The sequence below is a fragment of the Squalius cephalus genome (assembly GCF_949319135.1).
Source record: "Squalius cephalus genome assembly, chromosome: 5".
Taxonomy (NCBI): Eukaryota; Metazoa; Chordata; class Actinopteri; order Cypriniformes; family Leuciscidae; genus Squalius; species Squalius cephalus.
In genome coordinates, this window is record NC_137126.1 from 22,822,356 (window position 1) to 22,883,303 (window position 60,948).

General features: G+C 38.3%; 2 protein-coding genes across 2 annotated transcripts; both read right to left on the minus strand.

Moving 5' to 3' along the window:
- Nucleotides 1–25,940: 25,940 nt before the first annotated feature.
- Nucleotides 25,941–30,036, minus strand: LOC307158723 (arrestin domain-containing protein 3-like). The gene is made up of 7 exons (XM_079871565.1): nt 29,562–30,036; nt 29,425–29,466; nt 29,269–29,329; nt 28,452–28,599; nt 28,245–28,341; nt 27,596–27,852; nt 25,941–27,372 (listed from the first exon to the last, which is right to left on the minus strand). The coding sequence occupies exons 1-7, from the start codon at nt 29,821–29,823 to the stop codon at nt 26,920–26,922; spliced, it is 1,320 nt and encodes a 439-aa protein (XP_079727691.1). The 5' UTR covers nt 29,824–30,036; the 3' UTR covers nt 25,941–26,919.
- A 3,618-nt stretch (nt 30,037–33,654) lies between these two features.
- On the minus strand, nt 33,655–58,889 carry LOC307158724 (arrestin domain-containing protein 3-like). The gene is made up of 7 exons (XM_079871566.1): nt 58,479–58,889; nt 58,339–58,383; nt 58,179–58,239; nt 49,737–49,884; nt 49,531–49,627; nt 48,726–48,982; nt 33,655–38,538 (listed from the first exon to the last, which is right to left on the minus strand). Exons 1-7 carry the CDS (start codon nt 58,735–58,737, stop codon nt 38,122–38,124), a joined length of 1,284 nt encoding a protein of 427 aa, XP_079727692.1. The 5' UTR covers nt 58,738–58,889; the 3' UTR covers nt 33,655–38,121.
- Between the last annotated feature and the right edge of the window lie 2,059 nt (nt 58,890–60,948).

Sequence of the window (60,948 nt, forward strand, 5' to 3'; positions counted from 1 at the left end):
CCCAAATCGTAGCATGTTGAAATGAGTATTCCAAAGATACCCGGATGGTCTACTATTTCCGGTTAGAATTCGAAGTGCAGATCAATGCACACTCTAACGGCTAATATTGCCCACAACCCATTGCGTGCGGGAGGGAGGAGCTTTGCGGTGATGATGGTGATGTAAACCTGGCAGTCGGATGCAGCAACGGAGATGCGCCCTCAGTTTTTAAGTGTAAGAATTCAAATGTTTAACCCTAATTAAAGTTATATTTTATTGTCTCGTAATATTAATGGGTTTATGTTGTGCCAAAAAAGTACCGTGTTTATCTTGTAGGGTCCGATGAAGAAACCGAGCGCCTCATTGCAGGCTACAAAACAATAAATAAAAAGGCTCTAGTACAGTGTCATGCAAGTGTCTTTTTTTATGTATTTCTTTTGATGTTTCTGTCTGACTTATTTGTAGTAATACTGTGGCTGTACATATGTTAACTTTATCAGTCCAACCAAAGAAACATGGTTACTACACTTTTACTATAGTAAAAGCATGGTTCATTTTCATCGGGGTATTTTTAAGTATTATACATAAGTATAAGATTAAGTATAAAATACGTTAAACAATAGTTACACTATAAACTTTAAATAATTTAACTCAGAAAATAAGTAGCGCTAGCTTTCGTTACACACATTTGCACATGAACGTCAGAATCAGCCGCCTCACAAACGACCTGCGTTTGGTTGATCTACGACGACGCCCTGCTTCACTCCTCAATTTGGTAAACACATTGTAAATGTATTGTGGAAAAAAAGATGGGAATAGTAAGTAAAATTATATTGGATATATAAGAATGAATGAAATGTTAAATGTTTTGTTAACAGTCGCGGTGTGCGTAACTAGGCAACCACGCTCAAGTTCACGTTGCATGACGTCATCGAAGTATGTCCCAGAACGTGCATACTTTTTTGCTACACACTCAAAAGTATGTACTTTTTCATCACAAAAAAAGTACATACTTTTAGGTCGTAGTATAAGTAGGCGAATTGGGACTCAGCCTAAGTCTTTGAGAACGGGTTTCTCAAGCCAGGTGGCGCGTTAGACCAGGGGCTCATCTCCTGTTTCCAAAATGCATCACAAACTGCTTGAGAAAGCTGTTCTACTCATAGACTGTAAAAGGTTACTACTGTACTGTTACCGTCCGTAGGCAACATTAGGTAGGCCTATGTTATTATCAACTACTATAGGCTATCAATTAGGGATGGGCGATATGGCCTAAAATCCATATTGTGATATACATTGCAGCCTCTTGCGATAACAATATATATTATAATAAAACCATTTCAGAACAGGTTACACAGACCCTGCTAAACAACTGCTAAATGTTTTTTTTTTTTTTTTTAAAGGGTGTATGTAGTTTTGAGAACATATATTGTGCAAAACTGTAAGTATACAACATAATTTTGCAGATAAATAAAATTTAAGTACACTAGCTGCAGAGACTTAATTAGGTCTAATGTTTATTATGGCTTGGAGCTTATGAAACCCCAAATTTAAAATTAGAATATTGTCTAACTGATGTCTTTTCAGTTAAAAAGAAACAACAACGATTCTTAAAATCGGGCGCAGACAGAGATTATGTGCTAACGTTACACCACTAAGATATATTGGGAATAATACGCGCGCGCTGGTATTCAGTGATATCATGTTTCGTTTTGAATTTGAGGTGGTAGAACGGATTAGTCGTGTGTTAACTTACCGAACTGTGACCCCACACACTCTGTCTATATAGTTTGCTGCTGCTCGTCGGACGGCTTAAATCCGAACCAAGTCCAAATAATGGATGTTGCACCGATCTTTTTCACCAGCTTTCACTTTCAGCCGTGTTTACTTAAGATGCGTTGCAGCCGGGTGTTCCTCGCGGCCGCGGGTTGCGTCATCATAGCTTGTGTAGTATAGAGCAGCTCCCAACCCAACTTTGAGAATAGATTAACGGCGATATTTTTTTATCGCGCGATAAGAGTCTCGCGTTAACGCAGCACGTTAACGCCGATAACGGCCCACCACTAATATATATATATATATATATATATATATATATATATAACAGTTTTTATACAAACATAAAACAGATCGAAATCTCACAAAATACGAAAATAATTCTATACATAAAATAAACAAAAAAGACACACACCCCCCCACCCACGCACCAGTGAAAAATATACACTTTAAAGGATAACTCTCGCCAAAATGCAACCTAGGGTCTTTTTGTTAATCTACCCGAGGCAAACTTTCATTTAAAAGCATAATTAGAATGGAAACGCCACTTTTAAGTTTGACCGTATTTTCGTTTTCGGTCAAATTGCCTTTTGAATGGGTGTGCTTCGAGCACTACTATGATAACATCAAAAATCGCTATTTTTAAAACACTAAGAAGGCTCGACACAACATGAAACTTTGCTTGAAGTATCACCAGGGGCTCTACACATGAACTGGGGGCTCATCAGAGCAGGTGAATTTCTTCCATTGCTCAAAGGTCCAGTTCTGATGCTTACGTGCCCATTGTAGGCGCTTTCAACGGTGGACAGTGGTCATCATAAGGCCTCTGATTCATCTGTGGCTTCACAGCCACATATGCAGCAGAGTCCAATGCATTGTGTGTTGTGACACATTCCTACCATAATCATCATTACAATTGTGTGTGACTTGTGCCACAGTAGACCTTCTGTTGGCTCAGACCAGACGGGATAGCCTTTGCTGCCCTCGTGCAGCCTTCGGTGCCCAATACCTTGTCGTAGGTTTGTGGTTTGTTCCTCCTCTGTCCAATGTTAGTATATTCTCACCCCTGCTTGACCCACAAGCCTTGCCATTTCAGAGATATTCTGACCAAGTCGTCTTGCCATAACAACTTGGTCCTTGTCAAAGTCGCTCAGATCTTTATTCCTGCCCAGTTCTCCTGCATCCAACACGTTGATTACAAGAGCTGATTGTTTGCTTACCATTTAAGGGTACGTTTAGACGACAACGATATGCTTAAAATGGAGACGTTCTTCCTTTGACTTTTCCGCATACAGACGACACCATTGCCAAAACGATCCCCATTCACACGGATCCTTGAAACGCTGTATTCTGCTGCCAGGCCATTAGATGGCGATGAAACACTATAGACTGAACACGCACCCAAAACACCGTTGTCGTGTAAACGAACGGCCAAAACGCGTAAAAAGTTTTATAATATACCCAGACCTTATATGTGGCTTTGTTCGAATATGATCAACGATATGTGCTTCACCTGTGACTGGTCATAATGTTTTGGTTCATGAATTGACCAATCATTTCTCCCACCCTCATAGTATTTATTCAATCCAAGAATGTGCCTACTGTGTCACAGAAATTTCATTTCATCATTCATAACAGACAGCATGAATTAAAAAGCAACATGGCTTTAAATTTAATTTTAGGATGGTCATAAACAAGCAAGAATATTTAATTAAAATAATGTACTTCATGCGCAATATGTGGTAATACAAGCAAATAAAAGTGTCAGATAGAGAAAATAAACCAGGACATCTGTGGTTGTTGTTGTTTCAAAACACAGTGGTATGATGCCTTTCTCCGAAACAAAATTTCTTAAGCTCTTTAAAATGACAAATGTTAACATGCATAGGCTATGACATGCACAGGATTGATTGTTTACTGCTGTCCAGTTTCAGCATAGCCGTTAATTGGGGATGAAAGACTTTTGTTCTACAGACGTCTGTGTCCAACACTCCAAGAAACACAAAACATTCACATCACTTTGCATTTCCTTGATCCTCTAGTACAAGGAAATGTTTGCGCAAAAACAACCACAAGATCTATTTTCCCATTGGATTTCAGCCAATTACTTCTTTTTACTCACTGTCTGCAGTCTGAGATAGGCTGAATTAGTCATGATGAAATGATGAAACCTGGATTCGCTCAAAAGGCCTACATCTGATATTGATGAGATAAGACCGAAGTTTAGTTACTCACACACATCAGCTGGGTTTTCCACAATGAGCCACGGTGAATCAGAAGTGGTGTGAAAAGGGAAGACAGGAGATTTATTTGAACGATAACAACTGTATCTCAGTTGTTTGTTGTTTTTTTATCTGAAACTACTGTAAGATATACTTTTCCCACATTTATCTGCTACAAATTTAATTATTTTAAAATCTACTGGAAACTATATCCCTGAACTGTAAAATAGCCTCAAGTAGAGTGCTGCTAATGTAACAGCTATTAGGCCTATTAGAAATCATGGACACCAGTTTAAATTTTGAGTTACACTTAACAATAAGATCCCAGTAGGTTAGTTAATTAATAGGCTACATTTATTTTTACAATACAATATTTTTTTATAAACAACTACTTTTTATATATATATATAACTATATTTTTTATATTCATGTTAGCTCAGGTTAAATAAAGGGATTGCTCAGCCAACAATTCAGATTTTGTCATAATTTTCTCACCTTCATGTCGTTCCAAACCTGTATGAGTTTCTTTCTTCTTTTAAACACAAAAGCAGATGTTTTAAAGAATACTGGTAACCAGACATTGAGTTGACAGCACCCATTGACTTCCATAGTAGGAAAAAAGACTATGGAAGTCAATGGGACCCATCAACTGTCTGGTTACCAACATTCTTTAAAATATCTTCTTTTGTGTTTAAAAGAAGAAAGAAACTCATACAGGTTTGGAACGACATGAAGGTGAGTAAATGATGATTTTTGGGTGAACTATCACTTTAACAGATAGCCACAACTTCTGATTTTTTTTTTTAATGTTTTAGTAAATACTGAGTAAGATGTATAAATGCTTTGAACATATGTTTCACTGTAATAATCATACAGTCAAGTAGGTTACACACTCAAGGTCTACACTCAAGTTACTGTGGGATCTGTTTGCAGATTTCAAAATTGTATAAAGTACTTTTTTCTCCAGAAATGCGTTATTTATGAGGCAAAACTAGCCTAACACTTCAGTTCATCAGTTCTGTTCAATTCCTAGGACCTAGCAGTTGTAATAAAAGTATTTTGATTTGAACAGAATTTAAAACAAAAGTGTGGATTATAATCATCTTCAATCATAACCAAAGCAAGGTCCGCTATTGTATGAATAAATTGCGCTGTAGCGCTCTCTAGTGGCCATCGACGGTAACTCTACAGGTTTTAGGACTGCGACAGGTTTTGTTCAAATATTTTATATCCTCCTGAGACCCAGATTATTATTATGTTTTTATTATTATTTAGGTTTTTTTTTCCATGTCATTACATTGTTTAGAGCATAAAAACAAATTGTTTCGAGCATAAAAAAGAAAAAAAAAAGATTTTCTTTTTTGAAAAATAATTAGGCCTATACATTTTATTTTTATTTTTATTTTTTTTTATTCATATGTTATACGATGTCCATTAATGGACTCCAGGACTCCAGGAAATAAAAGACATGACATTTTCTCTTTGGATTTTTTTTTTTTATTTTTTTTTTTTTATTCACCAATCTATTTTTTTTTTTAACCAAACGTTGTATAAAGATAATTCTCAACTATATTATGAAAGATATGAATTGATATACCATTTGACTTTTTTGCAATATGTAGTCCCACTCAATACAATGTATCTCTACTGTATTTGAATATTAATGTGTTCTTGGGGGCAACATGTAATAATGGGAGTAATAATTGGCAACATTTTCACAACAATATGCAATATTTCATAATATTGATATATAATTTCTTTCCCTATTCCCTTGTTGTGTCTCCCAAAATGCCTGATAAACATGCTTTGAGTCCTGGAGTCCTCTACAGAGGTCATGTATGAAATCAATGCCCTGTTTTGTAACACAAAGTCATATTTTGATTAGAAAATCCGTTACATTTTCCTGAGAAGTTGATTTATGACAAACAATTAGAAAATTAGTCAGATTTAAATGATAATTATAAAATATGATCATATTTCCATAAGAGTCACTAAATTAATGTCAGTCATTTTTAAAGACCAAGGGGCCAATGAGTTGTTCTTGTCATGGTGAACCCCTAAATATTTGTTATCTTTGGATAAAACCCTGTATGCGCTCTTTACATCCTTCCAGATTTAAAACTGTGTCATGTATGATGTCAGAGAAATTCACTAAAATATAATATCCACTACAGTGGACAAAAGTCTATTCCTGGGTCCCAAGAAGATATGACACACATAGCCTAAATGGACTGAATCAGTCTAGTACAAGAAACACTGAAAGAAGCACTGGTGTTTCAAATTGATCTCAGAGTATCTCAATCATTCTGATGGTTATCAAAGGTAAACTAAACATTTAATGCTGACATGCACAGCAATGCACGCATCTCTGAAGGGAAGACTGGCTTTTTATATCTCTAGTCTTGTTTGCTCAAGTCCTCAGTCGATTAGAGACCTCAGCTGGAGCAAGAAACAGATAGTGAAGGAACACTGATGTAATTAAGTGTAAGGGATTCTCTGGCAGCGCCTGTGAATCTCATGGGTATTTATTCCTATTTTAGAGACAGCTTATATCTCTAGAGAATAAGAATGGGCTTAAAAAAGAGCCCCAAAAACCCAGTGGGTCATTTATATCACTGTATAACTTCACAAGAGGATTAGAAGACAAACATTCATCTTACTTTATCTACATTTGTCCTTATTTTAATTCCATATTGCTGAACTGCAGGCACTGCATTTCTCTTCAGGGAAGACACACTAGTCAGGCACAAGCGGGCTAAGCCGGACACAGAGCGCGCTGTCCAATGCAGGTTGGCATGTTTGCGTCTGCACAAGAGGGGGCATTTGTCTGGTGCAGAGAAATGGCCTCAGCATGTTTTACGTTCACGTGGAGTGTGACGCGGCCACGGCTCACAGGGACCAGGATGCATCTGCTGCCATTGTAAAGGTGCCATGGGAAGGTCACTGCCAGGAAGGTTCTTGTATTGGCACAGTCAGAGTGATCAAAGGTCGCCAGAAGAAGAATATTATAAACTTTCTTTTGCCCTTGGAAAATGCTTGTGGATTTGGTAACATGGAAAAGGGCGGATGCCTGAAAATAATATTAATAAATATAATAGAAGCAAGTAAATATGATAAATTATGGCAACAATGACAAAAAAAAAAGAGGTTACAGTTCCACGTGAAATTTAAAAGACGGCATCAATAGGAAGTTGCAAAATACTTTTCTTCCTTCACTGTAAAATCCAGCAGTGATTCTATCTAACACTTTTTAGTTAACTACTTAATGTCTTAAAGGAATAGTTCACTTTTAAAATTAAAATTCTGTCATCATATACTCACCCTCATGTTGTTTCAAACCTGTATGAATTTCTTTCTTCTGCTGAACACAAAGGAAGATATTTAGAAGAATGTCAGTAACCAGACAGTTTCTGGGTCCCATTGACTTCCATAGTAGGAAAAAAATATACTATGGAAGTCAATGGGACCCAGAAACTGTCTGGTTACTGACATTCTTCTAAATATCTTCCTTTGTGCTCAGCAGAAGAAAGAAATTCAAACCGGTTTGAAACAACATGAGGGTGAGTATATGATGACAGAATTTTCATTTTAAAAGTGAACTATTCCTTTAACTTAATTGTAAAAATCTAGTAATCTGTATATTCACATACTATGCTTTGTTTACTCAGAAAACCCAAGTTAAGAGTAATTGATTGGTTTGAGTGTGGTTTTTGAGGCGGGAAAATTCTTAACTTTGCACTCATTTCCTCCACTTCTGCAGTTATGCATTCACTCATTTCCCAAAGTCATCTTGAATGTTGAATTGTCAATACAACTAAAAGAAAACTGAGAGAACGTCACATAAGCTGACTTCATAAACACTCATGTCCTAACCACCTTGTGAAAACTTTTAATTGGATTTATATAATCCCTCTATTTGTGACAATCTTGCAATTGATCATGCTTGAGTCACACAGACTTCAACATTCAGCATGCAAAACACAACAATGGTAACAATTATATTTTATTTAAGTACTCTCTACAATTTTTTTTAGTTACTAGAACTCATGTGTAAGTGAACTATATAAGCATTTGCCCGTACCACATACTATATAGTTCACTTTTTTTTTTTTTTTTTAAATCAGGAAATCACTTTTTTTAAGTAAGTCTAACTAATTCAATTTTACAGTGTTGTTGTGATGTGTCAAACCAAAAATTATTCAGACACCAGATATAATTTTTTATATTGTTTTACTAGTGGGTGAAGGACACTATAGTTCATTTATGTAAGTGAGGATAGCAAAATAAAATAAACTGTAACATAGTATACCCAAAAATTCTTCATACAGTGGACTACCAGTAAAATGTATAAAAATTTGGGACTAAAAATTATTCAGACACTTTGACCTGACCATGTTTTGCTTAAGTGTTTTTTTCTTTAATTGCTAATGTGACCTTTTTACACAGACTGAACAAAATGAATCATTGCTTGGTAATTGGTTGACCTAAATTGGTCTAACTAATTGTGTACTTAAATTTAACAGCTGATAGCTGACAGCTATTCAACCTAATTCATTTGTGAGACGGATGGCCAAAACTAGTGAAATATCAATTGATTTGATAACTCTCAGTTCGTGTCATATGTTATTACCATTTTCTAAAATAAAGCGAATAAACTGTGATAATGTGAGAAATGTTGAAGGTGTCTGAATAAATTTGGGTTTGCCTTTGATCCAATTGAAACGGTCTCTCGAACGAGAACAAGGGCGGGACTTAATATTGTTCATCAGATGATTGGATGGACTGATTGGATGGTTGTGGTTTGCCATTGTTGTGATGTCATATGAGTGACAGATTGCCCCGCCCTCATGCCATTAAACACGTCACCAGATAAGAGATGGTGTTGCAAACGCGAGGGGAAGTTATTTTGATTAAAGGGTATGTGAATTAAAAAATAAAATAATAATAAATCCAATAAATACAACAATATTCCATAAATAAGAACTAGAATCGTCTCTAACTCTAATTGTCTTCAACTCTGTCCTAACCAGCATTAACACCCTCCCCTTCCTCTCTCCACCCATTCATGTGCTCTGTGCCCCTATTGGTCATTGTCTCTCCACCCAGCCAATAGAGTCTCTGTGGGGACTGCAGCAGCCTAGTTCTCCAGCGGATTGGATATGCTTTAGAGAGTTTTTTTTACAGTGCCCCTCTATTTCTGTTAAAGTTCTGTTTGTCACTTTACTTTCCAAAGAACAATTCCACATAAAGAACATGATATATTAAGCCTGAAGTGGAGGACAGTTCAGTATAATTAAGACATCAAGGTTAAGTGTTCACCAAGCACACTGAAATGAGGCGCTCATATTAGAATACATCTGTATAATTTTGAATTGTTATTATTCTGCTAGCTTATTCCAGTCATTTGGCTGTGTTATTTCTGAAGAACCTGATGCCATTTTGAGGTCATTGTTCTTACCCCTTTACAACCAGGCATATTTTAGTAAGTGAAATAACAGATTCTTGAGCATTTCTCATTCTGAGTTTTAGTGAAAAAATGACTGACCTCAAGACAGGTTGAGATCAATGAAGACCAATGAAGAAGAAATGGCATTACAGGCTGTGTCTGTGGGCTACGCCAGTTTTTGCTGCTTGGACAGTCAATAACAGTGGTTTGTGTATGAAGGGATAAGGATATTGGTTTCAGACAGACATCCAGGCATCATATTTAATAACCCAGAACGAAGATTTCTTTAGTCCAAGCAAATTACTATAATGATTTTTCTCAAAGCAGTCATGCATTTACAAAAGTAGAAAGAAAGAAAGAAAGAAAGAAAGAAAGAAAGAAAGAAAGAAAGAAAGAAAGAAAGAAAGAAAGAAAGAAAGAAAGAAAGAAAGAAAGAAAGAAAGAAAGAAAGAACAATATTTACAAATTGATTTGCTTCTTCCAGACTTTCCTTCAGATCTTTTCCACCAGCCATCGAACCACACTGGGTTGTGGGAAATCATAAACAGTGAAGGAATACCAGATGAACCAATCTTGCCAGACATAAAATTATGAAAAATATTGATTCAGACATCCATTATTGTCTTCTATAGCTTACAAAGCCACAATGACGAACATATTAAAGAGACTGAATTAAATTATTTAAATCACACTGAATTAAATGTTACTGAAATAAATATCTGTTAAATGAATAAATGTAAACTTATGTTAATTTGTATTTCATAAGAATGCTTATCATTTCACCCAACTGCCTTATATTAGCATGGATGGTATGCAACAAAACACTGTAGCTTAAATTTGTTCAGGTGAATGAGCTGACTGAATCATCCCAAGCTGGTGTCCTGGAGTCCCTCATATTTAAGATTAAGATTCACTTTTCACATTAAGATTTAAGATTCACGCTTAAGTAACACACCTGAATCTTGAACTTGAACATCAAAAAAACCTAAACTGGGTATTGTCCAGTTATTCCTTACTTAACTACAAAAACATAGACATTGTGAGAATGCTTCCGCTCATTCTTCAATGTGAAATAAAATACCCAAATAACAAAACAAAATTATGGTCTACAAAGAGATTGACAAAACAGTTTAAGGGTTAAAGAGAGCACTTTCCCCCTGTAAAACTAAACCTGCCTTTGCAAGTATAAAACAATGAAATGTTTGCAGAGTGCTGATGTAGCTCAAGGTTTGTTTCAGGTGATGCACCATTCATAAAATATTTGCTGAGAAAAAAAAAAAAAAAAAAGGTTTAGTCAGTGCAGGTGCATCTATCTTTATTTATCTCTAAAGCAAGCTGTGACATTTGTAACTATCATAGTCAACTTAAATCTATAACTGCCAACAAAAACTACTATTAAAGATCATAAATGTTTCAGAATGAAAATTACTTTAGAATGGTTCATTATTTTTATAATAGGCTACCCATAGAAAAAAAAAGCCTACTATGGAAATGGTAGTGATGGTGTCAGATGGTAATAACATAGTAGGCTACTATAGCCTAAATAACCACTTTTAAGAATACCATGGTATTACCATGGTACCACATCAAAGAACAATGTACTACCACGATATAGGTAACCCTGATATAGACCCAAAAATACATGATACCACCATGGCACGTGGCCAAAAAACACACACATCAGCGCCATGGTACTTTTGCCACTTTTTGTTGGTAAATTTGTTGTCCTGAACTTTTTTATCTGCCGTCTCTACGGTGCTCTTGGGCTGTGGCAAGTGCCAACGGGCATTACAACAGCAAGCGGCCATCTGGCAGCCCAGCGAACTAGCAGCAACCCCACCAGCTGCAGTCGCAAAACGCCCTTACAAAGCAGGACATGCGAGCAGCTTCTGACGTCTGCGGCCACACTGCGCTACAAAGCGTACCAAAGCAAGAGCGGAAACCATGAGAAACTATCCTTCAAAACAGCCCGATTTAGACACCCATGAGTTTCCCGGGCGCACATGCGAGACCGTTTCTGTTGCTTTTGAATTTGCGACCAGTTTTGACGAATATTTACCCCGCTAAAATAAATAAAAGACTCATGCAGGGGCAGTTCAATACCCCGACATGGCGGCAAGAAAAAGAGGAGAGCTTTTTACTATTTTGGAAACTAGCACTGACACAGAAACGAACGCGCTCTCTGACAGCGAGGACTCCCCGTTAAATCTGCCCGTCGATGTGAAGTGGTTCGAGATTCCTTTCAGAAAGTCCGAGTCGGACGAGGAAGACGAGGAACTGCAGGAGAACAAGGGGGAGTCTGAGCTGGAGAGCTCGGCGGCGGCTGCGGCTGCGGAGACGGCAGAGGGAGAAGAGACTGCGGACTCCGCCAGCTACATCGCGGGAGGCGGCTGCAATATCATTTTAGTCACTGGAAATGGGATCAAGCACGAGGACTACGAGGAGGACTCCTATTTTGCGACTTCCAATAACTGCTCTGAAACCTCTTCGACTGACTCAGACATCGATTTTTCCGATCTAGAAGAGGAGGAACACCCAGCTTTATTCAGCACATATGATGTTTTGGACGACGAGTGCACTTCTCAGGATTTCTGGGGAGAGCCTGACCAGGTAATATCAATTGAGCCTTTCACCGCTGACAGTGGCCCTCAGCACTCGCTAGGGGATGATGCTGACACTTTAGACTATTTCCGGTTGCTCTTCCCAGATTCATTGTTTGAACACATGGTAGAACAAACAAACAACTACGCCCTCTACCGGCAACGGAGAAGCGGTAGATCAGACACCCACTGGCACCCCACTGACATTAGAGAAATGAGGGCATATGTTGGCCTTAACATCCTCATGGGCATCAATCAGCTGCCAGATTGTGGCATGTACTGGGCCAGTGACATTTTCATAGGGAATGCTGGCTTTAAGAAAACAATGACTGCACGGCGTTTCGAAAAACTCAACCAACACTTGCACTTGTGCGACCGTGAGTCAGAGCCTTCCAAAGGGGAGCTGGGCTACGATGGACTTTACAAAATACGCCCCCTGCTGGATATGGTTGGAAATACCATGTGGGATTCCTACCTGCCTAACCGCTGTTTGACTATCGATGAGTGCTCTATTGCCTCAAAGGGACGCTTTTCGCCAACGCAGTACATGCCGTCGAAGCCTTTGCGGAAGGGGCTGAAGGTGTGGATGCTTTGTGACTCTCGCTCAGGCTACTGCCACCGCACTCGTATTTATGTGGGTAAGCCGAGCGACGATCTGGCAGCTGCTGCGGTGGGCCACAAGGTGGTGACGTCACTGGTGAGGGGACTCGAGGGCAGACACCACCACATTTTCATGGACAGCTTCTTCACGTCCGTGCCCCTGCTGCAGCATCTGCTGCTTCAAGGGCTTTATGCCTGCGGCCCGACCAACCCGTGTCGCAGCGGTTATCCTGATGCCCTCAAACCTCGCAACGTTGGAAAGCTAGCACCGGGCGAGTTCTATCAGTGTCAGCACGGCAACCTGGTGGCCACTGTCACAAGGGATGCTAAAATTGTTAGCTGCGTGTCTTCTAACTCTGCGCCTGGCATCGTGGGCATCGGGCCGGGTAAGCGGGATGCAGATGCGAGCGACGGAGATTGTGGACTGGCGGGGCTTGGGATACCTCGTCCACTTCCTCTGCTTTTATACCAGGAGAACATGAGGGGGGTTGACCTGTGCGACCAGCTTAGGGAGTGCTACCAGGTCGGGAGGCCGAGCAAGAAATGGTGGCGCTATTTCTTGTGGTTCTACGTAAACCTCTGCATCGTCAACGCCTACGTGGTTTTGCGCGAGAGCCGAGGAGGGTCGCCGCCGGCAGGTTTTAATGGCAAACAGTTTACACAGCGTCATTTCCGTATTCGTCTGGCGCAGCAGCTGATTGGTGACTACCAGGGGGCAAGGGGCATGGAGCGGGCGGCCCGTAAACGGCACGCGGACTCGCCCTTGGAGTACGGGCACCGCCTCGAGCGCATGTCAGAACGCTCACGGCGCTGTCGGAACTGCACAAACAAAGGCCTGAGACACGAGAGTGTGTTCGGCTGTAAGATCTGCAACGTGCATCTGTGTAGAGGAGGGTGCTTCAGTGAATTCCATAAATGAGTGGAATTTTTTAAAAACAAGAATTTCCACATTTTGTTTGTTTGTTTGATTGTTCGGAAAATGTTTAAACAGTGGATTTCTTCTCCAAAGGCGACCACTGCAAGTGCTGTACCAATCATAGTCTGATTTGATTAGTAATCGTACTCTAGTAATAGTTGTTGTAGTAATGCACGATTTGCAAGAAAACAGAAATTATACACTTGCATTAGCATAGATTGTTTTATCCAATTGACTTTCATATTGCCAACAAAAGGCCTTGTCACTTTTTATATTATGATGAACAAAAAATGCATTTTATGGATTAATACAACTTTTCAACACATACATTGGCACCTAAAACAGCATATGTTTTCTGTGAGAAGTTCTTATGCTTTTTTTTCTAAATAAATACTTTAAAAAAGAGCCTGTTATTTCAATTTTTCAATCAAAGGTTTGTATATTTTCCAACAATACAGATATTTGTCAAATGTAAATTTTCTTTTTAGAAGGACTTTGATTTACTCACTGTTGTTTTATGTGGTGAATAAGTATTTCGATGTCTGAAAAGGCGACAAAATCCATGCGAATAGAGATTATTTTAAAAGGCACTGATAACCACAGTCTTAATCTAAGTGCAATTAATGCGAGACATCTTTAGGGACGGTGTAAAGATTGCTTAATAAAGCTCAGTTATTTTCAGCACATTACTTGAACTGTTGGAAGCCAGAGAGATCTCAGTGTTAGCTATAGATATGAGTACAGTCAATATGTCACTATATGATTTGGATCTGTTTTGCACTGTTATGACAGCTTGATTATATTGACTATTGATAATTCTTACTGTATTCTTTGTTGTAAAACCATATGACTAAATCTAAAGGGTCTCTTTTATTGTACATTGTTTTTAGTAATAATGAGCACTTAAAAATTACGTAATATTTGAAAACAATTTTCATATAACAAGCAGAACAATCATCAACAAGCTCATTCACCAGCTCATAACTTTGAAGTGCCATTGTTTGGTTGTTCCCTCGGCTCGTTTTGGTGAGTCAATGTTAGGCCTCTAAGCGTAGTCCTCTTGAGGTTTTGGTTTCTCAGATCCACAACAGTGCTTTTTCCCTCCAGCTCTCTGATGAAGAACGGGTTAGTCAACTGGACGCCCCTCCTGTCGATCTAGGGGGAGTCCCGCGGGGAGTTGCTATGGCAACCCCAACATGTGAAGACAGTGAGTTGCCAGCAGGCTCAAATAGTTGTCATGGGTACTTGCCGGCTGTGAATTGGGAGATAGCTCAAACCACACCCCTTGAGCTCTGTTCCAAAAACAGACCACGTACAAATGTGGAGAGGGACGCCGGCAGAAGCAACCAAGGGTTTGTTTAATCCCGCAAATAGCTGAAAGTGGGATATTTACATGCATTTAAATGTTTTTTGATGGAAAAGGCAACTATTAATTTGCAGCTTATAGCTGTAATCAATATGCATGGTGAAAAGGATTTAAATACTGTAGTCAGGTTTAGCTAGATTTCAGGAAAAACTTGGAAGGACAAAATACTGAGTATTGACAGAGCATACTATACATTTGGCTCAACAGAAAGCTGTCAGACAAAAGGTGAACCTTAAAGGGACAGTTGACCCAAATGTTTACTCATTTACTCACCCTCAAGTTGTTCCAAACCTGTATAAGTTTCTTTCCTCTCCAGAACACAATGGCAGATATTTTGAAGAATGTCAGTAACCAAACAGTTGATGTCTTTTTTTTTTACATTCCATGGAAGTAAATGGGGTCCATCAACTGTTTGGTTACCCATATTCTTCAAAATATCGTCTTTTGTGTTCAGCATAAGAAATAAATTCATACAGGTTTGGAACAACTTGAGGGTGAGTAAATGATGACAGAATTTTCATTTTTGGGTGAACTATCCCTGTGCATCAGCACATGGTTTTCAGTACTAGTTGGTTTTCAGTACTAGTTTGATTTCCAAGTAGTCAAGTAAATGGGGAAGCAACAGAAACACACAGAGACATTAAATTGTTTATTGGTTTCTAAAGTAATCAACTGCTAAAAAAATATTTACCTAGTATCAGCCAGGAGATGGCAGAGTTTACATGAAAATAGATGAACTTACAAACTACAATGCAACTTCAAATATAATGTGGGCACCTGGATAAATTTGATACTTTAGGGCTATTTCTTTGTTGGGTCAAATAATTACAAAATATATGAGGGCTATCTCTTTGTTGGGTCAAATAATTACAAAATATATGAGCATCTCTAATCTGCACAGTACATGACAGTGTGGTCCACAATGCAATAAAAATGCTTCTGTTTTTTGGTATATTTTGGTATTATTTCTTCAAAAACTGTTCTTAAAAAAGAAAATCCAGAATGTCAAAGTCTCAGATTAGGGTCCACTGTATGGACACAGTTAGTTTGCAGTCCTTTAAATATTTGCAGACGATATGTATAAACAGAACTTTTGCCAATATTTGGATATAATTGAAACAATCTTGGCAGCCAAATTATGCTTGGCAAAGCATGCATGAAATGCCACTTTACATTACTCATTAGTATGCTTGTTGAGAGGATGCAAATCTGTTAATCAGGATGAACAATATAAATGTTGAATATGTATGAAAATACTACAAGAATACATGCCAAGCAATCTAGAGTAATACAAGAATAACACTGGTAAATATTAATTAAAAGCAAACTACATTAAAATCTTGAATTATATTTCACATTGCTACACATCTTTTTTTGATTTAATTTAATTTATATTGTGTAGTTCTGTGTGTTATTTATTCCTGTTGTATTCCCGCTTACATATACATCATTCCCGTAGTATTTTAAATGGGACATTTCTCACTTGGTACACTCGGTTTTGCTAAAGACTGATGTAAGCTCTTTAAATAAACTTAAGAAGTTGCTAACTATTTGTTAAATATACTCAATAAAATGAAGAAACTTAACCAAAAGTAACATCAATAACCCAAAATAGTGGCTTATAAAAAACACAACAATTTATAACAAAACACCTCCCAAAAACACCAAATAGAGCTAAAATGCTGCAATACGTTTTGCGAAATAAAACCCAAAAGGTTTCCACCACAGAAGTTTCACAAAAAAATGAAAAATCTTCAAAATCTTCAGCAAAAGATCTAAAGCAATTGCTTTAAAACATTCTAAGGTAATATTACATTTTAGTATTTACATTAAATAATAATAATAAATACTGATAGTGTAAAGTCAAACAAGGGAAAAACTATCTACCCCTCCTGCATGCTGAAAAGGCTGTGAGTTCCACAAAGTAAAGTATGGTTCTATATAGAACCCTAGGGTTCTTGACTCAAATACCAAAAATGTTCTGTATATGGAGAAATGTCTTAAACAATTACATATACGTTTTTATATAACAAGTTTAACAAGTTATTTCAAAATGTTCTACTGATGATAATATGTACAAGCTTTAATTCATAAAATGTAATTGAAATTAAAAATTATTAAAACAAAATTAATGAATTAATGAATCCATAAAATGATGTGCCTATATTTACCTTTACCACCATACCTGACACTGCAAGTTCTTGCTATTTAAATTTAAGTTACTTGTACTAAATACCCCAGATTTTGATTATTTATAATTTTGTAATCTCAACGTTTTTTTCATTAGCTCTATCATATTGTCTGATAAAAAAATGGAAGTGAACTACCAGAGTAGATTAATATTTACATAAGACAGCACTTCAATTATTTAGAAGCAGTGATATGAGCTTGAGTAAACGATGAAACTAGTGATAGCAATCACTAATCGGCTTTATAGTAAAACAAACAATGGAGAAGAAAGAAAAAAAGGTGTCAGCTGTACGGCAGACATGACATGTGATACTATAAAAACAATAACAGCCTGAGGAATAGGTGCTGATCATGTGATTCTATCTTAAATTCATTTTCACAACATAAAATTGAGATGGGGAATCACCAACAATATTTCAAAAACTGTAAAACAAGAAAAACAGCTATTTCAACTAGTGAAATTAGCCAACAATCTAAAATCTAAACTGCAGCATATGAACAAGATATAGAATGAGTTAGGAAATATGCAAGAATTGGTCTCATACAACGTGAAATGAAATAAATAAACTACATAAAGCTAAGAGTTACAAATGACTCGGGCATTAGGTGATCTGCAGGATTCAGGGAATGAGGCACCATGGCAAAAAAAAAAAAAAAAAAAAAAAAAAACTATGGCCAGTTCAGATCAAGTGCAAGAATGCACAATGTCCTGAGACCATAATTCAAACAAACCACATACTCGAAACATAAAAACAGATAAATAGCCAGATATAGCCTTATAATAAAATATATTGTGCCAATGATTAGAAGTATAGGCAACAAAGTAAAATCATTCACCATCTCCCATCAAGTGAAAAATCCGGTAATTTATACATTAGCTTTCAATTTTGAAACACTTATTCAATAAATGTTCTATATAAGGTGTTCAAGCATTTAGTTGGTAACAATAAATGGGGGGAGGGGGTCAATTTAAAAAAATATATATAATCTGAATCATCTATGAAAGTAATACGAAAATTAAAGTGTTGATAAACTAAAACACATCTTAATATAGATTCAACATACCCCAAAAACTATAAGGCAGAGAGATCTGACAAATTGTCACAAAATAAAAATGTAGCATAATGGGAGGGAGTATGTAAATAACAACACAAATTTAGGAGTCTGTAACACACACACACTACTGTACTGAAACACACCACTACTCAAAAAGCTCAGTCTCACAAAATGAAAGTCACTGCACAGTACCTTGATCGAAGTGCCAATGAGAGCCAAGACAGGTGCCATGATTGAAGACTCTTGTAAAAACAAACCAGGCCTCTGAAAAGCACTGGTATAAAACCCCTTAAATTCAAGTTGTTGAATCCAAGTAAAATCCATCTCTGCAATATGTAAAAAGTTATATATCCAGTGTAACAGTGCAGCGCATAAACACAAAAAACTGACTACACTTAAAACTGACTATTGAACACGTTGCCATCTTGAATGGGCTGCCATGTTGGTTATGTCCATTTTTGGTGATTTAGTTGGTCTAAATGCATCATTATTCTGGAATGAGGGATTTGTACAATTTTTCAATTTGTACAGCCAACCAGCACTGCAATAATTAGAAATTGTAAAACGTGAGGTTAATGATGCATTTTGGAGTTGACACCATCTTGCTGTGTTTATCTTTATGCCCTGCAGGGGGAGTCGTGTCTCTGTAGGCTATTGCATTCATTCATTTATTTCACTCTGGTTAAGTTAAACATTTATGTATTTCCCTATAGCCATAATAATGTAAAACAAGGAATATGCTTAGCTTTATTTAACCCAGAGTATATATTGTGTCCCTGATTAACAAGTATTTATATCAGAGAAATGCTGGAGGGTGCAGATGATTCTTTTTTCTTCTTTTTTTGACATAATTCATGACTGTACCTTAATTAATTTGACTGTGTTAAACATTGCTGTGCTAGTATGCATGGCTCACTTGTTGACAAGTCAAATGTTAACAATACACAATAAATGAATTTGTATTTAGATACAATCTCAATGTCTGTTAATAAGAATGTGATAAAAACATCTAGAATTTGCACAATGTTTAATATTCTTTCTTAATATGCAATAATATAATAAGAAGACTGTTTAAATCTTCCTGTTTCCTTTTTATGTTGAAACTGCAATTAAATAATAATAATAAAAAAATAATTAATTATACATTAGCGTGAATGGTGGTTGGCTCTTATAAAGTGGCACCGAGTGGCAATTCTTCTGAATCGTTCTGTTTACTTCCCACTGTCTTTAAATGATATTTCAGAAGCTTGGGAAAAAAAAAAAAAAAAAAAAGATAGCTTATTTGTAAGTGCGGAAAACCAAAATGAAACCATTTCTTGGTTTTATGTTGGTATGTTGGTTTTACCATGTGAAGGCAAAAATGAGTTTTCCCACACTATTTTCAGTACTGAAAAAGACTTTCTCAGACACAGATGGTAAAAATGAGCTATCATTTTTAATTTCAATCTGTTTTAAATAATATTTAACCTATGTTTGTGTGTGACTTTTTTTAATTTAGGATTATGACCATGCATACAAATTAAGGATACAATAAATAGGATACAATGTGTTGTAGAATGAGAATACATCATTTTTATATGACTGATGTTCACGGATCAATTTGACCCTGCATATTTTTATGGTCCAAGGCAACTGTACAGATCCAAAATGAAAACATTTCTTGGTTTTATGTTGGAATGTTTTTTGTTTTGTTTTTGCTATCATGTGAAGGTGAAAAGGAGATTCTGGACAGTTGCCATGCATCATAAAAATTATGTGTGTACACTTCAAAATACATCAGTATATTATCACTTTGCATGCATGTCTATGACTTGACATGAGAAAAAGATCATAGGTTAACCGGTAGGCCGTGTAGGCCTATCTGAGGTGGTTTACTGATGTAATCATTTGACCTTGATGCTGAGACCCCATAATATAATTATCCTTCATTTTTTCATATATTCCACTTGTTTATTCACCAGTACTGAAATATCTGCTCTCATTTATTTACATAACTGGTTACAGAGAGGCAGTGTTGCAAAAAGGCAGTTTTAACAGTTTTCCGTAGAATAATAGCAGTCTGTGTTTATGTTTTACTTTCAGATTTAATAGCATAAATATTGCTGCTCAAACTGTCTACTCTGCAGGCAGCTGGATTTGTCTTTGAATGCATGGGGGTGTTAATGAGACAAAGGTGTGTACAAAACAGGGAAGAAGCCAGTGGGTCATATGTCATTCTTGGAATTTACCTTTAGTTGTTACATCCCTGTTCTGTTGCACACGTAGCATGCACAACCTACCATAGTAAAACTACCAATTTTACATTTAAAGTAAGAATAAAATACAATATTTATTGATGCGTTTTGGTCATGGAACCTTTCATCATCTAGTGAAAAGGCATATATTGATGGACAATTTTAAAAAAAAGTGTTTTCATGGACATAGTCATTTGAGCTCTTCTAAAATTCTATCATAATTTGCAAGAATGAAGATCCTTTCTAATTTCAATAAATAGATGACATTTAAGCATTTAGCCGACACTTTTATCCAAAGCGATTTATAGAGGAGCATTGGTTGTGGAGTGGTTAAGGGCTGGTGGAAAATGTGTGTTATGAGCTGCTTCTTGAAAGTTGTGATGGTTTCAGCAGTTCGGGAGGTTGACAGCTCATTCCACCAGAGAGGAGCAGAGAGGGCGAAGGTTTTGGAAAGCAACTTTGTGCCATTATTTAGATAATGTTTATTCCTAAAGTAATGCCTTCAATATCCAGCAAAGGTCTATGTCATTTACAGTACATTAAAGGGGTGGTTCAGGATTTTCGACATCGGACCTCATTTTCAAGTGAGCCTGGTTGTTATTCATCAGTGGAGACAGTTTTCAAAAAAATTCATCCAGTCCTTACTTTTGGATAGTTCGCCTATGCTAGGCTAGCGCGAGTCAACGGTGCACGTTAGCCTGCCATTAAAAACAGTTTTACCCACTCCACAGTACACCAAAAGCAAATAAATTGTAACGCCAGACTATCGATGTAAATGTCTGTTGAGAGAATAATGTTAGAAATCAAAGTACTCTTGTATCTCAATTATCAGCGGCAGGTAAATACACTTGCGTGATTGTTATGTGTACCAGCTCTCTCGGTTTCCTAGGTAACCAAATATAACTCCGCAGCTGCTGTAGACTGCTTATAAATACAGGGAACAAAGTATAACTATTGCAATGTGATGAAAGGGTAGTTTGATTTCTAACATTATTCTCTCAATAGACATTTACATCGATAGTCTGGCGTTATAATTTATTTGCTTTTGGTGTACTGTGGAGTGGGTAAAACTGTTTTTAATGGCAGGCTAACGCATGGCACCGTTGACTCGCGCTAGCCTAGCATAGGCGAACTATCCAAAATACGGACTGGATGAATTTTTTTGAAAACTGTCTCCACTGATGAATAACAACCAGGCTCACTTGAAAATGAGGTCCGATGTCGAAAATCCTGAACCACCCCTTTAATTTACATTCTCTCAAAACATGTGAAAAGCCAATCTCCTTTAAGACACATCAGCACATATCAGTGGCTCAAGTACAGTAGTCAACTGTGAAGTGGATCAAACCCTTTCATCAAAGTTATAAATGAATTTTGAACAATTCCCGATCGTATTAGGACAACTTTGATTAACTTTTTTGATCCACTTCAAATGCTGACTGTAGTTTCATAATATTTGACCTATATGCTTTTCAGAAAAAGAAAATAATCAACCACAATGCTATTTATATACAAATCTATTCTAAAGCTCTGCATGTGAATTTACACAAATGCATTAAAAATTAGATTTATGATCTTACTAAAATAGCCAAAAATAAAAGTTATAATAAATATTAAATATTCAAAGTTTAAATCTCGCAATTCAGACTTTATAGTTTCTATATCGCAATTGCAATAATTAAATAATGAGATGTAAACTCACAATTGCAAGAAAAAAGGTTATGTGAGTTATGCGAGTTAATATCTCGCAATTTAGACTTGTTTCTGAGGTAAAGTCTTCTGATGTAAAAAGTCACAATTACCATTTTTATTTTTTATAAAAAATAGTGGAGGACAGCTTTCATACCCCCCGAACGAAAAACCTCTTCACGGAATTATAATAATTTTTCTTATTATACTAATCATTTAACAAGAATGAAAACGGGAGAAGTTTAACAATGATTAGCAGACGAAAAGTCTTTAAAAAAAAAAAAAAAAAAAAAAAAAACTCTAGGTCCCACTTTATATTAAGTGGCTTTAAGTACTATGTACTTACATGTACTTACATTGAAATTAATAATTTGATACAATGTACTTATTGTGTAACTACATGTTTTTACATTGTACTTACATTTTAAAAATTCCTGCATGTAATTACAGCTGTAATTAATTTATGTAATTACATTTGTAATTACACAGTTGACCCTTCCCTTACACCTTAAACCTACCCAATCCACCACACCTGTCCCTAACCTTACCCGTATCACACCTCAATAGCAGCAAAAGTGTTTTACAATACAACATGAACACAATAAGTACATTGTACTTATTTTTTGATGTAAGTACATAGTACTTAACGCCACTTAATATAAAGTGGGACCCTCGTTTCGAGTTGACAAAACCAAACCAATTCAATCAAGACGCTGATAATTAACTTTCTCTGTCAACTCTTTCTCTGGCTTTGATCCTGAGTTTATATGAATAATTATGGAGCACATGCATTAAAGTGTGACATCAGTAGCGAACAGCCAATCACATGCTTTGAAACGGTCACTGCTGCCAACAAATTTTCAGGAGAAGTTGCTAGAGGCAAGTTGATTTTTTGCTAAAAGTTGCTAAATGATGTTGTGATGTTATTGCGTGGTGATGGATCATTAGAATACACAAACTGGATCATTAGATCCCAAACTGGATCATTAGAATACACTGACATTACTCAAATTGACTGGCGGCCATCTTGGCAAAAAATATGATGGGAAATTTGTTAGTTTAGATTTGATTATTGTTTTCTTTTGGTCCCTTTTGAAAATTATGTTGTCAATAAGTAACTTTGCAACTACACGTTAACTTGTTCTAACCATTACCCTACCAGTCTACTGTTTGACAAAAAAAAAAAAAAAAAAAAAATTTAAGTCTTGTCGAACACATACTGCTGCTGCAGTCAGCCATGGACCTGATCACTGCTGTCACTTACTGCTGACATCACTCACAATGCACTTTTGACTGCACTTTTTGCAGTCACGTAGACAGACCATGTGTTTTGACTGTGTTAGCAACTTTAAAAAGTTTCTAAAAGTCACCAAATAAAATTTAAATGTAGCTAAATTTGTTGCTATGGGCTTTTTGAAGAAAAAACCATTGACAGGGTAGTCTGAACAACAACAACAAAATTGCTAATTTGGCATCAAAGGAAACACATTCTCTTACTATGATTTTCTACTTGAATTCTTATGAATATATGAATATATATTCATCTCTCTTTTGCTAAACATTCCGAGATTGAAAAATATTTTAATGCAATTATGCTGATAAACACCACTAAAAGCAGAGCTTTCATGGTGCCTAAAGACCCAGGATTGGCACAAACTAAACTTAAACATAGCTTGCTAGCCACCTAAACCGGCTTCATGGCATAGGGGAGACTGGGTTTGGTTGTAACACTTTTTGCTTCAGCATCTGTAACTCGGTTCATTTCTGAGCTAGAGTGCTTAAACATTTATACAAAGTACCAACATGTGTTTACTACAAAAGGCACCAATTCAAACCTCTGCGAGAATATCACAGCCCTTATGAATTGATGTCAAATACATGGTTTGCCTTTGTTACATTTCTTCCCCACTACCGGGATATTGTAACATGCTGGGGTACGTTGTAATTAGACAAAAGAAGCAAAAACAGCAGCCATATCATGGAATATGCTTCAAAAACAGGTTTACTGAAGCAAAAGAACAATTCAAAACAATGCCTCTCTTTCTGTGATCGACCACAGCTCAAATGCACTTTCTGTTTGACTCAGGAGTGTGTGCATGTGTGTGTAAATGAGTCTACAAAAACAAACTTCCGTGGTAACAGTGGTGGAAAAATTTGCATTGGGCACATTTTACCAACACTTCCTTTGGCTTTGAGTTGCCAAATGGCTTTAAACAGACAAGAAGTTTTCATTTTCAAAGGTCTCAGAATCCTCACCACTGGCTTTCAACATTATTGTTGTCGCAACTGATCTGACTGACCCGCCCTTCTTTGAAACCTGTTTGAAACCTCAGTTCCTTTTTTTTTTTTAACACTGGCAGGCACACATCTATCTGCCGTTCTTTTCCACTGTCTAGGCATTATGTAAAAATAATAAAAAGAAACAGCTTTTAGGTGTATGTAAGGGGATGGTTTTAACACCTTTTAAAGATGTGTTACAACCTGCCTCTCCCCTGTTAGATAGTGTTTAGCTGTCAAAAGTTTGAAATTAGCAGGTTGAAACTGCATAATATTTTGCCTAAGAAACTACAGTTTAATCTAATATAAGTTTTGATATGATTTTATCTGCAAAAGGTAAGTACTAAACAAAAATATAGTTTAAGTAAAAAAAAAAATGTTTCTTTATAAAATCTACATGCACCTATTTACAGCCTTGACAGAAAAATTATGAAATGATCATAGGACTCTTAGGTTATCCCTAATTGGTGGACTTGGTGGTGTTACAACTCTCCCCATGTTACAACCATTCCCAGTCTGGCCCCTGGAAAATCATGGTTGTAAAAAAAAAAAACCTTTTGTTAAACTACTGATACCTCATTTATTCAAAATTATCAATGTTTCCAATAAAGTCAAAACAATAACATACAATATGGCACCTGTTCAGATTATATCTTTTTTCCATGTGTTCAACAGTGCCACAAAACAAATTCAAACAATGTTCTTCCGCAAGATACATGCAGTTTTATTTAGATGGCCCAAATTGAAATAGTGTAGCTTTAGAGAGTAACATATAAAAACAGCTACTCATTAACCGCAAACAACATCAATACATAATTTCTAACTAATAATGAACTGCTCGAACTCCTGTTTTTCCATCTGTTTACAAGATTGGTCCTATAATACGCATGCGTAAAAGGTCCTATAATATGTGTGTGTAAAAACAGTTTTTAATTTCATTCAAAAATAAAACAAATATATAAAACACTTATTCAGTCTAGTTGCAGTATAAAGTCACAGTGATAAAAAAAAAAAAAAAAAAAATTATATATATATATATATATATATATATATATATATATATATATATATATATATATATATATATATATATATATATATATATATATATATATATATATATATATATATATATATATATATATATCGTTTTTTCAGCAGACTTGTTTTTCTGCTTTTTCTTAAATTTTGTAAGAATTCAAGTAGAAAGTCATAGTAAATTCAAGGGTTTACATACTTTTTCCTGCAACTGTATAAGGCATAAATAAAGCAGGATTTGTCTTTTTTAAAGGATGTAAAATAAAGCATTATAACGAAGGTTTAGATAGACAAAAATAAACAGTATAGGATCTATGTTTTTAGCTTAATAACAATAAACATCCCTAACTAAAAATATAAAAGGTATCATATTAATATTAGTGCTGTCAATTGATTAAAAAAAAAAAAACTAATCGCATTTTTCTGAAATTAATCACACCTAACATTAAAGTTTTTATTATATTTTTATATTGTAATAATTACACATTTAATCTCCAAATGAATGTAGAAACAACAAAGACAGTAGCCTATATTTTAAATATTTATTTAATGGCATCTTTTTATGAAAGAAGGCCAGTATCAACAATACCAATACTGCTACTGATGTCTTTAGTCATAACTAGCATTACAGAATAAATTCAAGCTATAAATTGTAGCATTTATTAGGCTTTTAAAAAATATAAAAACTTTTAATTTAAGTGAACTTAAAGTGAATTATAATGTCACATTTACCAGTGTCCTTCAATATATCAGGGCTAATTTTTTTCTATTGGCCCAGTCAGATAGGTTTAGATTTTTACTTGCCCTATTAAAATGCACAAAAAGTTACTGTTTTTATTGTTTTTGACCCATGTAACCTTGTAAACGTGCTTTATGATTTTTAGGTAGGTCTAACAAGTATGATTTTTGAGTTAACAAAACACTTCACAGTCTTCACTGCATAACTTGTAAATTAAATATAGATAAATCCTTATTAAAGCTACAAAAGTTATTCAGTCAGGAGCAGTGAGGGATTTTCTCTTTTTCTTGTATTCTTTGATTATCCTTAATGACAGACAGCAGCAGGTTTATTAGGCTGCTGTCACTTTAAGACCTGACACAGATCTGACACGCATCTCATTTTCTAATAACTCTTAATGTTCATTTAAGACTTAATTTAACTCATTTAGGACTATGCTTGCAAGGATACTCGACAAAACAGGCTTTTTTTTTGCATAATTTTGTGTGTTTTTGTCCGTTCAATTGCTGTCTGAAGCTGCTTTACAGACAGGAGACTTAGAAAAACTAAGAAAAACTTCTCTTTTGTGTCTTATCACGCATGAATAGTTTAAAAGCATTTGCATGAATAAGATCGTGTAATGTAACGCTAGCCAAAGGATGACGGGAAAAATATTTAACACAATTAACGCAACATCTGTTTTAAAGCGTTTAACTGAAAAAAATAACACGTTCATTTTGACAGCCTTAATTAATATGAATCATTATAGCAATTTAGATAAAACAATAAAAATAAAAGAAACCTAGAAGGGGATTCTAAGATTTTTCAGGGTGGTCTGGCAACTGTGGATATAGTTGATATTCCACATATGGAGGTGGAGCTGATGAGTCAGACTGATGTGAAACTGAAGGACCAAACTGACCCGGAGGTCCAGGGTAACCAGGAGCAGGAAACTGACTGAGGGGAGCTCCAGGGTAATCAGGTGCCGGAAATTGACTTAGAGGAGGTCCTGGGTAACCAGGAGCAGGAAACTGACTGAGAGGAGGTCTGTAGTGGCCAGGGGCACCAAACTGACCAGGCTGTCCAACAACATTAAGTGGTGGGGCAGATGGAGGCGGGTTGGGGTATGCATTGCCTCTTGTTGGTTGATTCCAGATTTGAAAGTCATTGTTTGTACCACTACTTGCAGCTGATAAAGACTGAAGAGGAAGAATCACTATTGGGAATTTGATCTCCGGGTCTGAGGCATACGGCACATCCAGGTAGACCTAGGAATAAATTAGGAGTGGGTAATGGCAACAGAAATGTGTTTCTGTACGAGATGAGCAATCAGCACACCTCTTGATTTAAAAGATGGTTGCCATGTCAAAATCCAGTTTTGAACTAAAACTATTTAAAAGCTGGATTTTGACATAATTATGCCAATATAATGTATTTGTTGACTTCATTGCAATGTGAGGGTTTGTCTTTGCTTTAGATGCGGAAACTCACCCTGAGTCTGTACTCAACCTTGAGGATCCTACAGTTTAGGATAGAGACGGTAAGGCTGGGAGGAATGGGCAGCACTTTGGTGACGGTTTTTCTTGAGCTTGGCTCAATAGGTTCCCCTTCCTCTTTAAAAAGGTCATGTGTGTGAAGTTTTCTCTTTCCTTTTGCGAAAAAACTGTGTTTTTCATACAGGCAGTATTTTGGCTTGATTGTACGGGATGAATTGTTCTGAACTTCAGCCAAAACTTTCAAGCCCTCTCCTGTAGTGAGACACAATAAGACACGATTATGTCAATTAAAATTACTTGATGAATTATACCAAGAAACTATGATTTTGTCTTGGACAAAACAGGACTCTTAATTCAGAATCATGTTACATATATTATGAGATATTAAAAAAAAAAAAAAATACACAATTAAAAATGTACATTTATAAAGAAAACAGTACTTTTTACATTATAATTGAATGTATACATTTTGTGTAAGCTCTAAATGATGCTTTTCCACAACAAGTTGAGGGAGAAAAAACAGGTAAAACCAGTGGTGAGTGGGTTCAGATGGACTTATGGTTGATTTCAAGCACGAAATGTATATCTTCTTTGTCAATTATTACAATAGTTGAATCACAAAATCTGAAAAGATCTGATTTTACCGAGGTAGTATCCCATTTTCTCAGTGTTTATGTTCATGGAGACACTCCCAGAGGTGAAGAGTTTCATTTGTTTATCTTTGGTTCCATACTGAGGGGCCTAAACAAGACAAAACATGTAAAAGAGTGGAAACTGAACCTCAAAACAAAGTAGAGGAACGTACGGTATACATTAGAAAGAAAGTGCGTGGGATATAGTCGTAATCTCACCATTAGTTCAGGATTGGACACAACAGGACTGGGGACATAGTGAAACTCTGCTTTGGCTTTGCTAGAAATACGCATTGATCGGGATAGTTTTGTCTCCAAAGTGTAGACGATTTTTCCAACTGAACCTTTGAAGGTTGGTGGGAAGTGCCTATAAGAAAATAATGTCATGTGTAAACACAGAGTACTTGTACAGCAGAAAGTAAAGCATCATCAAAAGGTTGAAATTCTTGAAAAAATAAATATTAGCTAAATTAGAAGGTCTATTTTATTAATTCTATTTTAATATTTTAGATATATATTTATATTAAATTGTGCAGTCAAGCCATTTTTTTAAAGATATTATTAATATCTGAAAAACTTGTCCACCAAATCAAAGTTAATGAGTCATAACCAAAATGTCTGGGTATTTAAATTTTTTAATAACAGTTGTGTTCATTTGCATACTCAAAGTGCAAATAAAGGATTAGTATATATACTATATAATATATATATATATTATTATTATTTATTTTTTTAATTTATTTATTTATTTATTTTTTTTTACTTGATGGTACATTAAAGGACATTTATTTATGTTTGTTTGTCTTAATAAAAATATAAGATTTTACAAATATTTATGAAAACAAGATGAATACAAAAATTAATGAAAATGTAGGCCTATATTATATATTTTTCAACTTTGCTCTTCAAATACTTTTCTTTAGCCTATATTATCTCTGGCATCCTTCTTGTTGTTATAGACCCACATACACATTTTACAGTCAATTATCCTACATTTTAGTTTACATTTTACTACATGCAACTAACCGTAACTTACTGTAAAGGCAACTGAAAAGTGAATGGATAAACATGATGGCCTGGTGCCACAACCGATGAATCTAAAAAAAAATAATAATAATAAAAGTTATACAGTTATATTTAAACTTTAATTCTCAAAGCTCTTTTTGCAATATTCATCCGCGTACAGACTTACACGGCTGTCCTGATGGATCTCTCAGCGTCTCGTGGTCATTACCTTCAAGATCAAGTTACAGAACAAAATAAAACTTTTTAAATCGATCTGATTTCCACTAACTATAGGCTACAACAAAAACTACATATTCCTCTTACCATGCGTTTTTTCCTCCCGAACGAAAAACTTCTCCACGGAATAATACTTCTCCTTATCCGAGTAAACAACAGTGGTTTTCCCGTGACGCTCGCTCCAGCAAACCTCTGCTTTCCCTTTAATTTTCACACTCAGTGACTGCATTTGAGTGTCCTTCGCTACATCTAGAATGACTTGTCCCGATATAAGATCCCCGCTGGTGAAGGTATTGTTCTGATTGATGGGATTGTAAATGACAGAAATGTTTTTCACGGTGAGGGACATCGTGTCTCCAGTCCATGTAGTATCCGCTGTCGTTTGAACTCAATGGAATCGCTTTGGTAGTTTTGGACTGGCAGGCGCGACTGCTGCAGCAAACAATCAGCAAAGTATGTGGACTTCCAGCTGTGGGTGGGGCATACCGGAGTTTGAAGCAGCCGCCTTTCCACTGCACACGACATTCGTATAAGATTGTCGCATTTCGCCCCTCAGTGTCCCACGGAACTTGATCGTACACGGCAATTTCTTTTATTATTTCTGTTTGCGTCTCCAGTAAGTGCAACAACAATAGCCTTTGTGCATTTACCATGGTTGAATGAATGAATCAATGAATGAATCAATGAAAACATCAATAATTTTGGAGGGAAAATTAATACAACTTTAAAAACAATATATATATATATATATATATATATATATATATATATATATATATATTGTTTTTAAAGTTGTATTAATTTTCCCACAGTATATATTTTTGTATATATATATATATATATATATATATATATATATATATATATATATATATATATATATATACACTGTATATATAAACAGTGCCCTCCACAATTAATGGCACCCCTGGTAAATATGATCAAAACTGGCTGTAAAAAATAAATCTGCATCGTTTATCCTTTTGATCTTTCATTCAAAAAAATGTGCAAAATTCTAACCTTTCATTTAAGTAAAAGAATTGAAAGTGGGGGGAAATCACATTATGAAATAAATGTTTTTCTCCAAAACACGTTGGCCACAATTATTGGCACCCCTAGAATTTTTTACGAGTAAAATATCTCTGAAGTATATTCCCATTAATATTTACCTTTTTTAGTACACCAGGGTGACTAGGAACATGAAACTGTCCAGCTATGACTTCGTGTTTCACAGGAGTTTAAATATGAGGAAACACAAAGGCCAAATCCCCTTAATCATCCATCACAATGAGTAAAACCACAGAATATAGTTCTGATGCGCAGCAAAAGATTGTTGAGCATCACAAAATAGAAAGTGGCTGTAAGACAATAGCTAAAGAATTGAAAATCCCCATTTTGACCATTAGGGCAATAATTAAGAAGTTCCAATCAACTAAAGATGTTACAAATCTGCCAGGAAGAGGACGTGTGTCTATACTGTCTTAATGCACGGCGAGGAGGAAAGTTTGAGTGGCCAAAGACTCTTCAAGGATCACAGATGGAGAATTGTTGGGGTCAGATAGCCAAAAAAAAAAAAATAAATAAAAAAAAACCTACATCCCCACATGTTGTTTGGGAGGGTTTCAAGAAAAATGCTCCTCGCTCCTCCAAAAACAAACTCCAGCAAATTTAATTGTCAGACATGACTGGAACTTCAAACGGCACAGGGTTCTGTGGTCAGATGAGACTAAAAAAAGAGCTTTTTGCCAGCAAACACGCTAGATGGGTTTGGTGAACACAAGGATAAAAAGTACCCCATGTGTACAATTTAATATACCGTTGGATCTTTAATGTTGTGGGCATATTTTTCTGCTGGAGGTCCTGGACTTCTTGTTCAGATACATGGCATCGTGGATTCTATCAAATATCAACAGATAAAAAATCCAAACCTGACGGCTTCTGCTAGAAATCTTATAATGGGCCGTGGTTGGATCTTCCATCAGGACAACGATCCAAAACAAACATCAAAATCAACACAAAAATTTGTTGCGGAGCACAAAATGAAGCTTCTGCCATGACCGTCCCAGTTCCCTGACCTGATGAGTGGGCTGAACTGAAGAGAAGAAGCACAAACATGGATCTGGGAATCTGAAGGATCTGGAGAGATTCTGTATGGGGGAATGGTCTCTGATCTCTTGTCAGGTGTTCTCCAAACTCATCAGGCATTATAGGAGAAGACTCAGAGCTGGTATCTTGTCAAAAGGAGATTGCAAAAAGTATTTAATAAAAGGGTGCCAATAATTGTGGCCAACGTGTTTTGGAGAAAAACATTTATTTCATAATGTGATTTCCCCCCCACATTCAATTCTTTTACTTCAATGAAAGATTAGAATTTTGCAAATTTTTTTAATGAAAGATCAAAAGGATAAACAATGCAGATTTATTTTTTTACAGCCAGTTTTGATCATATTTACCAGGGGTGCCATTAATTGTGGAGGGCACTGTATATATCCCTTTAAACTCATAAGTATATTTTTGGATAAAACAGATGAATAAGGTATTTTTAGTTAAAAGACCTATTGTCAGAGTAGCCTATCGCCTATATATATATATAATAATTTTTGAATATATTTAAATATATTCAGAATATATTTAATTTTTGACAGGAATAAAAATGATCTGTGAGGGATAGACGTATAGGCCTACATGTTCAATTGTTCAGCTGACGAAATGTCTCTCCGACAAAGAAAAAAAAATAGTTATAGTGTGTGCCATTAAAGTCACCATGAATTCAAAATGTTTTTTTGTTTTTATGGAATATTGCAGTATTTATTATAAATTATATATTCTGTGCAAATCTTTTTTATTATTATAATTCATGTAGAATTCCTCAGGACAACCTGTCACTCACACAAGATCACAGCAGTAGCAAACCACAATGATCCAACAATCTAATCAATTCCCAATTGATAAAATCAAGTCCCGTCCTACATTTTTTCTTGTTCGTTTCACTCAGACATATGCCACAAACAGAAGGAATAAAAGACTATCGCTACTTCCGTTTCATGCTGACGTTTTAAGAGTAGCCTATAAAAAAGGCTATTTTACTCCAAAACTGCAATATTTAATAATAAACTGTTTTTCCATCCATTTACAAGATTGTTTCTATAATATGCAGTGGCAACTTCCATGCCAGAATGATATTCTAAAATTATTAAATGTAAAATAGTGAAGTTTTCTTTTTAAAGAAAAAGGGTTAACAGAGGGAAATATTCAAAATAATAAACAATAACGAGTCCATATACTTCAGAACTAAAGTGCACATGAAAACATTCCAGAACATAATTTTATTTTTTGTAAGAAAAAAAACTTTATATTTATAATTCACAATGTATATATATAGCCAACAGTGCAACTGCAAGTACTGAAGAATAAATAGAAAAATAAAATAGATAAATTATACACGTTACATTTGTTTAGAGCTTTCTTTTATATAAATAAATACTAGTCAAGCTGGATACCAAACAGCACCACATGGAGATGCCAAAAGACCACTATACCATCCACCTTGACCTTACTGCATATAGCTAACATGTGGATTTTGTTCAGAATTACTAAACACAGCAAAACACATAGATGGTTTGTTTGCTTATTATTAATAACAGACTTGCATGTTCCTTTAATATAAGACTCCTGCATGTCACTAAAATCGTCTTTACCTTGAATACAATCTTTATGAAAACTTGTGGCTCGTTGGGGCTGATAAAATCTCTCTCTTTTTGGATTAGATTAGAGAACGCTGATTGGCTGAATTTTGTCATACCTTGAAATATGTTCATATCTTGAATCAGCAGTGAATTGCCTAAACTGCTACATGCACTTCATGTTGGTGATCCTCTCTCAATCACCCCAGAGCTTAACTTGAGACATGCGGACAGGCAGAGGGGACATGCATGCAGAGCATATGTTTTGCACAGATGATTATCAATGATAATATGAGTAACTAATGAGTAATTTCAGTTTTATGTTTTATATCCATTCATAAATGAAAATATATACAATACTTAATCTAACTGCAGTATAGTCAGTGTTCAGTTCGCATGAAAATATATGGTCGTGTTAAGCAGACCCGCTGTTATGACAGTTGAAAATCGGATTATTTTGTAACAATTTATGCAGAAAATCAAAATCCTTATAAGCAAACTTTATAAGGCATAGAAAATTTCTGGAGAACAGTATACTTCATAATAAAGAAGGATTTATCTTTTTCAAGAGAATGTACACTATACCAAAGGTTTAGAAATAAAACAAAAAAACAGTATAGGATTTTTTTTTTACTTTAAAGGAACACTATGTAATTTTTCGCAACTAGAGGTAGCTTATTCAAAACAAACGCGTAGCTTGATGATGAACGTGATTTTGGCTCGAGAGAAGTGGAGCTTTTATTATGCCCCAGATGACCTCTTCCACTTCTTCCGGTCATATATGTGCGGTAACAGTTTACATTTGAGTGTGTTGAAAGTTATGTTATAATGCTACTCTGTGCGTTCGCTACTTTATAACTTTTTTAAGTTGTGATTCTCTATCTGATGATCTGGATGATAACGTTTCTGTGTTGAATTCTGTGCTGCTGTCTGGCCTGGACACGCTGGCTCCCTTGAAATCACGATCTGTTTCTTTTGCACGCTCCGCTCCTTGGTACAATGATGATCTGCGTGCTATGAAGGCTTTGTGTCGCAAAATGGAGCGTAGATGGCGCACATCAGGTTTAACTGTTCATCACCAGGCCTGGAAAGACAGCTTACTTGAGTATAAGGCTGAAATTGTGTCAGCTAGATCTGATTATTTTTCTCAGATAATTGTCAGCAATCAGAGAAATCCTAAACTACTGTTTCACTCAATCAACAAGCTGCTTAAAAATCCCAGCCTCTCTAATGTTCCTGCTTCAACTCACCTTTGTAATATGTTTTTGGAGATTTTTAGCACCAAAATTGATAATATACGTAACCACATTGTTACTACTCATACTATTGCTGCTGCCTCCTTAAATATTTCTGCATTTTCTGGTATCTCTCTCTCTAATTTTGCAATTCATGACCCCCAGTCTCTATGTAATATGGTTTCAAAACTGAAAGCCTCAACTTCCAGAGTTGATCCCATACCATCTTGTCTTTTTAAATCATGTTTTGATTCCCTCTCTCCTGTTGTTTTGAGAATTATCAATAACTCTCTGTGCACCGGTATTGTGCCAGCAGCACTTAAAATTGCTGCTGTCACCCCTGTACCCAAAACTAACAACATGAACTTTGATAATCTGAATAATTTTCGTCCCATCTCTAATCTTCCATTCCTTGCCAAAATTTTAGAACAAACAGTGGCTTCTCAACTGCTTTCTCATCTTTCCTCTAATGATCTTTTTGAGCCACTTCAGTCTGGATTCCGTAAACTCCACAGCACGGAAACTGCACTAGTTAGAGTCACAAATGACTTGTTAATGGCTTCTGATTCTGGCCGCTTATCTATACTGATTCTTCTTGATCTTAGTGCCGCTTTTGACACTATAGATCACTCCATTTTAATCACCCGCTTAGAGACTATCTTTGGAGTTTCTGATTCTGCATTAAAGTGGTTTAAGTCCTACCTCTCTGATCGCAAGCAGTTTGTTGTGATGGGTGATTGCAAGTCTGAGGTCGGTGTGGTGCACTCTGGTGTTCCCCAGGGATCAGTTTTGGGCCCTTTACTTTTTAGTATTTACATTTTTCCATTTGGCCAACTTTTAAGAACACTTGGTCTTAACTTTCACTTTTATGCCGATGACACTCAGATATATATACATTCAAAACCTGATGTCAATATGCCTGTGTCTTTCCTTTCTCAATGTTTTACTGAGATTAAGAAATGGATGTCTGAAAATTTTCTCTGTCTAAACAGTGACAAGACTGAAGTGATGCTTATTGGTTCACCTCATCAGTTGCGTAAAGCAGAGTCCATAACCTTAAGTGTGGATGGCTCTGCTTTACAATTCCAAACTAAACTAAAAAATCTGGGGGTGATATTTGATGCCAATTTAACATTTGACCATCAAGTTCGTAACACAGTCAAAACATCATTTTTTCATCTCAGAAACATTGCCAAATTGCGTCCCATGTTGACTTTCTCTGTAGCTGAAAAATTAATCAACACTTTTGTTTTTTCACGTATTGATTACTGTAATGCTTTGCTGGCTGGAGTATCTAGAGCTACCCTAAGTAAATTACAGTTGGTACAAAATTCAGCTGCTAGAATTCTTACAAGGACCAGTGCAAGGGAGCACATCACACCTGTCCTGGAAAAATTGCACTGGCTTCCTGTTAGTTTTCGTATCGATTTTAAAATTCTCATGCTCACTTATAAGGCCTTGAATAATCTGGCCCCTCAATATTTGTGTGAGCTTCTAACCCCCTACACTCCTACACGTGCTCTACGCTCCTCTGAAGCTGGTCTTCTAACTGTCCAAACAACACGGCTAAAAACTATGGGTGATCGAGCTTTTTCTTCTTTGGCTCCTAAATTGTGGAATTCCCTGCCCTCTGAGATTAGGAATGCAGAATCCCTTAGTGTTTTTAAATCATCCCTTAAAACTTACTTTTTTAGGGTAGCGTTTGTGTGATTCATGTCATTATTATGCTTGTTTTTTTTATTTTTATTTTTTATTTTTTTGTGTGGTCAGTTTTTTACTGTTTGCACTGTTATGTGTACCTTTTAAAAGGTATATGTACCTTTTAATTTCATATTTTTATGTAAAGCGCTTTGAGATGCTACTTTTAAAGGCGCTATATAAAATAAAGTTTATTATTATTATTATTATTACTATGCGTCTACTATGAGACACTTGTTACACACTGCAGTAAGCTAGATCGATATTAGGTATGGTAAAACATGGTACTCGCGGTAAATCAAGAAAACGAGATTTAAACAATAAGACTAACTGTTGAGCTATATAAGAATTAATTTTCTGTCAATGAATGTATTCAAACAATTGCTCACCTGTCTAATAAAACACATACTATTTTAAAGCGTCTTTGGTGTTTCCATGGTTTCTACAGGGTAACGCTGGTATGATGTCATTGATAGGCGATGCATTGCTAATTTCTCTGGATTTAAACATTCTTGGAAACATTTGGGATAATGCAATACACAAGTCAACTAAATATATAACATTGTTCTAGTGGTTTTTAATCCAAAAATCTTACATAGTGTGCCTTTAAGGGGTCCTATTATGCTTTTTCACTTTGAACTTCAGTGTGTAATGTTGCTGTTTGAGCATAAAAAAAGAGATCTGCAAGGTTACAAAGCTCAGAGTCCACTCCAAAGGGAGATATTTTAACAGAATCTACAGAAACTACAACGAACAGCTCTTTTGGACAACGTGTTTTTTCCGGTTCTTGTGAAGTCGCAATGTTACTCATTTAAATTATCTACACCCACAGAATTTGCAAAAAAAAAGGGGGTGATGCCTGGTTGAGTTGCGCTAGAGAAGATTAAGAGTGTTGTCTCTGTTTTTTTCCCACATTGGGACAAAGTTTGTCCTAAGGCAGATGAACTTAGAGTGGTTAATTTATTTTTAAAACTGTTCCTGAACATTATAACCCCAACGTTTGTCTGTGCGCTGCAATTTTATGGAGAACAACTTCCAGAACCTAAGAGAGTACAATGCAGGCTACGGACAAAAGCTTCTCCTGAAAGACATAGCTGTTCCCACTTTGTCGGCACAATCTGTTAATAATGGATCACAACTAGTATGTATGTCTTATTATTTGTAGTTGAGTTTTCTATTAACAGTATAAATTGTATGTAGTTGCTATGATGTAAACAAAGGGCAAATATTTGCCTCCACTAGCCTACTAACTAGCATTACAGTATTGATGTAGTGTTTACTGTAGCTTTTGTAAGCTCTTGCTTTTGTAAGGCTGTTCACCGCTCCTTAGGAAAATTATCCATGGTTTTGTGATCAAATACGGTTTGTATTACCATGGTATCCGACAAATATGATTAAATGGTAGATAATCTATAAAAAAATTATAAAAGACATAGCACTCTGAAACGTCCTGTAAAATATGTGCTTGCAAAGTCTGTGCTTGAAATCCATTCTGCACGATCCTCTTGTTCGTTAACATTGTCGCGGTCTGAAGCGGGCTTGAATTTGTTTAAAATTTACGCCATCCTTAATTATATTGACATTAGAGAAGACATTAGATAACACCCCTCGCAGTTATGGAGGGGCGTGACATTTCCCAAACATGCGCTTCTCTGCTAAGCAGTGCCAATCACAACACACTGGTCCAACAAACCAATCACAGCACAATCCGTATTTTGGAAGGAGGGGCCTCATCGAAACAGGAACTAAATGGTGCGTTCAAGCCAGACTGGGGAGAGAGGAGCTGTAAAACTGTAAAAATATATGAAATAAGGCTTTTTTTTTTTAACAATCAACCATGAAAACATTGTAGTACACCCCAAAACAAAATCAAAACTTGGTAAAAGGGCATAAAAGGACCCCTTTAATTACAGTCGACATCACTTTCTAAAATAGGCACAAAATAATATGAATCATTTTAGCGATCTAGGTAAAAAATAATAATCAGAAAACAAACCTACAAGGTGATTCTAAAATTTTGTCATCATTTTGTCAAGATTTTTCAAGGTGGTCTGGACACCGTGGATACAAATGACATTCCTGATATGGAGGTGGAGCTGATGAGTCAGACTGATGTGAAACTGAAGGACCAAATTGACCGGGAAGTCCATCATAACTAGGGGGAGCAAACTGACCCGGAGGTCCAGGGTAACCAGGAGCAGGAAACTGACTGAGAGGAGGTCCTGGGTAACCAGGAGCAGGATATTGACTCAGAGGAGGTCCAGGGTAACCCAGAGCACCACAATGGCCAGGTGGTTCAACCATATTAAATGGCGCATTGCCACCTGGTGGTTGATTCCAGATTCCAAAGTCATTGTTTGTAGCACTACTTACACCTGATAATGACTGAAGAGGAAGAATCACTACTGGGAATTTGATCTCCGAAGCAAATGGAACATCCAGGCAGACCTAGGCACAAAACGTACATTGAAAAAACCAACACAAAAAAAACCCAACAACAAATTATTCAATTAGAAGTGGTTAACAGAAACTTTTGTCTGCACAGGATGAGCTATCAGCACAGACCTTGATTTTAAAGACAGTGAACATGTCAAGATACAGCTTTAAATTAAAAATACAACACAGATATGCCGCTGCAACTTAATCTGTGTGCAGGCCTATTGGTTCTACCACATGTCCTTTTACTTATGTTTTCATACACACTAAAACGTACAATACTGATGTATTGACAGCACTAAAATGTAAATTTATGTATTAACTTTACAGCTGTACAAATGTGTACAAATCCTTATTTAGGAATATAGAGAATGTGAAGCTGACGTCACACCGCGTTGGTTAAGCATCTTGTTTAGATGCCATATTAGGAAAATCGCGCTTCCTTTCTGCTAGTGATTTTAAGGCAGTGTTTTGATTTTAAACCAAACAAAAAACAAAACTTTCAAAAACACTCAGCAATTTGATTATTTTATTGAGTGATAGGCAGTGGGTTTAATCAGTGACATTATTAATATATTTGCTATCTGCCGTCGTCTTGTCGCCCCCTTAACCTGCTTTCCTTGTTTTTACACGTAGCAAAGGTGAAAAAACGTATTACATTGTTCAGTTTTCTCCCTTAACAATGATATGAGGCAATTCTGATGCAGCATGAATGACCTACAATGGCGACATTTTTCACAATCACGATAGAAATTCAAAACACTGCCTTAAATTCACAAGCAATAAGGCAACAGGTTCTTACTAATATGGGATCTAAACAAGACCAGAACTCAACAGGGCATGACTTCAGCTTCACATTCTCTATTTTGATTCTTTTGTATTAAATTTTCATATGAATGGCATTGTTTTCAGTCACATTTATTAAAAGCAGTTAACATAAAAATGATAACATTTAACTCTGTTCTATGACTTCTGCTGCAAATTAGTTTTGATTACATTGTTAAACAATATTACACTTTAAACCCTTAAAAATGAATAGCATTTCTGTAATCGTTTAACCATTGTTTATCATGTAGCCTAATATTTATTCCATTTGCTGTTGGAAACAGGCATTTTCTCAGTATAGCCCTATGCTGTGACTGACAATAGAATCATATAATATACCAAAAACGTAAAATTCACTAAATTAATCAATTTTATTCATTGTGACATGCCGCATTTTGTGTGATGTGCATTTGGAATGAGAAATGCGCACCTTCACAGAGTAGATTGGGAAATGATTTTCAGCAACTAATATCTTAAATTCTGCTCCATACCTCATACAAAACTGTTATAGACCTTATGTAGCCCCGCCCCTTTTCAGCGCTGCGCTCGTTGTCTTTTGACTTCCGGTTTTATTTTCACAGCGATTCTGCGTATTTATGAATAAGCGGCTCGTTTTAAAATCTTCCCGGTCTACTGACATTTGTTAAGACATCTGGTTTAAACATTACAATCCTCATGATAACTTTCGTTAACTTTTGTTAACTTTATATTAAGTAAATCCACTTCAAAAGCTAATTACTCCTGGACAGCAATGCCATAGAAATATACAGAGCGACTGGAAAAACGGAAGTTCAAAGACAATATTCTAAAGATGGCGGCGCCCTCGTTTCTCTGGTGCATAAGGTCTATATTCTGCTAGTGAGGACTGCGAGTTTTTGACATTTTTGCAATAAAATAAATTATTTATGTCTTGTCTGTCTTATGTTTTTCTTTAAAACTGTACATATTTTTAAGAAATGGTTATGGGTAGGTTTAGAGGTAGGAGTAGGATTAATTGGCTCAAAATATCTTTTTGATGCTATATTGTTTCTAAAAGTGTCAGTTAAATGTTGTCAACACGTCCACATTGTTTCAGCATCTTTTAAACATACAAAAATTTGTTTTGCAGCTGTAAATGTTACGTATTAAAGGGGTCATATGATGCAATTTCTTGTTTTCCTTTTCCTTTGGTGTGTTATGTAGCTGTTTGTGCATGTATTAGATCTGCAGAGTTACAAAGCTCAAAGTCTCAAACTCAAAGAGATATTCTTTGTAAAAGTTAAGGCTCAGCCACGCCTTCCTAAAACGCTTTGTTTAAACGCCCCCACAAATCTACGTCAGTCTGTGGGAGCAGAGTTCTCTTACGAGAGTTCTCTCGTACTGCGTTTTGCTAAAAACGCTATGGGAAAAGTCTCTTTTCACGAAAACACTGAAGCAAAAAATTATCCTTAATTTTCATATATGTAAAACGCGTTGCGGCAGCAGCAGACAGCTGAAGCAAGACGGTTTGTCTGCTCATTGGCTGCTCTGCGGCAACTGCATAAGCCTATCGAGCGCAGGCTGATGCAACATCAGGCCAATGAGGGCGCTTCGCGCCCTCCTCGCCACTTCCCACCGAATCGGGCGTGGCTTATCCCTATAAAAGGAGCTCGAAAAGGCTGATTCACTCAATTTTGTTCTCTTCAGCGGAGCGCACGCATCGCTGGATCACGGAAGCAAGCGTCGTCGAAGCAAGCATCTCAGCGGGACGTGCCCTCGAAGCTGCTGGCCAACGCCGCCTTCTACAGCCGTACCTACTGCGCTTTCCGTTTTTTTTTTTTTTTTTTTTTTTTCTGTGTGTGCGTGTGGTGTTTCAGTTACACTCACCCCCTAAAAGAGCGGCGTCTTTCTCAAGATGCCTTCCTGCGGCTCGTGCAGAGCCCCACTCGCCGAGGGAGACAACCACCTCATCTGTGTTTCCTGCCTCGGTGAGGACCATGCAGCGCTCGCGCTCGCTGACGGCGGCTGCCCTCACTGCGAGCTTTTGCCGATGGTGGCTCTGAGGACCCGCCTGGCATCCTTCGCGAAGCCTGCATTCACCGCCGCGATGCCGCGCCGGAAGAAACGGCGCTCGCAGCGGATCCCGGAACCCGCTCCAGCCCGACTAAGCTCGCCGGTTCGCCCGCTAGCTTCACCGGCCTCGCTCGAATCACTCCCCGATGCTCAGCGCCCGCAGTCTGCCGCCGCTTCATCTGAGGGGGTCGTTTCAGAGGCCGCGTCGGGGGATAAGGATTCCTGTTCTCTCCTGGCTTCGGACAGCGAGGATTGGGCGGTCTCTGAGGATCCCGCGCCTCCTGCCCAAAAGCCCTCGGTGAGAGCCAGCATCGAGACGGAGCTCATGCGGATACTCGCGCTGGCCGCAGCGAGCCTCGGCCTCGAGTGGTCTGCACCGGAGCCCCCCTCTCGCACCCGGCTAGATGGTAGCTTCCTCCCCGGTGAGCGCTCTTCTCCGGAATCAAAGCCCGCTCCTTTTCTTCCTGAGTTACATGAAGAAGTTGCGAAGGCCTGGAACGTGCCCTACTCTGCGCGGACGCGCTCATCTGTGTCGCCTGCATTTTCCTCGCTGGATAATGCTAAAGACCGAGGCTACCTCTCTCTGCCGCCGGTGGAACAGGCGATAGCGACACATCTTTGCCCGCCCTCTGCTGGACGGCGGACTAAACCGGTGTTGCCTTCGAAAGCCTGCCGCATGACGTCATCACTGCTCGCGAGAATTTTCTCCTCTGCTGGGCAAGCAGCGTCAGCGTTACACACCATGGCTACCTTACAGATCTTCCAGGGAGATCTCCTCCGTAAGTTGGATGAGATGGGACCTGATGCTGTCTGTTTGGCGGATCTAAGGAGTGCTTCGGACCTTACGCTCCGAGCTACCAAGGCTGCCGCGCAAGCAATGGGACGGTGCATGGCTTCCGCTACTGTCGCTGAAAGGCACTTGTGGCTAACGCTCACGGAGATGGCTGATTCCGAGCGCACAGCGTTTCTCGACGCCCCGCTGTCTTCCGCTGGCCTCTTTGGTTCTTCTCTCTCCGAGTTCGTGGAGAGATTTACCGAAGCCCAGAAAGCGTCCCAAGCCTTCAAGCACTTCCTACCGAAGCGCTCTGGTTCTGCGGCGAGTCGTGGAAGACGGACCCCGCGGAGCTCTCAGCCTCAGCCCCCGCCTTCGGCCTCATCTTCGCAGCAGCCACAACAGCGCAGCACGAGACCCCGCTCTCGATCAGCCGCCCGGCGCCCTGCGCACGGGCCGCGACCGAGGATTGTGGTGAAACCTGAGGTTCCGAAGAAATCCTAGCACCGCTAGGAAAGCGCAGGTGTGTGAGTCCCGTTGCGGCCGGCCTCTCACCCAAGCGCCTCGCTGTTTCAGCCCCAAGATTCGCGGCTGTTCCAGTGCTATCTGCAAAGCGCAAGCCTGTTCTTCTGCCCGCTTGCCTGCACACAAAAGCCGTTTTCACGGCTACCCAGATATATCCCAAAATGAGTGTGATTTCTGGTGTCCCGGCCACGGCCGATGGTGCTATAAATGTAGTATCGATGCCCACCCCCCCGTGCCCATCGTTACACACAAGCACAGCCCTACACTTAGGGCTCGCGCGAATAAAATCGACTCAGGTCGATTGCGCTTCCAACATAGTAAAAGTGCCCACTGCCCAGTGCCCACGAACACTATGTCTATCAGATCACAGGCTCTCCGTAAAAGCGAGATCTGTGAGCGCGCGCGCTGCTCGCACAGGCGGCGCGCCCAAATCAGTAAATGTGCCCGCTCTCAGCCCACATATACTTGCACACATGAGTCCCAAGGGACTCTCGCAGCCCTCCCTCACTCAGCTAAACACTGTTGTGGGGTCGAGGGCGAGCGTTCCGCCCGCTGTATCAAGCGCGCCCCCTGCCTCAAATGCCACAGGCGAATCGCCTACGTTTGCGAGTCCCGTAGCACCTCTGTCGCACGGCGAACAGAGCGAGCTCTGTATCCGGCCCTTAGCCAACCATGCAGAAGCATGGGCAGCGCTTCCAGGGGTTTCGGACTGGGTCTTAGGCATTATAGAGAGAGGCTTCTCGCTACAGTTTTTTCGACGCCCTCCACGCTTTACAGCGCGCGTCGAAACTTCGGTGCCGTTGAAAGTAGCACACCTACTTCGCGCCGAAATATCAAAACTGATAAGCAAAGGGGCGATAGAACGTGTTCCCCGTGCGCAAAGCGAACAGGGGATGTACAGCAGATACTTTCTAGTCCCCAAAAAGGACGGCGGTATCAGACCCATTCTGGATCTAAGACGACTGAACAGAGTGTTAGTGAAACGCAGTTTCAAAATGCTCTCGACCAGCAAAATTCTCGCGCAGGTTCGCCGAGAAGACTGGTTCATATCGATAGATCTGAAGGACGCGTATTTTCAAATACAAATAGCGTCGCACCACAGGCGATACTTGAGATTCGCCTTCGAGGGTCAGACATACCAGTATACAGTCCTGCCTTTCGGCTTGTCCCTGGCACCTCGTACGTTTACGAAGTGCATGGATGCAGCGCTCGCCCCTCTCAGAAACAGAGGCATGAGAGTGCTGAACTATTTGGACGACTGGTTAATCCTAGCCCAATCACGATCTCAGCTCATAGAGCACAGAGCCATTTTACTCGATCACCTCGAGAATCTTGGTATCACGGTCAATTGGGTGAAGAGTTCACTGATCCCCAGTCAAACGATTTCGTTTCTGGGGGTAGTTCTGGACTCACTATCTATGACAGCACAGCTGTCGCCACAGCGCGTGCTGAGCGTTCAGAGCGCGGCGAAGTCTTTCCGCTGGGGCGCTTTAACCCCGCTCAGGAAGTTTCAAAGGATGCTGGGTCTTATGGCCTCAGCATCATCAGTTCTCCAGCTGGGCTTGCTCCGCATGCGCCCGCTGCAGTTCTGGTTGAAAGCGCGGGTACCGCGCGGAGCATGGGTAACCGGTCGATTGCGCCTCAAGGTCAATCAGGACTGTGTCACAGCCCTGGTACCTTGGTTGGCGAACGACTGGTACCGGTCAGGTGTAAGCCTGGGGACTTCTTCGAAGGTGACGATGGTGTCGACAGACGCATCCACCTCGGGATGGGGAGCGCTGCTCGAGGGCAGACCGTGCTTCGGCCTGTGGTCGGAACGAGAAAAGCTCCAACACATAAACTGCCTGGAAATGGTGGCAGTACACAACGCGCTGACGCGTTTTTGTCCCCACATCATGGACCAACATGTCATAGTCCGTTCGGACAATATGGCTGTGGTGTCCTATATAAATCGCCAAGGCGGTCTGAAATCAGCGTCCCTGTACAGGCTGGCGAAACGCCTCCTAATATGGGCTCAGCACAACTTACGTTCGCTGAGAGCAGTGCATGTGCCCGGACTTCGGAATGTGGGCCCGGACAGACTGTCCAGGAACAACATTCCCCCAGGAGAGTGGTCTCTACACCCACAAACAGTCCGGCTGTTGTGGGAGAGATTTGGCAGAGCGGAGGTGGACCTATTCGCGTCCCACGAAAACGCTCACTGCCCCGTGTTCTTTTCAAAGACCAGCAGCGCGCTGTCCCGAACGTGGCCGCGCTGCCCGCTATATGCGTTTCCCCCCGTCTCACTCCTGCCACAGGTGCTGGAACGGATCAGGGAAACAAAATGCCCAATACTGCTTGTGGCACCGTTCTGGGAAAACCAGGCGTGGTTTCCGGCTCTGATGCAGTTAGCAGACATCGCTCCATGGCCAGTGCCGGTGAGGAGAGACCTCCTCTCGCAAGCCTTGGGCTCGATTTGGCACCCACACCCGGAGTTGTGGTCCCTTCATGTGTGGGCACTCAACGGATATCCGTTGGTCTCACAGGGGGAGTCTTAAATACCATCACTGAGGCTAGAGCGCCGTCGACCCGGCGGCTCTATGCTTCGAAGTGGTCGGTTTTCTCCAGCTGGTGTACGGCTCGGAGTTTTTCACCCCTCGAATGTGAGGTAACGGAGGTTCTCTCCTTCTTGCAAGAGCTGTTGGATAAGGGCAGATCCCCTTCCACGCTTAAAGTGTACGTGGCGGCTATCTCAGCGTTCTCTGGTTCAGCGCTAGGTCAGTCACTGGGAAGGAATGATTTAGTCATCCGCTTCCTCAGGGGAGCCAGGAGACTGAATCCGCCCAGACCTCCTTCAGTCCCTATTTGGGACCTTTCTACAGTCCTGGCGGCTATGAAAAGTGCCCCTTTTGAGCCTATTCAGTCTATCAGCCTCAAACACTTGTCTCTTAAAACAGTGTTTTTGATGGCTCTCGCTTCAGTGAAGCGCATAGGCGACCTGCACGCGCTCTCTGTGAGCCCGACGTGCTTGGAGTTTGGTCCTAATGACTCTAAGGTCATACTCAAACCTAAGCACGGCTATGTGCCGAAATCCCTCAACACGCCTTTTCGGGCTCAGGTTATTTCCCTGGCTGCCCTGCCGGCGTCGAGTGAGGAGGGGGACTCGAGTTTTCTTTGCCCAGTTAGGGCTTTAAGAACTTATGTATCCCGCTCTGCTGCCTTCAGACAGACAGAGCAGCTCTTTGTCTCGTTCAGCGGTCGTTCCAAAGGAACGGCTGTTTCGAAACAGAGTCTATCCAGATGGATAGTTGACGCCATAGCGCTGGCTTATACTGCCAAAGGCATTCAATGCCCGTTGGGAGTTAGAGCGCACTCCACGAGAGGCGTTGCTTCCTCGTGGGCTTGGTCTAGCGGGATTCCCTTACAAGATATATGTATGGCGGCGGGCTGTGCCTCTCCGTCTACATTTATTAGGTTTTATAACCTAGAGGTTCCCGCCCTGCAGGCTAAGCTTTTGTCGGTGTAATCTGCTTACAGGCGCTATGCGCTGCCGATTTTACTGGGCAAAACTACGTAAGACCCACGTTTTCCCGCATTAGTGCAGGCTCCCTGCCCTGGCTATGTGATGTCGTATTCGTGTCTGAGGACATGTCTATATAAGGACGGAGGAAACCCCTTTCGTCTTTAGACTTTCCCCGTGAGGTAATGTAACCCACGGACGCTACAGTTTAGGGAATTTAGGCTTCCTCCCTTATTCCCTGACTCTGTGTGAGTCTATCCGGTGATTATGCACTGTATGCCTGAACTAGCTTCCGGTGATTGGTGTTTTTGTCCCGGCACGCACGGCGTTTTGCAAGGGGTTCCCATAGCGTTTTTAGCAAAACGCAGTACGAGAGAACTCTCGTAAGAGAACGTACTCGGTTACTAACGTAACCTCGGTTCTCTCTAGAAGAGGGAACGAGTACTGCGTTCCCTGCCGTGCGTTTGGTTTGCTCTGGTTCGCTTCAGCGATCAAAATTGAGTGAATCAGCCTTTTCGAGCTCCTTTTATAGGGATAAGCCACGCCCGTTTCGGCGGGAAGTGGCGAGGAGGGCGCGAAGCGCCCTCATTGGCCTGATGTTGCATCAGCCTGCGCTCGATAGGCTTATGCAGTTGCCGCAGAGCAGCCAATGAGCAGACAAACCGTCTTGCTTCAGCTGTCTGCTGCTGCCGCAACGCGTTTTACATATATGAAAATTAAGGATAATTTTTTGCTTCAGTGTTTTCGTGAAAAGAGACTTTTCCCATAGCGTTTTTAGCAAAACGCAGTACTCGTTCCCTCTTCTAGAGAGAACCGAGGTTACGTTAGTAACCGAGTACGTTTCATAACACTGGCCAAATGTATACACAAAGAAAGAAGGCATAACTTTTATTCTCGCTGTATTATTGTTGCCGCCGGCGCTGCCATGTCATGGAGACGCTGTGTTTTTCGTTGCAAAAGCCAAACTACTTTGTTTGGCCTTCCCAAAAGAGGACACAATTAGAAAACAGTGGTTAAGCTTTATTTACAACATCGTTCCAGAACAGTACAACCAAAATATTCGACTCTGTGCTGCACATTTTTCAGAGGACTGTTTCCAGAGAGTACAAGTCCAGCTGCGCACAAAGGCTGATTCTAAAGTTTCATCATTACATGTACAGTCTGGCGCTTCGGACTCACATACACAGCCTGTAAGTATGTTTTCCCCAATTAAATAAAACCTTACCAAGTCAAGTCACCTTCATTTATATAGCGCTTTTAACAATATAGATGGTTTCAAAGCAGCTTTACAGTGATAATAGGAAATTACAGTAACAGAGATTGTTTTGGCTTTACATCAGCTCTAGAATAAAGTTATTGTCCAGCTAAAGTTAGTTTTGATTGATTCACTTCCGTTGCAAAGATCATTAGTTATTAACTTAGGGGCCACTTACACGACACCGTTCAAACAGAAAACCCTTACTGCGCTCCGGCCCGCTCATCCGCACAAAACAGTGCCTGGTGGCTCGAGAACGCAAACCTTGAAATAGGTTCCAAGGTGCAGGCGGTGAAAAATTTTGAAAAACGTTATCTCCGCGTAAGCTTCAAAAACGCGAATCTGTGAAAACGCTGACAGCGTGTCTATAGGTATGCGCGTTTGCATATATATGTGCGCAGGCGAGTAGTCTTTCTTTACAAATTGACCTCACCAAATTACTTGTCTGGCCTTTTCATAATAGAGAATTTTTTGTTGCTTCCGTGTATGTGAACTGGAATCATTTTGACAACGTTTTAACTGTACAGAGGTAAAGGGAAGGGAATAATCCCCTTCACAGGGGAGAGACTAGTTGACACTTCAGGACTGCGTTGTCGTCATGTCCAGGCGCAGGTCCTTCATCAGATCTGAATACGGCTTGGATCCGGTGGACTGCGATAAACCTTGGGATTAACAGAGAGACTAATATTAGCGTAGATGCCATTCTTCTTATGATGTAACGAGTACATCAGGTGTTATGGGAAGTGTTCCCATACTGGTAAAGTGTTGCCTTACCAATCTGATACGTTCTGGTCCAGTCGCGCTGGCAAAGTTGATCGATCATCTTGGTCATCTGCATTTTCTGGATCAGATTCGGGCTCGAGTTGATAAGGTAGTGCCAACATTATCACCTGTCATTATTGCTTTGGGAGCTGATGTTCCAAATATGGTAAGGGGCGTGACATTTCTGTCACACGTGTAAGGTATTCGGGCCAATCACAATGCACTGGATCGCAGGCCAATCAGAGCACACGTGCTTTTAAGAACGATGAACTTTGTACAAATCTACGCGTTTCAGAAAGGCGGGGCATAGAAGAGCAACAATAATGTACAGTATGTGTAAAATAATGACTTTTTTTAACCTAAAACCACGTAAACACATTGCATTAAACCAAATACACAAAATAATGTTCTTTTTAGAACCAACATATGACCCCTTTAATACCTATGTATTAACAATGAGACCTGGCTGGCCAATCTAATGTATTTGTCCATTTCATTGCAATTTTACTATTTGTCATGCTGAAACTCACCCTGAGTCTGTACTCAACCTTGAGGATCCTACAGTTTAGGATAGAGACGGTAAGGCTGGGAGGAATGGGCAGCACTTTGGTGATGGTTTTTCTTGAGCTTGGCTCAATAGGTTCCCCTTCCTCTTTAAAAAGGTCATGTGTGTGAAGTTTTCTCTTTCCTTTTGCGAAAAAACTGTGTTTTTCATACAGGCAGTATTTTGGCTTGATTGTACGGGATGAATTGTTCTGAACTTCAGCCAAAACTTTCAAGCCCTCTCCTATAGTGAGACACAATAAGACACGATTATGTAAATTAAAATTACTTGATGAATTATACCAAGAAACTATGATTCTGTCTATTTGGACAAAACAGGACTCTTAATTCAGAATTATGTTACATATGAGATATAAAAAAATACACAATAAACAAATGTATAAAGAACTGTAGTGATAACATGATGATTGTATGTATACATTTTGTGCAAGCTCTGTCTATGCTACATTGAAAAAAAACCAAACATAATAATTCTACAAGTGGTGCGTGGGTTCAGGGACTTATGGTTGTTTTCATGCCTAAAATGTGTAACTTTTTTGTCAATTATATCAATAGCTGAATCACATGATCTGAAACTCATGAAAATGTCCATCCACCTCTCCCCTACTCCAGAGATGTTTGCGATTTTATATACATTTCATCTTCTTACAAAGACTCAGAAATAGTTTGAATAAGACTCCCCTTAAAATGGTTGTCTACAAGATCCAACTTTGAGTTTATTGACAAACAAAAAAACATTCTGAGATGTTATAATAATATATATAATTTTACCAAGGTAGTATCCCATTTTCTCAGTCTTTATGTTCATGGAGACACTCCCAAAGGAGAAGAGATTCATTTGTTCATCTTTGGTTCTGTACTGTGGTGCCTAAACCAGACAAAACAAGTAAAAGAGAGGAAACTGAACCTTAAAACGAGGAACATATGATATAGATTAGAAAGACAGTGCATGGAATTTTGAATAATGATAGTCTCACCATTAGTTCAGGATTGGACACATCAGGACTGGGGAAATAGAGAAACTCTGCTTTGGCTTTGTTAGAAATACGCATTGATCGGGATAGTTTTGTCTCCAGAGTATAGATAATTTTTCCAACTGAAGCTTTGAAGGTTGGTGGGAAGTTCCTATAAGAAAATAATGCCATGTGTAAACACAGTAATTGTACAGCAGAAAGTAAAGTATCATTAAAAGGTTGAAATTCTTGAAAATAACATTGGCAAAAGTAATATTTATATTCAATATGTGCTATATGAGCCATTCAGTTTACTTAAGACTGTATGAGCCATTAAATTTACTTAAGGGTCAGAACAATGACATCTGCTGGTTGGGCAGTGCTCTGCATATTATGGACAATAATCATTGTGCCTATAAAAGTGCCTATAAAATGATGTAAAAGACTGATTTTACTAGAAAATGTAATAGACACCATTGAAATGAAATAGATGCTCTTGTTGAAGCAAGTGAAATTAATGAAACTGTTTACAAACATTTGGAAACAAAAACTGTCTGAGTTTACAGAATTACAGGCAACTGTGAAGGGTTTAATGAAAGATGATTGCAAGAAGGGAGTAGACATTATGATTGGTTTGAACCAAAGTTAATTAATTAATTAATTAATTGCATCAGTTGGTGCACAGACGTGAACCAACCAGGCTTCAGTATTCGGAGAAAAACTGAGTTTTCCCCATACGCATCACATCAGCTACTGATGCAATGTGAGTGAACCATATCAAAAGGGAAATTTACAGTTCATCTCTCACTGCTATTTTGAAAAGGAAAACTGACATTTTAAAACAGTGATTATTCCTGCTCCCAGATTGTTTTGATGGTGATTCCCTTCAGTATAGGTCATTCAAGTCTTTTGAAAGGGGCATAATAAAACAGGAAGTAAAGATGGCAGGCACACAAGGAGGCAACCTAGAAACCTTGTCAATACATTTCTGCATTTGGATCCGTATAACACCGTGTCCTAACCAGATGCGATGCAATAATATTCCAGCGACAAATAATTTGACTGTCCACACCAGACGCAACGCGACTATTGGACGCAATGTAGTCAATCAAAAATCACAGCCAATCAGAAGAGCGCGTGGGTGGGCTCTCTCAGCAAGCTCCCAGCACTCTCACCGAAATGGATAAGTAATCAAATTTATGAATATTACACCATTTTACATTTACGAGTTACTGAAACAATCTGAAAAAAGTTTCTAAAATAGAATCGTTGTGCTGTCGCGGCTGGTTAGGACAAAAATTCTGATTAACATGGAAAAGATACCTTTTATCGCATGTTGCGGCATCGCATGTAGTTAGGACATGGTGTAAGGCCTACAAGGAAGCAAAAGGCAATTGAAATGGAACTTTGGAAACAGCACTAAGATATCAATATCACATGTCGACAAAGTACTGAAATTGACTACTATCAAGGCTGAGGATGGTTTTGCTTTATGATTGTATCCTCTTTTTTGTGAAGATGTTGACTTATGAATGAACTAGAAATTCCATCAACCCTAAACTTGTATCTAAGGGCATTTTCACACTGGCAGTTTAGTTCGGAACGGGACACGGTTCGCATGAAAAATTGCTAATGTAAAAGCAGTCATGCGGACTCGGGTGTGCACCGGGGTACCGAACCCAAGACTACCTGAAGGAGGTGGTCTGAGTTCGGTTGCACTCGAGCTGTGCCGTGATTCACATGAAGGTGAAAGCAACACGGACTCGGGAGCATGCTTGTTCAGGAAGTAAAGTAACCAGCGCATGCGTTTTAGCCGATTATGATGCATTTAGTTAAATAAAACACATGTAAGGGATCATAGTGCTGATGATTTACCTGGGATATGAGCAAGAGTGAGCCTGCAATGTAATCATGCATAGCGAGTGCAATCAGGGCAGCAAATGTCAATCCACTGTCTCCTCAAAAGAGTCTGTTTGCAAGCAGCAGAAAGCCACCTTCATGTGACACATACAAGTCCAAGTGTTGTTTACTAAGCTGAGCATAATGGCACCATATTAATAAAAAAATACAATATTTTGACCCGTGTTAAATTTCTTTCATGTGACGTGCACGTTTGTGATGACGTAAGATAAACACAAATGCAATCAACAATTCATTAGAATCAAGTTGGGTGTGAAACCAGACCAACGCTGCTGGGGGTCACTGGGAACAATCACGCTCGGAATCGGACAGCAGCAAACGTGCTCAGTGTGAAAACGCCCTAAGTCACCCTTCAAGCTACGAGATCAGTGGAGAAAAATAGTCTATAAAATTCAGTCCATCTGTGATAAGTAGTGTAGTCTCTGGTTCGGAAGTAAGCAGTATGGAAGTCAATGTCTACACCAAACTGTACATGCAAGACAGGTTGCAAGTCTCAACGGAGCACACAACCACACAAGAACTCATCAATAAATGTCGTCAATTGAGTGAAGTCAAAATAGCACAGTTAGAAGCAGACATTAGGGGCTTTCGCACCGGATAGTTCTAGGAACTTAGTTCTAGGAACTAACCACCAGGATGGTTCCCCGAGAACTAATGGTTCCCCTAGGAACGTTTTCTGGTTGCCAGTAGGAACTCTGAAGTGACGCAAGACACGCTTGTTGTGACTTTTATTTTAACGGTGCTGCGGACCTTTATTTTGACGGCGCTGAGAAACGACAGAGTCTGAGCAAATAAACAATGCTCGCATTCTCCGTGTTCATTAGTTTACGATCTGTCTAACAGTCCTAATATGTTAGATAGAACTATTATATTTAGAAAGTAGACAGTAATGAAAAGTTATTAGCGTATGCCGTGTGATTGATGTTCAGTGTTTCTAGCTGAGCAGAAATACATGTTTCTCTTGGTTCCCTCAAAGTTGCTTTGGATTTTCTCCTCAGCGTAAAGGTTAAGAGGCCCATCTATCACTGTTTTCCATGTTCATAGAGTTAGTTTGTGGAATAAATATATAGGCTATAATCTGTGTTTACACAGCCTTTTTAAAAAATGGCGGGTGCTGGTGTTTCGCGTGCGTTCGGCAAATCAGAGTAGCCTATACGTCACGGATAGTTCCTTCCTATAGTGTTGGTTTAGACCCGACTCTGAAGTAGGAGCTAAATTAGTTCCTCCAAAAGAGTTCTTAGAACTATTGGCGTGTTCGCACCGCAGGTACTAGGAACTATGAAAAGGTTCCTCCGGTGCGAAAGCCCCTATTATATAGCTAATTGGAACAAATGCTGCAAGACTGATGGAACTGTGGAAAGTTGTTAATACAGCGTGCGTACAGATACTGTAAAATGAAATTCTAGGACTTTTTTGGTTTTCAAGGACTACAATCATCTCACTTATCAAACAATATCTTTATTATCTTTTGAATTCTAAAAATAAATACATAGGTAAATAGAAAAAAAAACACTAATAAAACAAAATGGTACAAATAAAGTGCAGCACATGCAATGGCTGTGGTAATTTTAACCATTAAAAGGATACTATGACAAAGATATTGTTTTCCTTATTCAAACAGACTTTTTCTCCCTTGAATATATGATTTTTCAGAAGAATGAAATCTGTATCAAATACTTGAATATTTATTTGAGAAATATCACACTTATAGCCATGTGAAATGGCTGTATATCAATGTGAAAAGATTGTTTTATTAATAAAATTAAACACTATTTTCTAACATAGCCTAGTGTCTTCCAATAATTCAAGCACCTTTCCAGAAATATGGCTGTTTTCAAAGGTTTTCCAAGACTTTCAAAAAGTCAAATTCAAGTACTTCCAAGCACTATAAGCACCTTGTACGAACCCTGTTAATAGTCATGGCACATGGTAATGGGCCTTATGCTGTTAAAACACCCTTAAGTTAGGTTGTAAATGGTCTTTTGTAAGAGACTGCCTGTCAAACTGGAAAAAGGCATACATCCTTGGTTGTCAATCAAATCTCTGAAGCAAATTTAATGTTGTCAGGTGGCACAACTGATATTTATCAGGTGGTGCAACCATGTAAATTATTGATTTAAACCATAATAGGTCAAAGTGAACAACTGGCTGATAACTAGATTGTGAATAGACTTATTTGGTCTTTAAAATTAAAATCGGATGATAAAGATACTAAATACCTGGCCACTAGAATGCAATAATTATAAATTAATGAATAAAATACACAACCACAAATGCCTTTTTCAAAGCTTTGTCACTGACTCCATTTATCATTGACAATTTACAATTTATGTCAACTGTGGAAAAATGTGTGGAATTACGAAGTGGACATTATTATTTACAATTAACTTTCAAAGAGGATGATGTAATCAAACAATTATCAACAAGCACAGCTGCTTGCCACTTCCCTGAAAAGACTGTTTCAACAGAACAAACAATATCAAGAGGAATGTCTTTCTTAGAGGTAGACATGCTGAAAGAACTCAAAAGGACATTAAGCAAACAAAATGGAATAGAACTTCCTAAAAAAGAGAAACCTAAGAGTTGTATTTGACTGCTCAGCATCCTTTCAAAGAGCGTCTCTGAATTGTAAACTCATCCAGGGACCAAACCTAACTAGCAACCTAATCTGTGTTCGTTTACACTTTCAACAAGAGCCAGTTGTAGAGGATTTCGAAGACTCTTTCTCTTCTGATCATCATAGAGACAATCAAGAACCACTTTAATGTAGACAATTGGTTAAAATCTGTGGTAATTGAAGCTGATGCGATTAAATTATGTAAAGAGCTTGAAATGGCCTGCTCAATGGGTGGTTTTCGTCTGCACAAATGGGTCAGAAACAGTAGAATGGTGATAGCTTCCATTTTCCAATCAGACAGGGCTAAAGAAATAAAGGATCTTGATCTTGAGTCCAACAGTCTCCTGTAGAATTAATCCTTGGCATAAAGTAGTGTGTAGTAAGACAAACTAAAATTTGCAGTAAGCTTAAAGGGTCAGCCATGTGCATGAAGAAGAATTCTGTCAGTTGTCTCGTCTGTGTATGATCCACTTGGATACATCACTCCATTAGTTTTTATTGCAAAAAAAAAAAAAAACATTCTCAAAGAACTATGCAAGCTGTAATGAGTGGGAGCTGGAGAAAACAGGCAGAGGCAAGGATCTAATTGAAGGGTTTTAATAAAGTAACTAAATAAACAAATATTGAGGAACAACATTTTTGTGGACAGTCAACTCCCCAGATCTTAATCCCATAGAGCAGGGGTGTCAAACTCAGTTCTTGGAGGTCCACTGTCCAGCAGTTTAGCTCCAACCCTAATTAAACAAACCTGAACCAGCTAAGGTCTTCATTACTGGATAACTAGAAACTTCCAGGTAGGTGTTTTGATATAGTTGGAGCTAAACTCTGCAACACAGTCGCCCAACAGGAGCAGAGTTTTGACACATGTACAGTGAAGCAGTGGTTCCCAACCAACCCGATCTCACAGCAATTCTCAAAACGATCTCAAACTTTTTTTTTACGAGGTGGCTAATTTGTACAAATTCATATGACCTCACTCGTACGAATTCCTACGATTTGTGCTAAATCGTACATATTTTACGAGTTGCCCAATTCGTATGAATTCGTACGAATGACCTACACCTGACCCGCCCCTAAACCTACACATCACCTGGGTTTAGACAAATCGTATGAATTCGTACGAATTAGCCACCTTTTTCTCACTCGTACAAATTCGTACGAATTGGTCGTGAGATAGCGTTGTTCCCAACCTTGGTCCTGGAGTACCCCCAGTACTGCACAGTTTATACCTCTCCCTAATCAAACACACCTGATTCAACTCATAAGATCATTAGTAAAGACTAAAGCCGCCTTTCTACTACACACGAGAAACGACATCCGTTGGACCGGAAATCATTCATTACCGATGGAGAATCGTACGGGAGCTGCAGGGAGTTCCGATCATATGCGTATGCGGAAAATTTGGATCCGATTTGAGCTTTGGATCCGTTGAAATATCTGAACTTAGGCGAATAGACCGTATGCGACCGGCCGACCTGATGTGATGTATTCCAATGTAGTCCAATCAAATCAGTGTGGGCAAGTTCAGAATTAATACTGTAAAAAAAAAAAAATATCCGAAACACATAGCCTAATACTTTTAAAAATGCACGGAGAATAAAGGCTCTTGTTGTTGCACTCGTTTACTGGAGACCCAAAAAGAAATAATAAAAGAAATTGCTGTGTACGATCGTAATGAAAGTTGCGTGCGACTGACACTAGGGGGCGAAATGCGACAATCTTATGCAAATATCGTGTGCAGTGGAAAGGCGGCTTAAGGCCTTGTCCACACGGAGACCCATTTAGCTGTATACGTAAACATTTTGTATCGTATTGGCGTTTCGTCCAGACGGATCCGGCGGATTCTTCTCTGCGTTTAGTGTATCTCTGTGGCTAAATTTCAGCGCCACATACTGGTCTGGCATGTAAACAACGCTGTGTTTACGGATTTTTTTTTTTTAGAATGAGGGAATAAAAAAGATCAGATAGGGAAAGCTCTGGCTTCGTGTGGATGTCGCCTAGTCCTCAGATGGGTGTGTTAGATAAGAGAGATATCCAAAAAGTGCAGTGTTGGGGGTAATCTAGGACCAGGGTTGGAACCACTGCCATAGACAACCTGTGGTCAATCCTAAAAAAGGTAGGTCAGTAGATAGCCAGTAGATAAGCAGAAGTCCACAAATTGTGATTAACTAAGCACTAATAAGGCAAGATTGGATCACCATCAGTCAGGATTTGGCCCAGAAGGCTATCCAGCATGCCAGAGCGAATTGCAGAGGTTATGAACAAGGGTCAACACTGCAAATATAGATTTTTTGCATATATTGACTATTTTTGTCAATAAAAGCCTTTAAAACTTATGAAATTATCATATTTTCCAGCATACCATAGAAACATGTAAAAATAAATCTACAAATACTAAAGCAGCAAACACAAAATGTATGCCACTGCCAACATCTGTACAAAACCCTGCAGATAGTGCATTATTTTGGACTTAAAACTAATGCACTCCTGAACTCAAGCACCTGATTCGACTTTGACTTGATTTTACATACATGCAAAAACACTAGACGAACAAAGCAATGATACAAATAAACGTTTCTACTATTCTAATTGAAACTAATTAAACAAAGCTGTTGCATAGTTATTTAAATGAAAAGATTTACTTCTTGGAAAGAAAACAAAGGAGATAGTTGCCAATGTAATTAGTACTAAGGTAAAACAAGAAACCCAAGTTTTGGTGGAAGCAAAAATGAAAGCTGTTAGAAAGCATGTGAATGTACAAACCCTTTCAACTGCTCAAAAGAAAAAAGAAAAGAAAAATCATGTGCAATCACATTTTCATTCCCAAGTTGTACACCATTCAAATGGACTTCTGCATGTTTCTGTGAGACTTAGCAAATTGGCAGTGCCAGAAGATAATTATTTGTTTAGTGTTTTTGTTCTTGCAGTAGATACTGTAACTTTGTATAACAAAAGATGTCAGACGTGTTAAGAAAAGTAGCCTTAGATCTTCCCCCTTTTACATATGAAGAGTTCAGATGCAAAAGCCTCTAAGTGCCATCTGAAATTTTCTTCTAGAATGATCATTTTTATAAAGCTTGTATATTTAAGTTAAGTAATTTCACTTAAATGACAATTAATAGGTAATTTGCATTGCCATTTAAGTCAAATTATTGAACTTAAATATACAAACTTGATAAAAATGATCATTCTAGAAGAAAATTTCAGATGGCACTTAGAGGCTTTTGCATCTTAACTCTTCATATGTTGGAATAGATTATTGTAAAAAGAGATGATGACATCAAAAGGTACAGCCGCAGCGTTATTTATTTCCATGCCTTACAATAATTCTCTTTTTAGTGCCTGAGGCAGATCAGATCAGATACAATTATTTGTTATAGGCTACTTAATAAATAATTCACAATACCCCTCACCCAACAAGTGTTAGATTTTCTGTGATACAACCCCCAAACTGCAACTAACATCCTGAGGCAAAACAATGCATTGGTTAACACACCAGCAAGATAAAACTGTATTAAGACCCCAACAAAATTTTTTTTTTGATTTACTCTCACTTAATTCACTTTGAAACGCACAAATAAACGTTCTAATCCTATAGGCTACATTACCACTTGAGAAATGTATATGCTAAACGTGTGGTGTTGTAGGCCTATCCCATTATCCAATCTGATGGTTGTCTTTTTAGGCTACATTGTTTTGCCTATGTATTTATTCAAACTCTTTTGAATGTACGTTTTAGATTTGCATACCATTGTTAACCAAGATCACATTGGCTGTATAACCAATGTGCAGGAGGAAGAACATTTCTGGATATTAAAACTTTTAAATGGGCTAAAGCAGTGTTCATTTGCATGTATTTAAGGAGCAAAGCAAAGGTTTTACTTTTACTTGAATGAACTTGTCGAAATGCAACAAACCCCGTAACTTACTGTCGAGGTAACTGAAGGGTGAATGGGTAAACATGACGGCCTGGTGCCACAACCGAAGAATCTAACAAGTCAAAAATCAAAGCAGAGATCAGCATGTTTTTCAGATTAATTCTCAAAGCTCTTTTTGCAATATTCATCAAATATTCGCGACCAGACTTACACGGCTGTCCTGATGGATCTCTCAGCATCATCTCATGGTCATTACCTACAAGATCAAGTTACAGAACAAAATAAAGCTGGTTAAATCGACCTGATTTCTCCTAATTGTAACACAAAAAATACAACTGTAGTTCCTCCTACCACGTGTTTTGTTCTCCCGAACGAAAAACCTCTCCACGGAATAATACTTTTCCTTATCCGAGTAAACAACGGTGCTTTTGTGACGCTCCCTCCAGCAAACCTCTGCTTTCCCTTTAATTTTCACACTCAGCGACTGCATTTTCGTGTCCTTCGCTAGATCCAAAATGACATGTCCCGATATGAAATCCCCGCTAGAGAAGGTATTGTTCTGATTGATAGGACTGTATATAACAGAAATGTTTTTAACAGTGACGGACATTGCGTCTCCTGGTGCCAGTATCCGCTTCTGACGTTCGATCCTAATGGAATATCCCTTTATAGCAGTCAGGCACGCGCTTCCTGCAGGAAACTATATATAGGCTAGATAAAGGCTGGTCCTGTCTATATAAAGTAAAACTGCTGAAAATACAAGAAACAAGCCATAAGGTCACATTAACAGCCTGCTGACCAAGAGATTGTGATCAGGCACAAATCTAGGCAGGGCTACTAAAATTCTGCTGCATTAAAGGTTCCCAAGAGCACAGTGATTGCCTCCATAATTTGCAAAAAAATTTTTTATTTTTTTTTATTTTTTTTTAAGTGCTTGTCAAAGTGCTTAAAGGTCTGAATACTTGTCAATTTTTTTTTTTTTTTTTTTTTCTGTCACAATCGTGTCTTGCTTTGTCATTATGGGGTATGTATGAAGATGTGTAAGTATGAAGTGTATGTGTTAACCCTTTAACTGCCCCACCAAGAAAAAGGCATTTGATTTTTTTTTTTTTTTTTTGGTTTGCATTTCTCCTTATGTCGCTAGTTACCACACTCAGTGTATTTTTTTTCAACAAATCCCATAATTTTTTTACATATCGGCCTCTACCAAATGGTTGACGTCAATTTATGGTAAAGTAGCCTACTGGAATTCATACACATACTATGAAAATCAGAAAATATAAACTATAATACTAATTTATTTAAAAACATAATCAAAATAAAATATTTTTGTATATTGAATCTATTTTATTTATTGAAGTTTGCCATTAAATATTTCAGGTTTTGATTTTAACACAGGAAATGATATGTTTTCTTGTTTTTTAACAATAAACAAAAATAAATAACACAAATAACTAAAAGTAACAAAACCAAAGACATTACATTCTTTCTGCATTCATAAAAAATAGCAAAAGATAGTAATATAATGGCATTTTAGGCTTTTATGTTTCAAGAAACACGCTGTCAAGTGTGGTAGTGCAACAGGATTATCATCAACAGGAGCATCATCTTCATCCAGGGACTCAAAAGAACTGTCACCAGCTACCGGACAGGGTAATAATCCGGATCCCCTATTGGGTCATCAACGTCACTTATATCAGCATCAGAATCTTGGGGTTTTCTGGTACAAGGGCCTGAATAGCGCACGTTCTTGTACCATAGAAACTGTTGACATCCATCTAGTAATTGTAAAAAAATAAAAAAATAAAAATAATAATAATAATCTCTTACAATTTTAGTAATGTTAGTACAGCAGCATTTGTCATTTAAGAATTGCCTCTGATAATTATGATTTCCACACATTAATTCTATGAATTCATATTTACTTAAAAAAATATCCAAAAGTGGCAAATAAATACATAGCCTACTTAAGAAATTATCTCAGTATATTCATGAAGAAATACCAATAGCTGTGTCATATTCGTAGCTATGAATGATCAGAAGTTTATATTTCTCAGCAAATAGTCCATTCAGACTGCAGAAATGGATGATCTGAAAACATTAGCTTAGCTATTCTATGTTTACCATAATGTGACAAACCAACCTTTTGTTTGAGCACATTTTTGAAAAATTATTAAAAACATACTAAAGTTTTTCATGGCACCAAGTAACATAATTTTGTAAAGTAAAGTGTAATATGTCACAAAAAAAAAAAAAAAGTATACCAAAATTTCACCAAGAACAGTTCACATGGCAGGAGTGAAGTATTTGTTTCTGACATCCATGTTAGAAGAAGTGTTGTGACAAATGCTGTTGATTTACAGTGTGACATCTAGTGGATTTTTTTGGGCATAACATACCTCAACCAGATGGTAGAGATGGTTCAATCAGCTTACTTAGGTACTCCTCCCAATAAAATATAGTGACTCAAAATGTGTTCAACCATTTGGTGGAGCAGGCAGTTAAAGTCATACGGCCTGCAACAACAAAAATATAAAAAGAAAATGAACTGGTCTGATAATACAGTGTTTGAGAGTAGTTTCAAAGTAGACATTGTTCGCAGGCAGCCAAGACCATATGGGGGCATTATGCAAAATTGTTACAAACCAAGGACACTTTGATCTCCACCTCTCTGGACGTCCTGGAGCTTGACCTAGTCCAGCTCCACCTCTGTAGATCTAATGGGTGGAGGGATATAGTTATGGGTAGGGTTAGGGTGTGGTTGAACATTCTAGCTTTTGCCCAAATTATGCCAAAATAACATCCAGAGAGGGGGAGCTGG

Bases quoted from the DNA above. Each gene is read 5' to 3' on its own strand.
- LOC307158723 (XM_079871565.1), bottom strand. From the start codon at position 29,823: ATGTCCCTCACCGTGAAAAACATTTCTGTCATTTACAATCCCATCAAT. The intron at 29,330-29,424 runs GTAAGTCTGTAC...ATTTTTTTTTAG, and splicing joins AGATCCATCAGGACAGCCGT to ATTCATCGGTTGTGGCACCA. The intron at 28,600-29,268 runs GTAAGTTACGGT...ATTTTCTTATAG, and splicing joins ACTTTTCAGTTGCCTTTACA to GCACTTCCCACCAACCTTCA.
- LOC307158724 (XM_079871566.1), bottom strand. From the start codon at position 58,737: ATGTCCGTCACTGTTAAAAACATTTCTGTTATATACAGTCCTATCAAT. The intron at 48,983-49,530 runs GTAAAATTATAT...GTCTCACTATAG, and splicing joins GAAAATGGGATACTACCTTG to GAGAGGGCTTGAAAGTTTTG. The intron at 38,539-48,725 runs GTGAGTTTCAGC...TTTTGTGCCTAG, and splicing joins AGGTTGAGTACAGACTCAGG to GTCTGCCTGGATGTTCCATT.